At 38.0% G+C, this 60,948-nt stretch overlaps 1 protein-coding gene and 1 long non-coding RNA gene across 2 annotated transcripts; one reads left to right on the forward strand and one right to left on the reverse strand.

The window, feature by feature from the left end:
• The first annotated feature begins 37,969 nt into the window (after nucleotides 1-37,969).
• On the forward strand, nucleotides 37,970-55,628 carry LOC121244442 (succinate--CoA ligase [ADP-forming] subunit alpha-1, mitochondrial). Its single transcript, XM_041142516.1, has 7 exons — nucleotides 37,970-38,333; nucleotides 40,546-40,755; nucleotides 41,323-41,493; nucleotides 42,048-42,171; nucleotides 44,071-44,132; nucleotides 54,660-54,741; nucleotides 55,158-55,628. The coding sequence occupies exons 1-7, from the start codon at nucleotides 38,124-38,126 to the stop codon at nucleotides 55,295-55,297; spliced, it is 999 nt and encodes a 332-aa protein (XP_040998450.1). The 5' UTR covers nucleotides 37,970-38,123; the 3' UTR covers nucleotides 55,298-55,628.
• On the reverse strand, nucleotides 49,598-52,259 carry LOC121244443. Its single transcript, XR_005936428.1, has 2 exons — nucleotides 52,056-52,259; nucleotides 49,598-49,797 (listed from the first exon to the last, which is right to left on the reverse strand). It is a non-coding gene; the product is annotated as an uncharacterized LOC121244443 (long non-coding RNA).
• Nucleotides 55,629-60,948: the final 5,320 nt, after the last annotated feature.

Raw genomic sequence — 60,948 nt, forward strand, 5'->3', positions numbered from 1 at the left:
TTTAAGTAGAGAGGCAGCCATAATTGAATTAGAGGATCTTCTTAGGTATTTACGGATTGAACATAAAACATATTAAAGTTATTTGAATCTCCTATCTTGCTTAAAAAAAAAAAGAAAAAAAAAAGAATAGGAAATTTTGATGAATAGATTTTGGGCAAAAAATTCTATTAAAGGAACGACTTGTACTATTTATCAGAGTTTTGTATTGGTAAGTTAAAGAAAATCCGTTAATCGGCCCCTTAATGCTAGGAAACTTTAGGGTGGTTCCGGTGGTGTTTTCTTAAGATTTGATCTTCTTATTTCCCTTGAAATAGATATATTTGCTTAATTTTTGTCTCAATGAATTCTTTATTTAGAACAAATTCAGTTAGATCTTCAATAAGCATACCTGCAGAATCAGATTATATTAATAAAGAATATTATAATTATTAGATATTGAAAGTGATCTACAAGACAGGACAATTCCCCACGTCCCAAAAAACCAAGGTTATAAATAATCTACATTTTCTTCTAAATTTTCATTTCTTACCGATTATTCAATAAAACTATAGAAAAAGCTATTAATTTGAACAATGATTATGAGTCAATACCATTGCTTACTAAGGAAACATATTGAGCAAAAGTATTCATTTATACATATTGGGTTTGTGCAAATTACTATTAAACCAATTATGAGAAATTGACTAAATGCCTCAATATTACTTTTGCTTAAGAATGGACGTCGTTATAAGTTTCATGACTCATTATTTCGTATAGTCGAATCTAGTTTATACCAAGGCCTTGTATATTTTTAACTGCTATTCTAATTATTCTCTCTCATTACAAGATGTTAATATCTTACAAGCATTATTGTTAAATATTAAAACAAATGGTCACGACATGATGAAAAGATCACATCTTTTAACTGTAGTTTACCGTGTCCATTATAAACTCGTGAAAACTAAATTAGAACCATAAGCCTTTATTACTAGCACTAAGGGTTACACACTATTATTACAATCTAGCATACCAAACTCTAGTATACATAAAATGATTTTAAAAAATGAGATGATAATTATTGACCCTTTTAAAATGTTTTCCCTTCCTTTACAGAATATGAAAGATTTTAAGTTTAAAACTAAAATCTACTCTATAAATCTAAGAAAGAGTTTTGCAGCGGAAATTATTAAATTAAATTAAAAGTCTTTTTACAAAATTGACTTTCATACATTACGTAAAAACTTGCCTAGGCTTCCGTCACATTTCACTTGGGCAATGCCTGTCCTGACGCTTCTTCCTCGTTTTGTCCCTGAGAGGGGGAGAGATATACATAAAAATTAAAGTGAGTCGAATACTCAGTAAGCATTACTTCATATTGTCAAAATATACTAAAATAGATTTTCATTCATATATTCATCATTCCACTACATACTTTACATAAACATTCATTTCATTTGAAAACATTATAAGGTGGGGGTTTTTCTTTAAAAATATTTTTTTTTCATAAAACATTTTCCACAACTTGTACATTTATTCATAAAGAAACTAAAGAATTCATGCATTCAGTTTGCTCTTTTCACTTTTCCTTTGGCCGGCATACACTGTTACGCTCCGTGTGTTGGGGTCAGGAGTCCTTTAGACCCAGATTCCGCTCGTGCCCACAGGTTGGGAATTTCTTTTAGTTAGGGGTAGCACTAGGTGCACTACCAGTACTACTTATCAGGCATTGCAATCTGTCCAGTTTTTTGGTACTATTATTTATTCATTCAGTCATGGTCGTTACGTATTTTCATACATTAAAACATTCATTCATTTCAGTCATTTCCTTTTCATTCTTTTCAGTCATTAGTCTATTCATTTCATAAACATCATTTAAAATCATAAGCATAAACATCATTAGTAAACATCATTTCATAGCATTATTTAAATATCATTTTATAGCATCATTTAAAACTCATTTCATAGCCTCATTTAAATACACTTTCATCGCATCCTTTAAATATCATTTAAAAGCATCAAGCATAAACCTTAACATTTTATATCATGGAAAATAAAGACAATAGTTACTACATATAACATCCATTCATATGCATACATTTATTACTTTGGGTGCATAAATAGGGGCTGCCAAAGAAGGCCTTTACATACATATATCTTTAAACATTAATACTTAACATACTTTCATAAATATCATTTCATTTCATTTCATAAAGCATTATAAAGAGAAACATTTCTTTTTCATTTCATATCATTGAGAAAACTCTATAAGAGTATATACATAATGACTTCATGCTATTTACATTTCATGTAGTCCATTCATGTACGTGTCAGATGGCAACCTACATGCATACATAACATTAACATCATTTTCTTTTCAAGTGCATATGTAACTAAACTTAGAAAATACATAAACTTCTCTTCACTAGGACTACCTTCACTTAGAGACACTCTACTATCCAATTCCATCATTTATGATTTCTTTTATCATGTTTCCTAAATTCTCAATCCATAGCTTGGGATCAACTTGGGGTCACTTTTCCAAACACAACATTTCATGTTCTTATCCTTTAAAGTGAACATCATTCACTTTAAGGGTTAAGACGCGCTGTCACTTTCTTCACACTTTTCCTACCAAACCATCACTTCCGATGCATAACTTAGACCAACCAAGTTATACAACCCAGTCCTAGTCAATACATACATCCCTTCATCCATGAATGCATAATCTATCCAACACTTCATCATAATCTAAACCAAGTATAATACACAACTTTAAACTAACCTTGAGGCTTGATAAGTGTAATTTTTACATGATTTTTATTACTCTTTTACTTATTAAAATTGTTAGTTTTCCTTTATTTCTTTTGATTTGATTTTTATTTATTTACTTGTATTTGAAGGAATGAGAAGGTTTAATGTAAAAGAAGGGCATTTTGATACATTTAAGAAAGGAAACAAGGGCAGTTTGACGTTCAATCCCTCCAGTTTAGCTTCCATGGCCATGAAACTACTAGATATTGGAGCTTTAATTGGTTGTGCAGGCATTGCACTTAATGGCGGCTAGATAAAGATTTTGGAGCTATTAGATAATGGAGCCGGCTCAGTCGGTAAGACTTTGTTGGTTTCAAAGGTTAGGAAAGGTCAAAGGGGTTTAATGTACTCTCGAATTGAAAGCGTCTCTGTATAGTCTTGAATATTCTTACCATATCTCTTGCGTCAGAGATCATATTGAGTTGATCCAAAATGCATTGGAAAGCTAACTTAACGGGCTACAATTGTTCCTGAAATAGAGTTGTTTTAATTCCCATGTTTTCCAAGTGAAAAAAGGCCCGCAATCTAAGCTTGAAAATATGTAGAATTGACAGCGCAGATTGGGGATTAATTTTCTTTCCTTGTGAGGATGCTTCAACGAAGAAAGAAGAGCGTCAAGAGTCTATGACTTGGCTTTGGAGGGGAGCATCCGACATCAAGGAAGAGCCGAGTTTTTGAGTTTTTTTTTTCTTTATTCTGAATCTCTTTCAATTGCTGGATGTTAATCTCTTTGATTATGTTTTTATTCAGTTTTATTATGAACTAAATTCTATTTTCTAGGGCTACGATGTAGCCTAACTATGATTATGTGAATCTTTCTTTAATTGAATTAATTCAGTATTTGTTTCATATTTTTGAGTAGTTCATTATGGACTTAATTCTTGTGAATGATTGATCTTCATTTACATGATTTGTGATTCAATTTGAGACTGGGAAGTGATAATTGCTTCAACCTATGTTTGAGATACCATAAGGAATCCGTAGGATAGAGATATCTATGGACTTGTGTAATATTTATGAGGGTTTCTATGTTCTTAATGAATTTTGACAGGTTTAGAATTTTCACAGAGATGTAAGAAAATTTGCTTGTTGGGATATTTTATTAATGCTTGAGAAAGATTAATGAATAAATTAGAGAGACTTGATTATCAACAACAGGAGATAATTATAAATAATTTAATTAGAAAATTCGCATAGGATTAGTTTTGGTGAATCGGAAACCCTAGAATCTTGTTTTTTTTTTTTTAATCTCAATCTGCCTATTTAAATTTGCTTATTTTAAATTTTCTCGTTCAACAATTCATTCCTATTCGAATTATCAAATAGATCACAATTTAATAAATTTTGGTACTTGTTAGTAATTTTTTAATCCTCATGAGACGATACTCTTACTCATTCACTTTATTACTTGTTACAATTCGTGCATTTGTGATTTCAACCAACAAGGCTTAGACATCGTATACTTATGTTTAAGACAAATTATCCATTACATATGGTAAATATGTCTGGCACAAGTGTCCAACCAATTTACACATGTACTCTACCCCTTTTATCACATAAGATCAACATATAATTAGCTAAAATGTTTGCTTGTGCACACAAGTTTCATACACCTGACACTAACGTCCAACTCCCATACAATTACCACGCTTCATAGTCTTCCCCAACCTTCACAATTCCAACCACTTCCAAACTGTATCGTGATCCCATCACTTCACATGGCATCCGACCATTGCACAACTACTCAATCATTCCATTCTTCTCACAACACAACTCTACATTTAATCCCAACACTTCACAATATCACGCCATACCACCACTACATCACAACTGCACAACTTTGTCACTCCACACTACTTACAGCCTCCACACGATTACTCAACAACACCCGCCACTTCACATTTCGCACAACCACAATACAAACTACTCCATAGAGTGTTGTTCACAGTTCCCAACATTTCACATCACCATCCATAGAACACTCTACAACTACACAACCATTCCACACTTCATAACATGTCACACAACACATCACAACAACAACACACAATTCACGATTCACAACACCACACACTTCACAACAACAACACAATCCATAACGCCAATCAAGTTTCATAATAAAATAACTATCGAGGGAAATGAATAGGAATTATACCATGCGTCAATGTAAAACCCCGTCTAATTAACTCTTGATTAACCCTTATGTACTCTAGATTAGGCTCTTAATTATGGGTTAATTACTTACATTAAGGTTGATAGTGGGATTAGCATTAATGTTGGTACTTAGTGTTAATGAGCTAAGGATTAAAGAGACAAGCCCATTAATAATTTTGGTGATGCTTTTTAGGCCCCTAGTGCATTCATGGGCCTAGCCCAAGAAAACCTTGAACCAAGCCCTTAGGGAATTAAGACTAGTTTTGGCCCAAGTATAAGGAAGGTATAGGGCCTTTGGTCCAAACTTGGTACAGAATGGACGCATGGCCCAATTAGGCCAAGTCAAATTTTTCAAATCCATTTTAGTGGATCTTGAGATTTCTTTTTAATCCAACAAATCTGAAAAATGAGGCCCCCTCATTCAAAGCCCAAGAAAGCCTTGAACCCATACACTTAGCCCTTTTAAGCCCATATGACCCAAAATCATGTTTGAGCTCATTTCGCCATTCAAGACCAAAGGCCCAATACACCATACCATTGGTTTCCTTAAGTCCAAATCATACCCAAAGTACCCAAACTAAGTTTTGAAAATTGGGTTAGTGCAATTTAAGCCATGCTTTGAAACTTAATTGAGTTTAATATTTTCTTAAACCTTTTAATTCAAATTTTCTTGAATTAATACTCCATTAAACCATGATTATACCATGTTAATACCCTAGCTAAACCATCCCACGTGTTATTAAGAAAAATGACAGAAACAAGCCCAAACCTTGCACCAATCGATTTTGTGCAATCTCCTTTGTAATACTTAGACTGTTTTGTCCTTGGGCCCAATATTTTTGTGGTTTGTCCTCAAGGGTAAGATGGTCTTTAGACACCTCATGAGACCCACCCAAACCCAGTTTGAGTTTTGGACGAAATTGGTTGCATCAACTAACTCAGAGGGCCAAAACGGGTGCACCTCAGTTTAGTTTGTGTTGTAACTAATTGTATTGATTTTGAACCAGCTTCCTGCTATGGTTTGCACCACCACCCTATGCTACCTACTTCATCACCCAATCCAAAAGAGGTCCCATGACCATCATGAAGGATTTTGACTTAGTTTTGCTACCCAAAACATCCAAAAACCCAACTAATTTCATGCCACCTAAAAACCACCTTCATCTGCCAGTTTCCAATGGTGGTTTGTGGATTTTTCTGCAACCCAAATGATGCCCCACGACCAGGCCAGCCTCATAGGATCAATGTAGCAACTGTGGAGAGGGAATCATGGTAGTTTTAGGCCACTATTCCTCCTGCACAAGATGACCTAAGCCCATGCAAGCAAGTCTGGAAAGTTTCCAGATTTGAGCACCCCTCACTTCACCCAATCACCAAGCACCCAAGCCAATGCCCCTCACCCCTTGTCCACCTATAAATACTTCTCTCACTTTCTCATTTCATCCACACCATAGCTCGAAGTATCCTCTTGAGCTTTAAGAATATTTCTCCCTTTTAGAGATCAAAAGAGTGCAACCAAGTGAAATTTTGGTGAGTTCTTGAGTGTTCTTGTGTAAGGCAGTCTTGAGTGCTTGGAAGGCTACGGAATTTGTAAGTTTTCTTGATTTTGATCTTAACTAGCATGTTAAGTTTTGTTTCCAAGTGTTGGTATGAAATTGGGTTGAGTTTGAAGAAGGTTATCACACTTAGATCAAAATTGGGTCAATTAAGAGATGATTTGAATGATTTGAATGATATTAATTAGAAATTTAGCTATGACATGTCCTAAGTATGATTTGATATGATTTATCATTGTCCTAACATGATTATGGAGGTTTAATTTGTGGTTAGAGGCATGCCATGATAGATTTTGAATCTATCTTGTTTTGATTATCAAGCATGTATCGGTTTTAAGCATATTGGTGATTAAGGATTTCTAAGCTATAATTAAGTGTTGGGATGAACTTGATTATTCAAGGATTGGACTTATTCATGTAATTAAAGAAGTTAGTGATCATTTGTGATTAAAGAAAATCTCATATGCATCCAGTCATAGGGATCAATAGTTGAAAACACACTTAGGCATCAACAAGGATGCATGGCAAGGGTTGTGACTATTTGGGCAAGTTTCACTTTAAATTTTAAAAATACAAGGGCATAGATGGTTTTAGAATGCCAAAAATATGAAGTCTATGAAATTTGGTTAAATTTTGAGTTCGTTTGCAATTAGTGAAAATTTAAAGCCTAATTAGCAATTCTTAAAAGTCAAGGGTATTTTTGTAAATTTCTAATTTTTTGAAGCCTTTGATTTTGAACTTATCCATATAAGTATTAATCCTAACTTAGTATACACATGATTTACGCAGCTACGATGTTATTTTCGAATTTCCCCAGAAGTTGGTAAGTTGGCCTCTAACTTACATCTTGATAGATTATTTATAAATTATTGATAAATGTTTCATTCATATTTCAATTATCATTTTGAACATAAAATATCATATTATATGATACATGGAGTGCATACTTACATGACATGTGAGATTTCTACCATTTTTAGCATATTGTATATAAATGTCATTTTCACATGAAAACTTGCTACATATGCACATGTCAGAAAATATATTTTTAAAGGATAGCATAAAAATAATTTTTGTCACGACCCCAAAGGTTAGGATGAGGAATTATCTTAGTAGAACTCTTTTGTCCACTCTGCTGTGTTTAATAATGGAGTGATAACTTCCGGGTTGATGAAGAACAGTCAACAGGCTTCAATGGGTTCTTTTTAAAGAACACCAGAGCGAAGTCAACATGTTAGTACACCTAACGCTGGTGGATGTACACATTATCATTTTTATGATGTTATGTTATATTACCAATGCATTGAGAACGAGTTTATAGACAACATAATTTCAACATGAGTTGTGCTACAGTTACTGGCAGGTACTCACAGTGCATATGGAGAACTGTAACATTACCACACATTATGATATTAATCAAGAATTGCTATTAATGATGAAAGTTTATGATGAAATTTTATGAAGAAGTTATGTCTTTTAAAAAATGATGACAAAATTACTTACTGAGTAAACACCCGTATCTCCATATTTTCTTTTAAAAGATGTTGAGGAATCTGGATGAGAAACATGCATACTGATTTTTCTGCTTCTCATGCATTGCATATTTATCATTTTTCATGTTTGATTTATCTTTGTGTCAGTTGGTTGTTTAACTTACTGAGATTTCAAGTAAATCTCATCCTTTATGGGACCACTATTATTCCACTCAGAATGATAGAAGTTGTACTAGGACTCGACTAGGACAAGATTGATGGAGCATTGGATCCGCATGATTGAGGAGGAGCTGGATCTGGAGAGGAAGTTGGATTTAATTATGTTGTTCATAGCCCAAGTCCTTCATGCTTTAGATATCATGAAGATAATGATATGACTTTGTATATAAGTCTATGCTACTTTGGTATTTTTACTTTGGTATTTTGAACATGACGATCTTCTAAAAAAGTTGAGATGTTTTTAGTTATTCTGGCATATCTTATACTTTAACCTTTTATTTTCACTGTGATTATTGCATACTGCTAGTTGCATATTAAGATACATTGCATATTAACTGTTATGTATGGAGGTATATAACCTTGTGTTGCATGTCCCGACGCTCTAAGTCTCCGTTCCATCCCAAGTAGAGGTTGTGGGCATCACAGTCGAGGTTGACTCGTTGTGTTGCTTGTTGTCCGACAAGGTCTCGTGGCATCAAAAGCCACTGGCTTGAGCAATAGTGGTCGTGGGTGGTGCGACAAGGCCGTGGCTAACCAGTTCGTGAGGGAGAGGGGGACTGAGGAGTTGGGCTAAGCTAGGGTGAATGGCGGTGGCATGAGGTGGATGGTGATGGTGGATATGGTTGTGGCTAAAGGCGATGCACAACGGCTCAGGGATGGCACGATTAAGGTGGTGGCAGAGAGAAACAGAGAAGGGGGGGAGGCGTGGATTTATGGAGGGGAAGGGGTTGGGTTGCAGTGGTGGGTGAGGTGACCTTGGTGGCGAGCTTGTGGTGGAGCTAGCGGTGGCCAGGGAGAGGCACGACGATGCTGGGGAAGAGAATCAGAGAGGGAGTGCAATGGCTAGGCATGGAGGAGCAAGGGAAGCTTTGGTGGAGGGGTTGGAAGCCTTGGCGAGGCGTGGTGGCGACAACAACAGCATCCCTGGGCAGCGATGCTAAGAAACCCGATAGCGAGATGAGACTTGGGGGGTGATTCGGGGAGAGAGAAATTTGTGGTGGGGGAGGGAGGTCACAGGTGAGGTGGTGCTGTCAGTGTGTGGCGGCAATGAGGGGCTGACCGTGGTGGGGTGTGAAGGAGAAGGGAGATTGGGGAGAGAGAAAGGGGATGATGTGGAGGGAGGGGAGAGGGAAAATGGAGAAAAAGTTAGGACTTTTGGGATTTATCAGCCCTTCATCTAGGGGTTCTTAACCTAGATTCGATGGTGGGAATAAAATACATAAAATAAACTAACTAAAATTGGGAAATAAAATAGAAATGCAATGTGATTAAATTAAAATCCAACTTTGATTCTAAAAATATTAATGTTTCATCATAATAAAATGATGAAGTTTACTAAACATTTTTAAGAGAAATAAAATCATCTAAATAAATAGAGTGTTAACATCAAATGAAATAATGAATATCCAATAATACTCTTAAAGAACTAAAATCATTTAAATAAAATGATTTGTTAAAACTATATTATTTTTTAGGCTTCAAAATATGAAGATGCTTACTTGAAAATTAGATTTGGTTCAATAATACTAAAAATACCCCATTTAAAGTAATTTTGGACATTTAAAATATTTCAAAGACTTTAAAACATTGGGCTCCATTTAAAAATGATCTGCTAAATTTAAAACACAAATTTGAGATTTAAAACACAGAGGAAAGACTCGTGACCAATCGAGAGAAAATGAACGGTTGGTCACAATCTCCCCCGCCTTCTAAAAATTCCGTCCTCGAAATTTGCTTACACTTGGTACGAATCTGTTGATGCTGGTCCTCACATCGTTTTCATGTCTTCATACACGTCCATTGCTTCCATCACTCCTTGCATAGCACTTGCATCCTCGCATCTTGTCAATGAAGGATTGACACGCTCAACTCATTTCCAAGTACTTAACCTAATCCATCATGCATCACTTGTACTTTCTATATCACAATCCTTATTGAAAAAGCATGAAGTTACCATTTCATCCTCCATCTCATTTCTAACTTAACTCATGGTTGTCCATGCACTTCATAACTATTGCAGTCTATCTATCGTTTCTAATCCATTCCTTGCATAAACATGTAACTACTTCTATACATTCCTAGCATTCCATCGTTCAATACTTCTCTTCTAACTACCTCCATTCTCTATCACTTCCTTCATTTCATGCACTTAACATACTTCTCCTAGTAGGTGCCATTCTGACATGCATGCATTAACTATGTCATAATGTAAAATATTATAACATTAAAACATATACCTTTTCATAAACTTACTGCAGGACAAGACATGCCTTGGGAAGACTTCAAACCTAGGTTTTTTCTTCACTTTTAGTTCTCTTTTCCAAGGCTTTCTTTCTTTGTAAAACTTTTCTCTATTTTATTTTGAAAAGTTCACAGAATCTTTCATAGCCTGAGTTTTGCTTTGATACCACCCTGTAACGCCTGTCCTTGTGGTGGGGCTTTAGAAAATGATTTTAGAAAATGAGACTGGAATTATTGACCCTTTTAAAACTTTTTCATTTCCTTCCCAGGATATGAAAGATTCTAAGTTTAAAACTAAAATCTACTCTATCAATCCAAGAAAGAGTTTTGCATTGAAAATCATTAAATTAAATTAAAACTCTTTTTACAAAATTGACTTTCAAACATTACGTAAACACCTGCCTAAGCTTCTATCACACTTCCCTTGGGCTATGTCTGTCCTAACGCTTCTTTGTTGTTTTGTCTCTAAGAGGGGCAGGAATATACATAAAAACTAAAGTGAGTCGAATGCTCAGTAAGCATTACTTTATACTCTCAAAATATACTAATATAGGTTTTCATTCATGCATTCATCATTCCTCTACAAACTTTATATAAACATTCATTTCATTTGAAAACATTACAAGGTGGGGTTTTTCTTTAAAAATAGTTTTTTTTTCATAAAACATTTTCCACACCTTGTACATTTATTCATAAAGAAATTAAAGCATTCATACATTCAGTTTACTCATTTTATTTTTTCTTTGGCCGGTATACACTGTTACGTCCCGTGTGTTGGGGTTTGTGGTTTTTTGGACCCAGATTCTGCCCATGCTCACAGGTTGGGAATCCCTTTCATTCAGCGGGTAGCACTGGGTGCACTACAGTACTACAATATGCCCAGTCATTTGGTACCATCATTTATTCATTCAGTCATGACCGTAACATCTTTTCATACATTAAAACATTCATTCCTTTAAATCATTTCCTTTCATTCATTCCTTTCAGTCTTTTCCTTTTTATTCTTTTCATTCATCAGTCCATTCATTTCATAAACATCATTTAAAAGCATAAGTGTAAACATCATCAGTAAACATCATTTCATAGCATTCTTTAAACATCATTTCATACATCATTTAAAACTCATTTCATGGCCTCATTTAAATACACTTTCATCGCATCCTTTAAACATTATTTAAAAGTATCAAGCATAAACCTTAACATTCCATTTCATGAAAATAAAAACAATAGCTACTACATATAACATCCATTCACATGCAAATATCTATTACTTTGGGTGCATAAAAAGGGGCTGCAAAGAAGTTTTTACTTACATATACCTTTAAACATTAGTACTCAACATACTTTCATAAACATCATTTCATTTCATTTCATAAAGCATCATAAATAGAAACATTTCTTTTTCATTTCATATCATTTAGAATACTCCATAAGAGTATGAACATAATACTTAGACTCCATGCTATTTACATTTCATGCAGTTCATTTATGTGCATGTCAGATGGCAACCTACATGCATACATAACCTTAACATAATTTCCTTTTTAAGTGCATATGTAACTAAATTTAGGAAATACATAAACTTCTCTTCACTAGGACTTCTTTCACTTAGACATACTCTACTATCCGATTTCATCCTTTATGCTTTCCTTTATCACGTTTCTTAAATTTTCAACCCATAGCTTGGGACCCATTGGAGGTCACCTTTCCAAGCACAACATTCTACTCCATGTTCTTATCATTTAAAGTGAGCCTGATTCACTTTAAGGGTTAAGACACGCTATTACTTCCATCACACTCTTCCTACCACACCATCACTTCCGATGCATAACTCAGACCCACCAAGTTATACAAGTCCATCCTAGTCAATACATACTTCCCTTCCTCCATGCATGCATAATCTATCTAACACTTCATCATAATCTAAACCAAGCATAATACACAACTTTAAACCAACCTTGAGGCTTAGACATCATGTACTCATGCTTAAGACAGATTATCCATTATATATGGTAAATCTGTCTGGCACATGTGTCCAACCAATTTATACATGTAGCCTACCCCTTTTATCACCTAAGATCAACATATGATCTGTTAAATTGTCCGCTTGTGCACACAAGCTTCATATACTCGACACTAACGTCCAACTCAAATCCATACAATCATCATGCTTCATAGTCTTCCCCCCACCTTCACAATCTTAATCACTTCCAAATTGCACTGTGATCCCTTTACTTCACATGGCATCCGTTAATTGCACAACTACTCAATCATATATCATGCCATACCACCACTACATCACAAATGCACAACTTCGTCACTCCACACTGCTTACAGCCTCTACACGATAACACAATAACACCCGTCACTTCACATTACATGCAACCACAATACAAACTACTCCACGGAGCACTGTTTATAGTTCTCAACACTTCACATCACCAACCATAAAACACTCCACAACTACGCAACCATTCCACACTTCATAACATATCACACAACACAACACATCACAACAACAGCGCATAGTTCACGATTCACAACACCACACACTTCACAACAACAGCACAGTCCCCAATGCCAATCAAGCTTCACGCTAAAATAACTATCGAAGAAAAGGAATAGGAATTATGCCATTTGTTGAGGCTGTCTTATTGTGTCGCTTGCTATCCAGCAAGGCCTTGTGGTGTCAAAACCCATTGGTTTCGGCGATGGTCACCCCCTGGTGGTCACTGTAGTGACCCAAAAACAGGATTGTTTGGGTGGCTTACAACTAGGGTTTGGTGGCTAAAGAGGGGTTACTGTGGCTGTTGGACTACATTGGGAGGGTTTGGGGTGGTGCTACAGGGCTGTGCAGGTGGTGGTGGTGGTAAGGGCCATGAGGTGGCTACGCAGTGGTGGTCGCCGGTGGTGAGACAAGGTCGTGGTTGATTAGATCGTGAGGGAGAAGGGGACAGAGGAGTTGGGCTGAGCTGGGATGAACGACGATGGCATGGGGTGGCTGGTGATGGTGGTTGTGGTTGTGGCTGGAGGTAGCGCATGGCTGAAGTTGTGGCGAAGATAAATAGAGGAGGGGGAGAGGTGTGGATTTGTGGAGGGGAAGGAGTTGGGTTGTGGTGGTGGGTGAGGTGACCTTGGTGGTGGGCTCGTGGTGGTGTTGGTGGCCGCCTGGGAGAGGCATGACGATGTTGGGGAAGAGATGCAGAGAGGGAGTGCGAGAGAGAGAAGGGAGCCTTGGGCTGGGCATGGAGGAGCAGGGGAAGCTCCGTTGGAGGGGTTGGCAACATGGTGAGGCGCAGTGGCTGCGGCAGTGGCATCCCTAGGCGGCCGCCCTAAGGAACTCGAGAGGGAGATGAGACTCGGAGGGGGGGTGATTCAGGGAGAGAGAGATCTGTGGTGGGGGAGGGGATCGAAGGTGGAGGGAGGTCGTCGGTGAGGTGGTGTCGTCGGCATGCGGTGGTTATGAGGGGTTGGCCGCGGTGGGGCGTGAAGGAGAAGGGAGATTGGGGAGAGAGAAGGGGGACATCGTGGAGGGAGGGGAGAGAGGGAAGAGGGAAAATGGGAAACAATTTAGGGTTTTTGGGATTTAATCCCAACTCTTCATCTAGGGGTCCCTAACCTAGATCTGACGGTGGGAATAAAACACATAAAATAAACTAACTAAAAATGGGAAATAAAGTAGAAATGCAACGTGATTAAATTAAAATCCAACTTTGATTCTAAAAATTTTAATCTTTCATCATAAAATAAAATGATGAAGTTTACTAAACATTTTTAAGAGAAATAAAATCATCTAAATAAATAGAGTTTTTAACATAAAATGAAATAATGAATACTCAATAATGCTCTTAAAGAACTAAAATCATTTAAATAAAATGATTTGCTAAAACTATATTACTTTCGGGGCTTCAAAATATGAAGAGGCTTACTTGAAAATTAGGATTGATTCAATAATACTAAAAATACCCCATTTAAAATAATTTTGGACATTTGAAATATTTCAAAGACTTTAAACACTGGGCTCCATTCAAAAATCATTTGCTAAATTTAAAACACAAATTCGAGATTTAAAACGCAAAAGCAAGATGCGTGAGCAATCGAGAGAAAATGAGTGGTTGGTCACAATAACCACTCTAAAATCTCGAATAAGATTTCATCTCTTAATCGCTTCAAAAGGCAAGGGAAGTTCATATAGCTATCATGTCACTTGAATTTCAAATGAGAGATAAGATAGTTACTACACCTAAAAGGGGGCACTGTGGGTTCTATTTATACCTGCCCAGGTATGACAATGAGATCATCTTCTACTTCCTAAGAGATCCCTATTATCTTTTCTGTCTTAGGCGTCAGAGGCGTTTCTACGCACCCCCAAGCCTCTTCTCCCTTTGGTTGCAGGTGATTGGGTTTGTGATAGTGTGAAACAAGTTTATAACAGTTGGCGCTGTCTGTGTGATCTTTCCTCTACAACTAGCATGTTTTTCATATGTCCGCCACCACTTGATCTCAAATGGCCAAAGACCAAGAGGCAGATGGAAGGAAGACTTGTAGAGATGGGGGAAATTGTGAAAAAGCTCATTGTTGAAGTAGAGTTGCTCTTGAAGGAAAACGAGGTCCTCAAGGTGAGGAACTGACAATCGGGGGAAGATACAATGCCTATAGTCAGGCCGAAAGGGTCGAGGCAGAAGCACAGAGCACTGGTAGGCCTTTACACGAAAATGAGAAGACAAAGAAGATACATCACGACCATAAAGCCCAAGCCTTGTAGTGTCATTTGAGCTTTAAAGGACCCGTAAAGCCCAAGCCTTGTACTTCATTTCACTATTCCAAATGGGACCCACATACACCATACCAATGGTTTCCATTTAATCCAAGCCCCAACCACATGCCCCTAGGGTTCCTCTTCAACCTTGGTTAAGTTTTAAACTTGAATTAAAGATCACTATTCATCTCACCCATGAATAGTAACTCAAAGCATCATGACTTGCATACTTTTCTTGAAATTCTTTTCTTCATTATATTTTTTCTGAAAATTTTGCCTTCTACAGTTGTTTTCCATTCCTCTTAGTTAACCCCTTAAAGTTATAGTTTAACCCAACCCATGTCACTTGAAGCCAAGGCATGTTATGCCACCACATTTCCACCGATCGGCACCTTTGGTGCAAACCGAGCAACCCATCAACAAGGCTCCAAACCAATGTCTCTCCCACTAGATTTCAAGAGGGTTTCTGCACCATTCATACCTTATTATGTTACCTAAAATTAGACCAAATATTTGGCCAAAAATAATTCCATAAGCCAAGCCAAAACCACAACTATTTGCATGGAAACTTGAAAATTTGACTAGCTCTGCACCTTCATCTTCAAGAAATTTTCGGCACTAAAATAGCCACCTTTCCCACGCCATCGCCTCTCCCATTTCACCATAAGAAAGTGCTTCAAAGCTCTTAAGCGCTTGCTTGTCCAATTATCTGCCAAAGGAAGCAAAACCGATTGACAATAAGAGAGGAATGCATAGTTCACATGACTGAAACCATCACCAATTCACCTTCCTTCATTTTCTGCTCATGCATGATCACATGACAACCAATCACCCCTCTCTTCCTTACCTGAAAAATATACCAAATGGAGGTCATCATATCTGCAAAACAGATCGCAAGTTAGGTCAAAAGGATGATAAAAGATTGGGCAGTTTTGATACCCATCTCATCGGCCACTAGAATGATTTCACCTTAGAAATCATTTTGATTTTTGTTTCAATTTTTGAACCAAGGCAGCACTTGCACCTATAACACACTTATAGCCTTTGTCGATAAGGTCATCAAGTGATTTAGGGCACTATTCATCTGAACCATAGCATGATACAATTGAAAATCCAATCAACACCTCCACTGCCAGCATCCACGACTCACAACACTTCCCTTTAGCCAAGACCAATGCCCCTCCTTGCCTCTCACCCTCCATGAGACCTATAAATACCTCCCTTCACCCCTCACTTCTCCACACATCTCCCTCTAACTTTCTGTTAGTGTTCTTGAGAGCAAAACCTTCCTAGTGTGAAGAAAGGGTGAAGCCGAGTAATGAGTAAGGGTTCTTGCATTGAGTTGAGTTTTGGAAGCTCAAGGGTCACGATTTCTGTAAGTAATCTTGCCCTACCTTTTATTGGGTGTTAGAATGACATGTTAGGCATGAAATGTCTTGATATGATCTTGTATGGTTTACTAATGTCTTGAAATAATTTTTGGAGGTTTAAATTTGGGGTAAAAATAATGTCATGATAGGGTTATGAATCCATATCTTGTGTTGATAATCAGGTATGTTTCGGTTTTCACTTAATTGAAATATACCTTGTGAAGTCTTGGCTAGGTTTCGAAATCTTGAGAGTTAAACATTTAGAAAACTCTTTTGATTGAGATAAGAATAAGAATGCCTCATTCATTTAGGTTTTTAAACCTCTATTTGACATGGAAAAGCTAGAAACATCATGCATATACACGGTTTGATGGCATGTGATGATTTGGTTTTCATCAATGCATAAGTGTTGGGATGAATTCCTGAGACCTAAATCTAAGTAATACACATGTCCCTAAAATCATATTCTTGGTTGCCACTTGATGGAATTTGAGCACACATGCATCCATAGAGGTTATAAACTTGAGATCACAAATAGGCCCACAATGATGCATGCCACGGGTTGATTGATTTTGGCATAATTGTGACTTGATTCTTGCAGTTATAAGGGCATAAATGATTTAGAAGATAGAAAATATGAGTTTTGTGAAATTTGGTGTAATTTGGGGCTAAATAACAAATAGTAAAAATTTAAGGCCTAAGTGGCAATTTCGGGAAAATATAAGGGCAGTTTTACTAAATTTGAACCCTTTTGATTATGATCATCTTCCTTAGTTGTGCAATTCCTAACTTAGAATAACTCTTATTGTAGCCGCATCAATTTCCTAACACCCAGAAAGTTTGTAAGTTAGTTTCTAATTTACTCTTAGATAATTTATTTATGATCTATGTATAAATGTCACATTCATTATATAAATTTCATCTTAAGCATGAAACATCATGTGATATATCATTGAGCATTTTGATTACTTGCTTACATGACAGGTGAAATTTTCACCATTTTAACATACTGTATTTATAAATGTCATTTTTCATGAAACTTATAATATATGCACATGTCATGAAATACCTTTTTGAAACATTACATGAAAATTAATTTTGTCACGACCCCAAGGCTAGGATGAAGAATTATCCTAGTGGAACTTCTCTGTCCACTCTAAAGTAAGTAAAAATGGAGTGTGACCCCTAGGTTGACAAAGAATTGTTAACGGGTTTCGAATGGATTTTTTTTTAAAGAATATCAGAGCGAAATCATTTATGGCACCTAATGTTGGTTGGTGCATATGTTATGATGTTATGTTATGATGAAACGTGACGTTACGAATGCATTGAGAACAAGTCTGTAGACAACGTAATGTCAACATGAGTTGTACTAGGGTCACTGGCAAGTACTCACAGTGCATATAGAGGAGTTGTGACAATATCGTTCGTTATGTTATTGTTAATGATGGCTTTAATAATGATGAAAAATTATGTTTTGAAAAGACAAAGTGAAAAATATTCTCTGTAAGAAAAATTTGCATTAAAGTTTGCCTGAAAAATGTTGAAGAATCTCGATGGGAGACAAATACAGATTTTTCTGTCATGCATCTCTTGTTTATCATTAATCATGCATATCTTATCTTTGTGCAAGTTTGTTTTTAACTTAATAAGATTTCAAGTAAATCTCACCCCTGTTGAACCACTACCATTCCCTAGAATGGTAGAACTTGTGCAAGGACAAGCTTACAACAAGAAGGATGTACCATTGGCTTCAAATGGTTGAGGATGAGCCCGATTTATAAAAAAGGCTAAATCGAATATTAACATTCATAACATTGACTTTGTATACTATAGAGTGGATGAGAGAGTTGATCTAATTATGTAGTTTTCCGTATTTATGGAGATTCTATCTTCCACTTTACATTGAACTTATGTGTACCTCTTAAGTGAGAAAGTACCTATTTATGGTTTATTTGGGATATTTAGTTCATTCTAGCATTGAATATTTTTGTCACCTTTATTTCCGTTGTGATTATTGCATACTACTAATTGCATATTAGGATGCATTGCATATTAACTATTATGAACATGAGTATGTAACCATATGTTGCATGTCCAAACGCTCCAAATATCTGTTACATCCCAAGCGGTGACTTGGGGGTGTCACATGAGAAGATTATGTTGGCAACTTTGCTTGGGGAATATGGCTAGAAAGCCCCTTCATGACTAAACTGGCAAGAAAAATCGCTTCCACTCTGTGAGAATTCATAGACAGGGCTGATGATTTTGTCAATGCCGAAGATACGCTGCTAGCCTTGATGGCACCAACAAAATTGGAAACAAAACGAGATGAGGAGTAGGAAGCAAAATGAGGATCAAAGAGAGACCGCAAAGGAGCCCGAAGGCGAGGAGAGGCTAGCACAAGGAAGGTGAGAAACAACAGCTCATATGGGGTGCCATAATGCACGAGAAACCCAACAAAGTGAAGAGCAAGGGCGCTAGACCCAGAAGTTCTGTACTTACCACAATGCAAGTGGGCATAGAACTGAGGACTGCCATACATTGAAGCTAAAAATCAAAGAGATAAGGGGCAATGGCGAGCTCGAGCGTGTTGTCGCTTGAAACATCACTCCACCGCGGTGCTTAGGGGACATGAGGCAAGATTGGAATCACAGACGCCAACGGAGTGAAACCTCGAGGAAAGGAGGCTCACCGAGAAGAGGGAGGAGGTCCCAGGAACCACGAGGCCGACACCCCAGGAGGAACGTAGACTGAGGGAACCCATCATTGGGCGAAATATGCACAATCGTTAGGGGATATGCTAGAGAGGGTCCCATTTCCTCCTGGCGAAAGGCATACACTAGGTGGGTGAGATACGAATAAGTCTACAATGTAGTGAGGCTAGGCTAGTGTAGTAGCCTCGAATATAGCTTTTGCCCACTATCTCCTTCGATGAGGACGATTGTAGGGGGTAGCTTACCCACCTGATGATACACTGGTCATGACGATGCTAATGGCAAATTATACTACACAAAGAATATTGATTGATAATGAAAGTTTAGCAGATGTCCTATTTTGGGACATGTTTATGAAGATAAGAATAAGCTTGGAGCAACTGTGTCTAACATCGACCAACTTGAAGGGGTTCATCGTGGAGGCAGTGCAACCCATGGGGTTTATCACCTTACTAGTATCGGTAGGAATAGACCCCTACATCAACACAACCATGATGAATTTTCTCATCGCGAGAACACAATCGACATACAACGCTATCATCGGTTGGCCCACTCGGAACATTTTGATCATCTTCGCCTACCATTTGAAGATGAATTTCCCCACGAAAATGGGGATAGGAGAAATTCGCCGTGAGCAAATGCACGCTAGGGATTGTTATGTACAAGAACTTAGACAATGGGAGAAGGATGTAAAGGTGACTAAACTTCAGTCAAGGGAAAATGGAGGGATGAACCCACCCCACCCCCCCCTCCAGCGGGGCCATAAGTACTAATCACTGAAGCAGAGACAAAGGGATGAAAACACTTTAAAATAAGGAGAAGCTGATAAGCCTTTGGAACTCATCACTCTTGACCCAGCCAATCCATAAAGATTGGAACTAGGATGGATGAGTGAAGAAAGGCCACAGCTGAACCAAATCCTCACTGAGCATAGGGATGTCTTCTCATGGAGTCACAAAGACATGCCCTGAATTGAGGAAGAAGTTATAGAACATCAGTTGAATGTCAACCTAGGTGCATGGCCGATTAGGTAGAAGAAAATGAGTTTTAGATCCGAGAAGTACAAGGCGATCGTGGAGGAGGTAGACCGACTGCTGGTAGTAGGATTCATTAGAGAAACTCAGTATCCTGAGTGGCTTTCGAATGTGGTGTTGGTAAAGAAATCCAACGAAAAGTGATGCATGTGTGTAGATTTTACAGACCTTAATAAGGCCTGCTCGAAAGACAGCTTCCCCCTTCCATGGATAGATTTTATTGTTGATGCTTCAATAGGTCATAGGATGTTAAGTTTCATGGATGCCTAATCAAATATAATGAAATCTGAATGAGTCAGGTCGACCAGGAGAAGACAATTTTTATAATAGATCGAGGATTATACTGTTACAAGGTCATGCCTTTCGGCCTAAAAAATGCGGAAGCAACGTACCAGAGGTTGGTGAATAGGATGTTCAAACAGTAAATTGGTTGAAACATGGAAGTTTACGTAGATGATCTGCTAGTGAAAAGCATTAAGACTTTCAGAGTATTATGCCAGTACAAGATAAAGCTCAACCTAACAAAATGAGGCTGCAATTGGGAAAATTTTTGAGATTCATGGTGTCAGAAAGGGGTATCGAGGAAAACCCTAAAAAGCTACGGACAATCATTGAAATGAAGTCACCCATGAACCTAAATGAAGTATAGAAGTTGGCGGTAAATATAGCGGCACTTAACAAGTTCGTGTCCTAGTTGATGGATAGGTGTCTACCTTTCTTCCGGGTCTTGAGAAAAGCCCAAGACTGGGACACCAAATGCAAGGAAGCATTTTTGCAGTTGAAGGTGTACCTGGTGCATCCTCCGTTGCTCAGTCAGACCAAGCAGGTGGAGCCTTTGCTCTATTATCTAGCTGTAACCCTAGACAAACGTCGTATCCACCGCATGGCGGTAGAGGAAGGAAATGTGTAGAAATGTGATACCTGAAGATAGAGTTGATCACCTTCACAGTTGTGAAAGCCGCACGCCAACTATGACCCTACTTTCAAGCACATCCCATAAGAATCGTTACTGTGGCACCCTTGTAGAAGGTGTTACAATGACCAAACACCTCAGGCTGACTAGTCAAGTGGTCAATCGAACTAAGTGAGTACGACATCAATTATATTCCCATGACTGCCATAAAAGGACAAATCCTAGCTGATTTTGTAGCAGAGTTCACGAACTTTCAAGAGGAGACGCCAAAAGCCCCTAACAGGAAACCACGGCAAGTGTACGTGGATGGATCATCTTATCGAACATGAGGGGGAGTAGGTGTGCATGTGATAACATGAGACAGAGTTGAGGTGCACCATGCAATAAGGTTAAACTTTAAAGTAACAAATAACGAGGCCGAATATGAAGCAATGCTCGGAGGACTTGCCATAGCCAAGACCTCGTGAGGAAGCGAAGTCGAAATGAAAGCAGACTTGCAAGTCGTGATTGGTCAGATAACGAAGGAGTACTTGATGAAGAGTGAAAAGTTAATAAGATACCTCCATTAGGTACACGCCCTTCTGTATTTTCGGATCGAACGCATCCTGCGGTCTAACAACGGAAAGCTGACTGATTAGCAAGGGCGGCTTTAGCAAAGCAAGAAGAGGCTCTATCGTGGGAAGTTAACACTCGAGCCATTGACACGCTAGTTATAGGAGTTGAGGTTCTGGAGGTGGGCAAATGCACATCGAAGTGGGTGGACGACATAGTTAGACACCTAGAGATCGGGAACCTCCCCACCATTTGAGAAGAGGCAAGAAAAGTCAAGAGTAGGGCCACCTAGTTCACCATGATGGATGAGATATTATATAAACGATCTTAAGGTGTATTTCAAAGGAAAAATAAAACCTTGTCATGGAGGAAGAGCACGAAGGAATATGCGAAAACCATTCTGGGGGGGGGGGGAGAGAGAGCCCTTACAGCCAAGGTCATGAAAGCAGTACACCTAAGGAGCTGAAATCAATAACCTCGCTTTGGTCGTTTGCTCAAGGGGGTGTACATATGGTTGGCTCCATGCCGCCAAGTAAGTGGGGGCTAAGTTTATCATCACCGTCGTCGACTACTTCACGAAATGGGCAAAAGCAAAGGCAATGGCAACGATAACCGCCCAAAGTGTTATGGAGTTTCTGTGGAAGGCGATAATATGTAGATTCAGGATACCGTAGAGCTTTTTCTCTGACAACGACAAGCAGTTTGATTCCAAACATTACAGCATATGGTGCACCAAACTCGGGATCAAGGTAAAATACTCGTCCTCAAGGCACCCACAGGCGAATGGGCAAGTTGAAAGTAACCAACAAAACTATCGTAGGAACATTGAAAAAGAAGGTGGGCGAGAAGAAGGGAGCTTGGGTGGACGAGCTCCTTGGTATATTGTGGGCGTACCGAACAATGGCAAAAACCTCAATTGGCGAAACACCTTTCGCCCTCGCCTATGGAAGTGAAGTAATAATACTAGTTGAGTTTGGGTTACCAAGTCACAGGATGAAGAATTTCAACATAGAAGTAAACAACAAAATGTTGGAAGAAAGTTTAGATATGTTAGAAGAGGTAAGGACTGATGCTGAAGCTAGGGTGGCAGCCTACAAAAGAAAAACGAAGCAGTATTTTAATAAAGAGTCAACCAGAGGTCCTTCAAGGTGGGGGACTAGTCCTTTAAGAGACCAAGGTAACCACGACAGAAAAAGGAAAACCTGGACCACAATGGGAGGGGTCGTATGTTGTGATACCCAACCATCGCGCAAGAACCTATCGCCTCAAGGATGTTGAAGGAAAGGAGCTACCACATCCTTAGAATGCCGAGCACTTAAGAAAGTACTTTATGTAGTTCACGTTGTAATGGTTTTGGCAAAATGAATAAAGTTGATTGTTCATGAGCATTTTGTTTCACTGTTTTACCCTCTTACTTGCCAAAGCTACACCTACTCACTCGCCTAGGCTACATGGTCGAAGCATCCTCCCCTACACCTACTCGCCAAAGTTATGCAGTGAGGCATCCTCCAACAAACTTACTCGCCTAAGTTAAGAGGTCGAGGCATCCTCCCACTACTACTCGCCTAGGTTAAAAGGTCGAGGCATCCTCCTGCTACACCTACTCACCAAAGTTACGCAGTCGAGGCATCCTCCCTCTCACTTACTCGCCTAGGTTACGTGGTCGAGGCATCCTTCCGCTGCACTTACTCACCTAGGTTACACGGTCTAGGCATCCTCCCACTACGCCTACTTGCCAAAGTTACACGGCCAAGACATTCTCCTGCTATACTTACTCGCCTAGGTTACGCGGTCGAGGCATCCTCCCGTTACACTTACTCGCCTAGATTTCGTTGTCGGGGCATCCTCTCGCTACTACTCACCTAGGTTACGTAGTTGAGGCATCCTCCCGTTGTACCTACTCACTAAAGTTACGCAGTCGAGGCCTCCTCCCGCTACAATTACTTGCCTAGGTTACACAGTCGAGGCATCCTCTCGCTACACCTACTTGCCAAAGTTACGCGGTGAGGCATCTTCCAGCTAGACTCGCCTAGGTTACACGGTCGAGGCATCCTTCTGCTATACTTACTCGCTAAAGTTATGCAGTCAAGGGGTCCTCCCCTTACACCTACTGGCCTAGGTTACGCAGTCGAGGTGCCCTCTTGCTACACCTAGTCACCAAAGTTACGTGGTTGAGGCATCCTCCCGCTATACTTACTCGCCTAGGTTATGCGGTTGAGGCATCCTCCTGCTACGTCTACTCTCCAAAGTTACACGGTCGATGCATCCTCCTGCTACACTTACTCGCCTAGGTTACGCGATCGAGGCATCCTCCTGTTACACTTACTCACCTAGGTTACGCTGTCAAGACATCCTCACACTACTACTCACCTAGGTTACGTGGTCAAGGCATCCTCCTACTACACTTCATCGCCTAGGTCATGCGGTCGAGATATCTTCCCGCTACACCTACTTGCCAAAGTTAAGCGGTTGAGGCATCCTCCCGCTACACTTACTCACCTAGGTTACACGGTTGAGGCATCGTCCTGCTACGCCTACTCGCCAAAGTTACGTGGTTGAGGCGTTCTCCCACTACACTTACTCACCCAGGTTATGCAGTCGAGGTTCCTTCCTCTACACTTACTTGCCTAAGTAATGTGGTCGAGGCCTCCTCTTGCTACACATACTCCCTTAGATTACGTTGTCAATGCATCCTCCCTCTACACCAACTTGCCAAAGTTACACTGTCTAGACATTCTCCAACTAAACTTACTAGCCTAGGTTACGCGGTTGAGGCATCCTCCCATTAGGCCTACTCGCCTAGGTTACGTGGTCGAGGTGCCTTCCTGCAACACCTACTCACCAAAGTTATGCTGTTGAGGCATCCTCTTGCTACACTTACTCGCCTAGGTTACGCGGTCGAGGCATCCTCCCGCTATTACTCACCTAGGTTAGGCAGTCGAGGCATCCTCTCGCTACTACTCGCCTAGGTTAAGCGGTCGAAGCATCCTCCCCCTACACCTAGTCCCCGAAGTTAAGTGATCGAGGCATCCTCCTGCTACACTTACTCACCTAGGTTACGTGGTCGATACATCCTCCTGCTACACCTACTCGCCAAAGTTAAGCGGCCGAGCCGTCCTCCTGCTACACTTGCTTACCTTGGTTACATGGTCGAGACATCCTCACACTACACCTACTCGCCTAAGTTACGGGGTCGAGGCATCCTCCCGCTACACTTACTTGCTTAGGTTTCGCGATCGAGGCATCTTCCTGCTATACCTACTCGCTTAATCTACGCGATTAAGGCATTCTCCCCATATACTTACTCGCCTAAGTTGTGCAATAATGACATAAAAGACATAAACAAAATAATGGTACATGATCTCAATTAACAACGAAAACATCATGCATCTTGGTCTATGATCTCAATTAACAACAAAAACATCATGCATCTTGCCCATAAAAACAACCACATCCTGTCCCATACATGAATAACATTCCATAAAAACAAAAACTTTTGAAGCATAAGCATAAAAATTCAAATATGGCCTTGCTTGCCACAACGTGCTGCTCGCCTTATTTCATTCTTGGCAAACGTTGCTCGCCTGGCTATCTTCTTCCCGCTGGCATTTGCCCGCATGAGGAGATTTCTTCTCTTGATTCAGAGTGGTCCTCACACTTGAGATATTCTTATTATAAACATAAAGATAATACTATAAAACCATAAAAAATACGAAATTACTTCAATTTATAAATGTCTATATCAATTAAATAGAATTTTATGTGGGATGTATTGCTTAATAGTGACTTATTAAATAAAAAAATTGAGCTGGAATTGATTTCCAATAGCTTGCTAAATTATCTTCTTTATTCACAGTATGAGTAGTTCTACTCATCTACGAGCTACTTGTCATACACCACACACCCAGTGATGCGGCTTTTCTTTTTTGTAAAACACATGCGTTTTACCTTTACCCCCTAAATACCCCAAATCAGTCTGATGGGTGGATTTCAAATTCTTCCCCTCCCCCCCCCCCATGTTCTTTCTCCGTTCGCCTTTGCCCCTTCGCCAGCCTTCACCTGTGTTCAGCTCACGGCCTTCGAAGTTGCACTACATCCGCCACCATTTGGGGCTACCGAGGAGAACGGCCGACTGACAAGAATGACCGTCTAGGGCCGCATTCAGCTCACACAAAAGTTTTCTCTCGCCAAGTTGCTCCACAATTCTTCTTTGTCTTCATTCCATTAATTATTACTAGATTTTGTTGGTGGGTGGGGGTTGTTTTTCTTGCTTTCGATGAAGCTAGAAAAGGCTATCTAAGTCTAGCTACTAGAGAGAATGATTTTTGTAACAAAGACAATGGGAGAACTGCCAAATACATGTAGACATGGCTCTGTCTTGCATGTAGACATGAATCAAGAATTTCATTGATTTTTAGTTATCGAAATTGAAGGTGTTTAAAAAGGATGCCATCAGTTGTGGCTATCCTTTCTACACTAGGAAATATTTTGATATTGGGACTGTTTGTATTGAAAAATACCAACAGTGGCTAATTTTGAAAAATACCAATAATTAATACTAAAAGAAATGGCTAATTGTCATCCAGATAATAGTTACATACCTTCCAGGCTCTGGTGTCCATCATTTTCATGGTTCTATTAGCTTCTAGAGTCCGTTTATGTTCTGGCACAAGACAAAATTTTTTTTAACGATGTTAAAAGCACAATTTTCCTCTAAATATAACTGCAAAAAAATTATCAGTTGGAAAGCTAGAGAATCAGAATAACAGTTATATGGCAAATCTTAACTCATTCCAAAAAAGATTATAAATGACTGCACTTCCATACCCTAACATCATTTTGCAATGTCTCTCTCTATTCCCAACTTCCATTTTAAGAATTATTTAACTTTCATGCTTTTAAACTGAAGTATTTATTTTTTGGATTTATGTTGGAGATTTATGTTTAACCACCATGCTTTTAATGTACTCAATTGTGAAATGATTTTTGCCCATTTGTTTAGTAACTTTGTCCTCAAAACTCTGTTGAAATAGAGAGATGGATAAAGAGGATGATGAAACACCACCCAGGCCTTCTACATCGATTTAATTGACTCAGGTACGATGCATATTGGTCATTTGGAAATGTCGTTGTGTCCTATATTTCCATTTAGTTAATGTGCTTTTATTTGTGTTATAGGTATATTATGGTCCTGGAAACTCGTACTACCCACCATTTATGATGGTTCAAAATGCATATTCAAATCCATATACATATGCTTGGGGTAGCCAGGCACATTCCTTATAAGCTTGTTAAAAAAGAAATTCTTACATGCATTTGGGATGTTTTAACATTGTGTCTAATTATAGCCTCTATCAATGCCACCTTTTGGACCAACGATGCCCTATCCTTCGTCGAGTAATTCGGATGAGTCAACACGAGTTCAACATATCTTCCAAGTAGATTCCTTTTAAACTTTTTTAGTTTTCTTTCCTACATGCATTTGGGATGTTTTAACGCCGTGCCTAATTATAACCTTCATTGATGCCATCATTTGGACCAACGATGACTTACCCTCCGTCAAGTAATGCGAAAGAGTTAACACAAGTTCAACATACCTTCAAGGTAGATTCCTTTTAAACTTTTTTGGTTTTTTTTTCTTACACGCATTTGGGATGTTTTAACATTGTGCCTAATTACAGCCTTCATTAATGCCACCATTTGGACTAATGATGCCCTACCCTCCATTGAGTAATGCGAGAGTTGACATCAGTTCAACATACCTTCCAAGTAGATTCCTTTTAAACTTTTTTAGTTTTTTTTTTTACATGCATTTGGGATGTTTTAATATTATGCCTAATTACAACCTTCATTGATGCCATTATTTGGACCAACGATGCCCTACCTTCCATTGAGTAATCTGGAAGAGTTGAGAAGATCTATAAAGACCCCCCAACTAGCAAGTGAATAATCAACTGCGTCATTTATTGTTAAAAGTGAAAATAATTTTGAAGGTACATCACACACGACTGATCAAAGCTGTCATATGACTAACGTTATTACACTTTTAACCCGATGCATAAACATCTAGTATATATATAATGTAAATGCTAATACCAAACATACATTTTCATTTTCAGAGACTTCATCGGACGTTAATAACGAGGCAAAGGCCGAGGGGACTAATGAAGTATCAGATGATGGTGAATGAGTTGAGGAGCTAAAATCTAGTTTGGAGTTTGCCACTGATAAAGAGCTTCTGACCTATTATAAGCGATATGCCAAGCAACAGGGTTTTGGTGTAATCACACAAAGGACAAAGAGGGAGGCAAATGGGAAAGCAAATTATGTGACAATTGGGTGTGCACGTGGCGGCAAATACCATCTAAGCCACAATAATATCTCGAATCCATGACCAACAATTAAAATGGACTCTAAGGCGAAGGTAAATGCTCACTTGGACAAAAATGGTGTTTGGGTTTTGACAATTGTTGAGAATGCTCATAATCATAGTACTCTCAGCCTATAGAAGTCTAGAGTTTTTAGAAGTCACAAGTGTTTAGATGAATACAATCAAATGAAGCTTGATTTAAATGACAAAGCATGTGTTCGAATAAGAATTTAGGAGCACTTATTGTTTATGCAGGGGGTTTCAAGAATATTGAATTTCATGATAAAGATTGTCAAAATTTTATTGATAAAGCCAGACATTTAAGGTTGGGTAAAGGAGGTGGTGAAGCACTTAGTGATAACTTTGAGAAGATGAGGAAAATGAATGATGGCTTTGTTTCTATGATGGATGTGGATGAAGAGTTGAGACTCAGAAATGTGCTCTGCGCTGACGCACAAAGTTGAGCAGTGCATGAGTATTTTGGAGATTTGATCACCTTCGATACGATGTATCTAACAAATAGATACGGTATGCCTTTTGCTCCCTTTGTTAGGGTAAACCATCATGGGCAGTCCATACTATTAGGGTTGGCTTGATTTCAAGCGAGGATAAAAGTACTTTTGTGTGGTTGTTCCGAGCATGGTTCTAGTGCATGAATGGTTGGGCTCCAAAAGCAATCATAACAGACCAAGATCGAGCAATGAAGAGTGCTATAACGATGGTATTCCCAAAAACTTGCCATATATATTGTATGTAGCATATCATGCAGAAATTGCTTGATAAATTGAGATCCCATTCCCAATTTAAAGCAGGTTTGAAGACTTCCATTCAGAATGCCTTGTAGGATTCACAGACCTACGTAGAGTTTGAGGATAAGTGGGGGAACTAATTTAGAAGTATGACCTTGGTGATAATGTATGGCTGTAAGGGTTGTACAATGAGATATCATTTTGGGTACCAGATTACTTGAAGGATGTATTCTAGGCTGGTATGAACACTACACAAAGGTCTGAAAGCATTCAAATGCTTTCTTCGATGGGTTTTTGCATTCTAGTACGACATTGAAGGAATTTGTTGATCAATTTGACAATACTCTGAAGTAGAAGGTGGAAGTTGAGATGACAACTAATTTCAATCCCTGCAACCAAACCATCCCATGTGTATCCCCATTCTGCATTGAGAACCAGTTTCAAGCATTGTATACAAATGTGAAGTTTAAAGAGGTCCAAAGAGAGATATAATGGAAGATTTGTTGTAATTGCATACTTGTTAGCAAACATATTTGTATTTCCACCTTCGATGTCGTGGATGAAATTTCCAATTTCCACTAATGGCCATGTCAAAATCGTCCAGTACTCAGTTTACTATAACAAGGAGGAATGTGATGTTAATTGCATGTGTGCACTGTTTAAGATGATGGGCATTCTCTGTGGGCATACATTTAAAGTTTGTCAAATGGAGAAGATTCATGTGTTACCTGAGAAGTACGTCTTGGATTAGTGGAAGAAGGATTTAAAGAGGAGATACAAACTTGTCAAAAGTAGCTATGATGACTTGCGGGGATAATGCAGACGCAAGAAGGTATGAGGTTGTGGTTAAAAGATGTCTGATAGTAGTGATGCCTGTATCCCTAAGTGATAACCATGTCAATGCATTCATGCAGGTTTTGGATGAGTTTGAACACAATTTTAAAGGATTAACACTTGAGTCTCATTCAACTAAGGTCAAAGACGGCTCAACCAAGGTCAAAGAGAGAGTGTCGTTGATAAGAATAAGAAAATATTAAGCCCCCACATTGTCCAAGGGAAAGGGAGACCCCCAACAAAAAGAAAGGTTCCGTCTGTGGAGAAGGCTACAACCAAGAGAAAGAAAAAATAGGTAGTAAATTTTTTTCTATTAATTGTATATATTTTGGATTGCATGCATATCCCTTTTATTTTTATTTTGAAATTTAGACTTGTAGGAAAATATTTGATAACGAATCACAATATGGTGAGGTCGAAAATATTTGATAACGAATCACAATATGGTGAGGTCTCAGACGCTCAACTTGATGTTAATGTTGAAGATTTTATTGTTAGAACCCAATGTAGTACTATCACACAACCAACACAATCGGCAATGATGAGATGTTGTAAAGAATGTAAATTGGACTTGTTGTGTGAGGCTTTGTGATTTAGATTGTTGTGGTTGTAAAGAATGTAAACTAGACTTGTGGTTGTGAGGTTTTCTTTTGGACATATTTAGGCCCCGTTTGGATAGTGAGATGAAATAAGATGATTTTAGATGAAAGTTGAATAAAATATTGTTAGAATATTATTTTTAATATTATTATTGTTTTGAGATTTGAAAAATGTGAATTGTTTATTATATTTTGTGTGGAGATTTTAAAAATTTGTAATGATGAGATGAGATGAAACCGTTTCTGTATCTAAACGAGACCTTATTCTTCTTGTATTTGTGATCTACTTATCTGTTGTGGTTGTTCTACTTGTATGAAAATCATTACTCTATTTTTTATGACTTTGTTGGTCTACTTTATGAAACTTTAGACATATTTGTACCATTAAGATGTACCTTTATGATTACCTTTAGCCCACATAAGTGATGTATCTCCAAGTTTGAGAAATGCTAACCTTTTATTTAGAGGCAGTTGTCATATTTTTGCATGATTTACAATATGGTTTGGTGTTCTCAATTTGACAGATGAAGAGTGGATAGTGGTGGTGAATAGTTTGTTTCTGGGCATGCATGATGATTTCTGCAATTAAATTCTTCCCATTTTTGCCATGGAATAACTCATGCATGTGAAAGCACGTGAATAGTTTGGCCATGATTTCAAAGCTGTCACAAGTCATGCTCGTTCATATATATAAAGTTTTATCTGTTTCTTTGTATAAAGATCAAATCATTCATACTAATTTCCAAAGTTGTGTGTGGTTACAAATTCACCCAAACTAGTCCACCCGAAGCTTGCCTTCAAAATCTCATTATTAATGATTAGTGACTAGATAATAAAATCAACTAATCTCCAACTCAAATTCATCCAAACTACACCAACTCTATTTCCATTTACAAGCAACTAATCTCCATTGTACCCATGAATATGATTCTCACAAAAACTAAACCAAGCACATGTACACAAACAATACCGTTCTCACAAATAAAAAATTTAACATCCATTACCATACTCAAGTCTTACCATGCACAAATTTACAAAATATTCATAGAGAATTATGCAATTACAATTACGATAAAATGATCCATTTACAATTAATAGTAACATGATATATCTATCATCCAAAGAAAAATGGAGGTGAAAGAAAGCTAAAAAATAAGGGAAAGACTCTAGAAAATCAAGTTGATGAGATGAGTCAACAAATCACCTTCATAACTCTAAAACTTGGTGAACCAGTAGAAATTTACCTTCATAATAAAGAAAAGAGCATACAAAGTAGTGTTGATGAAAATAATAGGCCAAAATTTAAAGCAAAGTGGGTGGTCAAAGAAGATGTCATGTCACATTAATTGATAGGACCACTTTGCATGTTCTTACATTCCTTGCATTTCATTTTATTAGTCTAGGACATGCATTTTATTTTTCTGTTTTATATTTCTATTTTGCTTCATGTTTCTGTTTTTCAGTTTTATATAAGAAAAAATTAAAATATAAAAATCAGTTTGGGTGGTTTAAGTTTTTTTTTTTTTTGTTTGAAAGTACATGCTTGATATGTCAAAGTTTGAACACGTGTGTTCTCACATAGTAAATTTTTAAACTTATATATCTCTCTGCTTTGAATAGTTCACTTTGTGCATACTAATCCTATGAGTCATCTTGACAAAATTCATTTACAAAGCACTGTGAGAAGCTTATGTGTATGCACCTCATAATTAAATTCAATCTTTATTATTGAGAAGCTCACCATAGAGGGAGTTCAAGCATTGAATTGACTAACACTAGTTGAACCTAGTACAATAATAAAGAGATCTCCCCTTGCCAAACACAAAGAGTTGATCTATATAGAAAAAGTTGGTGTTTAATCATTGCGGAAAAAGACAAACACCCTACACGGATCTACCCCCTTAAGTTCTTATAAAAATAATCGTTGTTCTAATCATTATAGAAAAAAATGAGCAACAAACATGAACACAAAAAGGGAGTTGTGCAAACTACTGTTTGAAGAAGAAGCTCATGTATCTAGGCCCTAGTATAAAGTTTGACTTTTAAGGTGAGCAACAAACTCTTGTGAGCATCTATAAGAAGCAAAACATCCATAAATAAAGGTCTCAAAAATATATTGAAGAAAAAAGATATAAAAGTGCTATGATATAAGTTTACTCACTCACACACTCACATGAACTTTGGCATTGATAATTTTATGAGGAATGAACATCCATAGTGATTGTTACAAATAAGAGGATGTACTCTATTGAATTTATTTTGTGAGTGATATTATACTTGAACTAAGATTCATCTAGGCATGTTACTTGCTTCACTGTTTATGTATAAAAGAAAAATATGATTTTTTCTATTTTCTTTTACTTATCATTTTTATGTAAAATAAATAAAGTGATAAAAATATAAAATATAATTTTTGGTTGGGTAAGTGTTGGATGTTGGTTTAAGTTTGGGACTTGGTTCCTGATATATTGATATAAGTCACAGTGGAACTCTATGGCTCAAGGCACATGCACGGTCCTTAGTCATTTAAGTGACTTGAGTCACACGCCCAGCCCTCGAGTTGATTTCTTTAAGTCTTCCGATACACAGCTCACGGCACTCTCTATATGCAAGTCGTAGCCCTCCTCATCTCTTCCATATCTCCTTCGATTTGCATTGGAGAAATACTCGGGTCCGAGTTTCTTGACTAAAGGCTCTCCATCATGGATTCATGATAAAATTTTGAGTTTATTCAAATCACTCTCTCCTTCCAGTTCTAGATTTCGGCACATCAATATCTGGAAGTTGGGATTTTGATTGTTGATTTATGATGTTGAGGTTGCGATTTTGATTAGGCAAAGTGGACATTGACATAGTTGATCATATGAGAGTATTTTATTCACGTATTGAGTACCTTTTTTTGTGAGTTATGTGATTATACATTTCAGTTTTATCTCAGTGAATACCAAGTGTTTGATTTTTTGTCTCAACCAAGTTGTCTCAATCATTTACTTATTGTTTGACATACATTCATGCTCATACATCAGGTACATTTTATCCATGAGAAGTTAAGATACATAAGAGTTTTTCATCATGTCTTTCTTAGTATTTTCATCTCGGCACACATAAGTGATTTTAAATCTCTTATGAGTATTGTCAGATTAGTGATAAAAATGGGAAGTATTAGAGCAAATTAAAATATTTTGATATTGTGAATTTTAAGGGGAGTTTGAGTAGTGTGAGTAGTAGACTATTGAAGGGGAGAACTAAGTACTGAATATGGTTATTAATGATGACTAAAACACTATTTTAGTAGGTTTAGATTACGTTTAAACTTTGATTTTGTTGAGACTAATTTCAAAGAGTGTTCTATTTCATTTATTCTCATTATTGTATTAAGATTTTCTTCACGAGATCTTGGTCTGCTGGTTGTGTTTGTCTTAGGTATACTTTACCTTCATCAAGTTGGTTTTGTCACCAATCCCCCGAAGGGAGAGATTGTAGATACTAGATATTCCTCAAGTTGACTTTGTCACCAATCCGTCAAAGGGGGAGATTGTAGATGTAAAAATTTGGTTAGAACTAGGTGACTAAGTTGATAAGTTTGCATATGATTAGATGACTAAAATGATAGAGTTTATCCTATCATTAAGTTTGTAATTATAGATGAATGTAAAATAATTATTGACTTTATCTATAACAACATTGAGTCTATCTAGAAATCTTAGAGGTTGTCTAGATAAGTCATCAATGTGAAATTTGAGTCCATAAGGATCTGCACTTATCCCGAACAGAAGCTGAATAGAAATTAGTTACTGCAGAGAAGAGTTATCGCGACATATCAGCAATCCGTCAGGAAACGTCTTCGCGACAGATTCTATCTGTTAACAGAATCCTACTAAAACTAGAACTCTTTCCAGAAAGTTTATTTAAGGGATTCTACTGGTTAGAATTTGTAGAGATTTAGATCTGCATATTTTCTAGAGCACTTTCCAATACATATTTTGGAGAGATAATTCCTTGAAAAATTTTCGTACTGATTCTCTCAGAGAGTGGTACTTGAGTGTGAGAATTTTCTAATATTTTATCTCTCTTTTTGAGTGCATGCATTCTCCATGTTGGAGAATTGATTGGTCGAGTTCCAGCCACTGGAGTTCCAGGAAAAAAGCCAATGTTTGAAGATCACCAAAGGTTCTGGCTGCTACTGTGGTAGAAGACAAATGTGTCATTTGTCTGATCAAGTAAAAGTGTCAATTGACAAAGGTTTTGTAATTGAATTTTACTTGTAATTGATTTTCAAATAATAAAATTGATTTTTCTGGGTTTGGCTGCCCCGTAGGGTTTTACCTTTAAAGAGTTTTTTAAATAGTTTCCTTTCGATACCAATCTTGGTGTTCTGCACTTTGTTTATTTTATATTATTACTTAATTAATAAATTAATTGCATGCTTGACGACTAACCAATTTGTTGAGTGAATTGGTAGATATTTCCGCTGCGTTACAGGAGTACTTTGGTAATTTCACTTTCAAAGCACACCAACAAGTTGGTGATTCCATTTGAAACGCCTCAACTACACATGATGATAATTGACTCAATGTCATAGGTGATCTAAACGAGAATCATAAATGATAGTGAAAATAATGAAAATGTCCATGCTGGAAAAAATCAATGTAATGGTAAACAATTTCTCTTCATTTGCCAAAGTTAACAAATTTGTAATAAAGAAAAGTTCCCAAAAGCCTTATTGGCAATGCATATTGACTTGGAGTGGGGAGTTTGAACATAGAGTGAAGGTTTGTTTTCATCTAGGACATCTTGTTGATATGAAGATGAAATAAATACATTAACAAAACAATAGGAACTTACAGATTTTTTTTAATAAATACATTAACCAAAAATAAAAAATAAATTACCAATGTAGCATTGTATTATCGATGAAATTAGTTGAACTTAGCCCTAGCAATTACCAAAAAAAAGGACCCAAGGTTAAACAAAGCTTGCCTACAAGGTTGAAAAAGCTTGCCTTCAAGGTTGAAATCACCCAAGTGTTCATCAACCACATCAGCCAAGAAATCAACCCAACCTAGCTTAGCAAAACATAAATCGTGCAATAATAGCCTAGCAATAAGAAATACAAATAAGAAATCAAAGCAACCTAGCTTAGAAATCATAAATCATGCAATAATAGCCTAGAGATCATCAATAAGCACAACCCTAACTTAGAAATCATAATCGTGCAATAATACGAACTCATAAATTGGAAATAACCACAACATATAGATCTAGGGTTCTGCTTGGTGAGCATACCGAACGACGACAAAGGAGAAGCAGCCAGACTGCTCAATGGCTGAGAATCGCACGGTAGTGGGTTGGGGGGGGGGACCAACCAGACTTATGGGAGGGAGATTCTCGCATGGGAGTCACGGGGGAGAGGGGATTTCTCAAATGGGTGGGGAGTCGATCGGTTGTCATGGGGGAGAGGGATTTCTCAGAAGGAATGTGCAATTGGGGATCACGGGGGAGAGGAATTTATGTTCACAAGGAAGAGGGGATTTCTGAGATGGGTGGGGAGCCAAACAACCGTCACGGGGGAGAGGGGATTTCTGAGATGGGTGGGGAGCAAAACGGTCATCACGGGGAAGAGGGATTTCCTAGAGGGGATGTGCAACTAGGGATCACAGGGGAGAGGAATTTATGTTCACGAGGAAGAGGGGATTTCTCAAATGGGTGGGGAGCCGAACGACCGTCACGAGGAGGGGATTTCTTAAAGGGGATGGGCGACTAGGGACTTATAGGGAAGATGAGCTTCTGAGAGTTGGGGCTATTCGTGAAATCGATTCACGATTTTGAGTTAACAATTGGATCGAACTTCTTTTAGACCAGATTTGCCACATTCGAGGTGTGTGGTGTGTGATCTCAAAACCGGACTAAGTTTTTACTCATGTCTAGCTCAAGGGACATAAAACCTTTCTTACCCCTCTTCTTTCTCTTTAAAAAATGAAGAACTTCATAAGCCATTAAGACATTATCTATTATCAATCTTCCAAGTAAAAAAGCAGACTGTGAATCTGAGATGACAATAGGCAACACATTCTTGATCCTATTTGCAATAACCTTAGACATTAGCTTATAAACCACATTACATAAGCTAATAGGTCTAAAATCATTTACTTTCAGAGGACACTTCTTTTTTGGAACAAGAGTAATAAATGTATGATTTATAGTTTAAGGGAAATTACAAGAATTCAAAGCATGTAAAACTGCAGAGGTAATAGAGCTACCAATATCAGGCCAAAACTTGTGGAAAAATGAAGGAGGCATACCATCAGGCCTTGCAACCTTCGAAGGGTGCATTTCCTTGAGAGCTCTGACTACTTCATCAACAGTGTAATCCTTTATAAGCTCCTAATTCATTGAATCTAAAACTTTTCTCTCCATTTTATCAAGAATCACACCTTCATTTCGAATGCCTGTAGAAGTAAACAAGGAAGAGAAATGGTTAATAATAAGACTGCCACATTGATCCCCTTCCTTCCAGCAACCTCCATCATCCATAAGTTTCAAAATACTATTCTTCTTCTTTCTTTGAGAAGCTTTAGCATGGAAAATTTTGATATTTTGGTCTCTCTCAGCTAACCAAAGTGCCATGGATCTTTGCCTCCACATAATCTCCTCCCTATCCAACCACTTCTGCACTTCCTCAGAAGCATCACAATCCCCACTTGTGGTCAATACTATTGGATCCCTTTGCTGTTCAAATTTAAGCTTATTCCTTACTTCTTGTAGCTTAACATGAACCTTACCAAACTTGGACTTATTCCATAGCTATAACTTGGAACCACAACTTGAAATACTATCCATCACCCCCTGTAAACAGTTTTGAGAATCAGATAATCACCAAGTATCCTTTACAAATGTGGACTTATTCCATAGCTGTAACTTGAAACCACAACTTGAAATACTATCCATCACCCCCTGTAAACAGTTTTGAGAATCAGATAATCACCAAGTATCCTTTACAAACGTGGACTTATTCCATAGCTCTAACTTGAAACCACAACTTGAAATACTATCCATCACCCCTTGTAAACAGTTTTGAGAATTAGACAATCACTAAGTATCCTTTACAATCTTAAAGCAATTAGTAGAGTTGAGGCTGAAGATCTTGAACCATAAATTATTGAAGTAGTGGCTTTACTAAGGGGGGTTACAGTTTTGTCTCAACATTGGCATCCATAACCTTATCATTGAAAGTGACTGCTTGTTTATGGTCGAGGAGGTCAACAGTGATACATATTCCTTTGCAACAGTAAGAACATTAGTGTTTGAAATTAAAAGACTGATGCAAAGTTTCCTACAGTGCAGATTACAACATGGCAACAGACTGGCTAATGTGGCAATACATCGACTTGCAAAGCATGCATGGTCCATTATTGATATGCATATTTGGTGGCATGGTATCTCTAGTTTCATTGAGAATGTCATTTTTATTGATAAACGCTATTGTAATCTGGTTTCGGTTTTATACCTCTCTATATAATGAAGTTCTTTTCCAATAATTAAAAAAAAAGGTCTTGACATAAAGAATTTTTGGCAACTGCCATAAATAGAACACAACTTTTATTAGACCAGGCCGAATAAACCCGAACCGAGTTAGGTTAAACTAACAAACCGTTTTGAAGGAAGGCCTCTTCCTAGCTGAACTTTTTGTCGAGAGAGAGAGAGATCAGAGACGGCTGTAGGAGCAGCAGAAGAAGAAAGGACCTTCCGACTCCGATCTCATCAAATTGAAAGATGGGTCGCCAAGCTTTTACCAAGCTGATCGCCTCCGTTTCCTCGCGCAGAGCTTCATGGGCTGCGGATCAGACTCGGAAATACGCGTCGGTTCCGCATCCAGCCCCCGCAGTCTTCGTGGACAAGAACACTCGCGTCATCTGCCAAGGCATCACCGGCAAGAACGGCACCTTCCACACTGAACAAGCTATCGAATACGGCACCAAAATGGTCCCCCATCTCTCTCTATTCTCTTCAGATGTCCATTTAAATGTGTTTGTTTATTATTTTTTTGTAGTTTGATTTGGATTTCTCTGGGCCATGGTGGAGGTTGTTTGCTTTCCACGCTCCGTGCTACATTTTTTTTTCTTTGGTTTAATGTGGAATTTGATTTCTCGTGAACCTGCGAAGATATATTAATTTCAGAATTTCGAATCCCGGGCAATCGGGGCCGTATTAGGCCTCACCAACCACGATTTCCTGGAAGACGCAATCTGATTTCGTTGTTGTTGTTGAATTCAAAGGGCTCGGCTTATATTAGCGTGCTTTCTTTAAGTAAATGACCTCTGGCTCTAAAGGCACATCTCCCCTTATAAAGAACGATATGGAGTTGAAGTCCTCTCGGGTGTACATTTAATTTTATCAATAGAAAGAAGTTTTCCCCATATTAGGCTCTTCGTATTAGACTTTTTGTTTGCATTTAACCTCTTCTCTTTCACTTCATATGATGAAGTGGACTTGGTCCTTTTCCATACTTCTGAAATTTGGTATCTCTTTTGAATTTATCAAATTATTTTAACTGTTGAACTCTTTTATTTAAGCTATATGTTTTCTATGGTTTTATGAACAAACTATGATTTATTATATAGGTTAGCCTTTGTTCTATACAATTAATTGATATCCTAGGAATTTGTGATGCCTGCATATTTCTAGTATAAAGCGAGACAGAGCCATGGATATCAGTAAAAACAGTAATATTTGGATGATCTTGTGCCCTCTTTTTCCCTTTCTTGTACTCCAATTTATTCTCTTTTTTTAGATCTTCCTTTCTGACTATGGATCTTTTCCTATCTCTTCTTTCTGTTTCTTCGTTTGTCTATGTCACCTTCTCCTCTCTTTCTTTTCCTAAAATAAAACCACTGCATTTGTCTCAAAATTGTGTCATTTGTGTTAACATATGATTGCGAGCGTGCCGTGACATCAGTTTTAGGGTGATATCGTAATTATGAAGTTGTCTTGATCTTTCAATCAAGTTTTTGTAATCAATTTGGATTTTCCTGGCCCAACTTTTGTAATCCAACTCAGAGTTTTTAATTCTCTGTGCCTCATGCCATATATTTTGAATTGTAGCAGGATTTTGTTAGGGAACCCCTTGAATCGTTAGAAGTGGGTTCACTCAAGTGTTACAATGATTTTTTCTACGGGCTGCAATGTAGGATTTAAGGGGCAATAATTCTTTTTGATCGGTAAATAAGATTTTATTGATCATAAGGATAGGCAAGAGCCCAAGTACACGGGACATATACAAGAGCAATGCCTAAGAGTGGTGTTCTAGTGATATAAGGAATTCATGAATGTTCATGCCATTAAATCAATTACAATCGACCTATGGAACAAAGTATTAAAAAATAAAGTTCTAAGTTCGTCCATAGACCACTCACGATGTTCAAATCTTCTCTCATTCCTCTCCCTCCAAAGACACCACAATAGGCAGACTAGAACCATCTTCCAAATTGCGGCAATATGAGAAGTGCCTTGAAGGCCTCTCCGTGAAGCTAAGAGATCGATCACCCTTCTTGGAATCACCCAAGCTACACTTACCCTAGCAAAAAAGTCATTCCACAAGGTCGTGGCAATCTCACAATGTATTAGTAGATGATCAACAGCAATCTTACAATGCAGTATAACAATCAATGGCTGGATTTCTTCTCTTTGATTGCAATTTTTATTTTGCATTACTTAAAATGACTACTGGGTAGCTATCATACATGGTATTCTATGTACTTGCAAGACCTAGCTGGATAATTCCTTTATTGTTTATCCTTGGTTGTAATTCTTGTTGATATCTTCCTTCTTAATACTCAGATACTTTGCTTCATGTTTACATCTGTTATATGAACATGATAATAAGATATTTAGAACTTAGTTTGTGAGCTGCCCTGGTCCAATGTGTGACAGTTGAAGCAACCTTTTGCACATATTTTGTCAAAATTTAACCATGGGTTCCTAAAAAGGCGAGAGAGTGAGCCAGGTTTTGACAGTGATCTAGACCGTGTAAGCATGTGTTAGTTATTGATAAATATAGGATTTCCTTTCATATTTCTGTTTTAGGACCTGTATCTGGTATCATTTAGTTGTAGTCTCCATTCATTTATTTTTCTTTAATTGAGCTATGAATATATGTATAATTTCCAAGGTCAATGTTGTAAACTTTTTGGAATAGGTGGGTGGTGTGACGCCGAAAAAGGGTGGAACAGAGCACTTGGGACTTCCTGTTTTCAACACAGTTGCTGAAGCAAAGGCTGAAACAAAGGCCAATGCTTCAGTCATTTATGTTCCCCCGCCATTTGCTGCTGCAGCTATTATGGAGGCCTTGGAAGCTGAGTTAGATCTTGTTGTGTGCATCACAGAAGGAATCCCTCAACATGACATGGTATACTAAAATTACACAATTTGATTTTGTTTAAAAAGATGATGTGTGCAGTGAAACTCAAAATATGTTTGCTAAGGGAGTGCAACGTGCATCACCTATCTTCAGGAGTGCTTGTGTGGCATGATTTGAACTAATTTAGTAACTTATGCCTTGAAAGGAGTTATCTGAATCTCTTGACGGACAGGAAATCATTTTGGTTCATGTCTTTAACTCCTTAACATTACCAGACACTTTCTTTTTGATACATAACTTTACTAGCCGTATGAATATGTCAGTTGGTTTTTCTGGGGTTATGTGCAGCTAATAGAACTGTTATTTATTTCAAAATTGCTCGTAAATTTATTTGCTGTCAAACAGGAAAATTATATTGAATTTCTATATGAGGATCATATATTGTCTTTGAGCTATCAACATGGCTAGTTACTTATCAAAAAAAAAAAAAAAAAAGCTATCAACATGGCTAGTTACATTAAAGAAAAATTACTAATATGACTAGTTATTGCATATAATTTTTTGCTTTTCAAAGTTGGTTTGAAATGGCCTTGAATGTTGTATTTATGGTTTTAGGTACGAGTGAAGGCTGCTCTTAACAGACAATCTAAAACTCGGGTGATTGGGCCAAACTGCCCTGGTATTATCAAGCCTGGAGAATGCAAAATTGGAATTATGCCAGGATATATCCACAAACCTGGTCGCATAGGAATTGTCTCCCGATCTGGTACATTAACCTATGAAGCGGTGAGTCCTAATTTGGATCTAATGAGCAGTTTTCTTATAGGGAAACTAGTCTATTGTAATATCATGATTTAAATTGATGTCATTTTGGTCACATGGTTGATCTTCCATGGGAACTCAGGTGAGATGATTGTGTTTGAAATGAAAAATATTCCTGCAGCTGTAGTGTAATCTGTATGTATACCTATTTTTTCACTTATTGGGAAATGAGCTTTCATGCTGCATTTCTCTTGGCCTTGCTTTCTTGAAGAGTTTATGGAGATCAGTTTTCATAGAAGTATTTCCTTCTGTCAAAGTTCCCTCTAGTAGCCAGGGGTAGAAGCTTTTACAAAGCTGCTTGTACTAAATCATTGTCTTTGAAACAATTTTCATCTTTCTTGTATGTACTATTGTATGGCCCATTTAATGATTGGATGATCGCTTTTCACCCTCTTTATCATCAGATATGCTGATGCGTTTTTGTATCTTGTATCATTATTCGATATATATTGCTTATGTGGGTTATGGAGGGATCCAGTGGTTCATAGGTTTGATATTTATAGTTATTTACTTTGCAGGTTTTCCAAACTACTGCTGTTGGCCTTGGACAATCCACTTGCGTGGGTATAGGAGGGGATCCTTTTAATGGGACGAACTTTGTTGATTGCATTGAGAAGTTCCTAGTGGACCCACAGACGGAAGGTGAATTATTTTTGAAGATTTGTTTGGTCAATTTATTCTTTATTGTGATATGGCTAGTGAGTTATGGTTGGTAATATTCTCATTGTTTGAAATGGCCTATGGTTATGGCTTATGTGGTGTATTTGGACGGCCTAGAACTTTATGGAACTTAAGATGACATTGCTTAAATTGAATTCAAAAATTTCTTTTTCTGATAAATGTTTCAATATTTTTTTGAAAAGCGGCAAGGCGCATAATTCTAAATGCAAGAGAGAGCACAATCTTAGGGTTGAAAGAAAAAATAAGAACGTACAAAGTCTAGGAAAGAAGAAAAGCTGTGTTCCATCATCCACACATAGAATGCCTTGAGCACAAAGGTTTCTATCTCTTTCACCCGGTGCCAATAAAAAAGAAGGTTTCTATCTCTTTCATCATCTTTTCTTGGTCATGGAAATTGTGAGCATTGCATTTTTCCCAAATGCACTGCATGATACTTAAAAGAGCAATCTTTAATATCAATTGTGGCTACCCTTTTTGCCTTCTCCAACAGTTCAATAACTCCACCAGGTCAAGGTGGTGTGGCATTAACACACAATCATCAAAAGACAGATGAATTACCCAGAAGGCTCAGGCCACAGCAGTTGATTCTCCCCTTGTTACACATGCAGCATTAATTCATCACTATGACATGTCTGGTTTTATATTTTGTCCAAGGTTAAGATTCTCCCAAAAGCTAGTGTCTATAGACTCGATACTTAAAGGCCACCTATGAAAGAGCCTTGTTTTTCCAAGGCTCGCTAGTGGGTTGGTTCTAACTTCATACCTTCACCTTTTGGACAAGAGCCACTGTATTTTATCCTCACTGCCTCCACTCATCCTAAAAGAGTACAAGTTGAAGATTGGAGAGAATAGATCCACTTTCCAATCATGGGCTGATCTGATGAAGTAGATATTTCACTGTCGATAATTATTGGAGAAATGCTAATGGTCTGCTACCAATGCCTCCTTATGAAGGGATATGCTAAACAACTTTTGTAAGGCCATGTTTATAAGCTGATATCCACACCTTGTCACATCAAACCAGATCTTAGTCTTATGCCTCCACTAGGCCCAGTTTGAAGAGCACTCCTAGAACCTCAGACTTGTTTCTCTACTGTCAAGGCATTCGTTAGTTGAAGATGCACTTGGGAAATTTATATTGATTCCTTTGTACCAACAGATGGGAGTTGACAAATGAGACTTGTGTTATTACAACAGAATCAAAATAACAATGAAGCTATTATGATTTCCATTATCATGTGTTGTACATGAGCATGGTTAACATCAAACACAAATAACCTACTGAAGGGCATTTTATGGAAATTGTTAGTGCATATTTTATTTTAGTCTAATGTGTATCATCCATGATCATATTTGTTTTTTGAAAGGGGAGTACTATTTTTATTGAAATAAATGGCTATTGACTTATGTGATTGGATCTTTTTTGTTTCTTTAGTTTGTAAGGTTATTTGGTTCTCACGAGTTGAAAAGGTTGGTAAGTAGGATGTAGAAATCAAATTTGAGGCAATTTGTTCAAAGAGTATGGAGTTTGTAATTTAGTTAATCTGCTGTGACTTAATTGAAGTTTTGTACTCTGTTTATTAACATTTCATGCTGTAATAGCATTTACTAGTCAATTTTTCTTTGATTTCAAAAGAATGATTTTATATTCAGTCTTATATTAATTAGGTGGTTGAAGTTACTTCTTATTGATGTTTACTTTTATCCATTGCATTTTCATTTGACCTATTCTTTTTTAGTCATGTCCTTGTGTTTGTGTTCTGTTGATGTTTTTCCTGACACAGACTCTAGCAGTTTTCCTTTAAATAGTGAGGAAAATAATGTGCAAACAATCAAATAATGATGCTTTGTATATGTCAGGAATGATTCTTATTGGAGAGATAGGTGGAACTGCAGAAGAGGATGCTGCTGCATTGATAAAGGTATGCATTGAAAATTATAGCTCTTCCTCTATTTCGTTCAAGTCAAAATAACCATGACTTTTGTTTTAAAAGAAAATTGTCTCCAAACCTTCCCGATAAAGATCTTATAGAAACTTTTATCATGAATTAGAAGAAAATAAATGCCCCTAATATCGGAGATATCGAATTGTGGATCTATAGTGAAGTTTGGCAGTTGATCAATGTGGCCTCTTAACAAATATGGACTAAATTTTTTTTTCTGGTATGTTTATGTGTTTCTTTTTTGAGTGATAATCCATTAAAAGAAGTTGCAACACTTGTACATGGTAATGTACAAACGGGAAGTATAAAAGACTATTATTCAGCTCTTTTTTTCCATGTAATAAAGGATTTTATGATGAGGATAATAGGCATAGCCCATGCACACATGACGTATACAAGAGAGACACCTAAGGATGATTAACAAGTGACAGAAGAAAATTGTGGACACTTCCAATGTAAAATCTATTGCTATTGATCAGTGGAATAGTGTGTTAAAGAGGAAAACTCCAAGTTCATGCAGTAGTCTGCTCGTGGTTTCCGAAGCTTTAATCACTTCTCTCTCTCCAAAGGCACCATAGCAGAGAAATGGGAGCCATCTTTTATGTTGTTGCGATTTGTGGTTGCCATGTAAGCCTCTCCAACTTCTAGGAAATAAAACAACCTTTTCGGCATCGCCCATGCTAATCCCATCCTATCAAAGAAATCATTCCATAATGTCTGAGTATCTCACAATGTAGAAATAGGTAATTGTCTACCCACTTTTTTCTTTTCCATATAAAACACCAATCCATAACAATGATCCGTTGTTGCTTTAAGTTGTCTATGGTGAGAATTTTCCCAAAGAAGCTGTCCATGCAAAAAAAAAAAAAGCTACTTTGATAGGCACTTTGTCTTCCAAATACCCCAAGGAAAATGATTTGTATCTTGAATGGTAAGGGCTTGATAGAATGTATGGACGGTAAACTTCCCTTTTTTTGAAGGGCGCCAAAAAACCTTATCTACATCTCCCAATCTCACACTAACAGATTATAGAAGATTATATAATCCTATGAAAGCATTAACTTCCCAATCTTAGGCTTGCTTATAAAACTTCCCAATCTTATGCTGCTATGGAAAAACTGGAGAAAGTTCCCCATCCTCTTCTTATATGCTTTCACAATCCCACCCCTTGTGATCCTTGCACTTCAAATATAGAGTGCCATCCACCCCTAGCCCCATCAAACTTTGAGTCTATTCTTGCCTTCCACAAAGACTCCATTTCTTATTGATATATCTATAACCATTTCTCCAATATAATTTGGTCGAAAACCAACAAGTTCCAAACTCTCAATGGAGGCTCTAAAGGACTCTTTCCCATCCGTTTTCCGAGTGGCATGTGATCAAGAAGCTTTGGTGGTGGACCTCATGGTTCGTTCAAGGGACCAAGTCCAATGGAATATCACTTTTAGTAGAACAGCCCAAGATTGGGAAATAGACAGTTTTGAGGCTTTTTTCAGCTTAGTGTATTCTATGAAGTTGAATGGATTGGGGGAAGATAAGTTATGGTGGACACTTGCAGGTAAGGGTACTTTATCGGTTTGCTCCTTTTATAAGTCCCTTACACTTCTACCAAACACTCATTTTCCATGGAGAAGTTTGTGGAGGAATAAGGCACCTCCCAAAGCACTCTTCTTCTCTTGGACAACAGCCCTGGGTAAGATTTTGACTACAGATAATTTGCGAAAGCGCCTGGTAATTATCTCAGATTGGTGTTGTATGTGCAAGAAAACTGACGAGACAGTAGATCATCTCTTGCTACATTGTGAGATAGCGAGAGCTGTGTGGAGCGAAGTGTTCAGTTGAATAAGGTTAAACTGGGTGATGCCTGCCACAGTGGTTTGAGTTATTAGCCAGTTGGGTGATGCTGGGTGGTGCTGCACAAGTCAAAGCTGTGTGGAAGATGGTCCCTACCTGCATTATGTGGTGCACATAGCGAGAGCGTAACGAGTGGACATTCGAAGACAAGAAGCGGACATTAGAGGAGTTTCTAGTGTTATTTTTTCGCACCTTATTTCTTTGGGCTATAGTTGTAGATTTTAATGGCCTAAATGTACATGATTTTCTTCCTTCTATAGCGACCTAGATAAGTCTTATCTCTTGTATATCTTCTTGTGTACTTGGGTTATGCCTATCCTTATTAATAGTATTGTTTACCTATAAAAAAAAGTTCCAAACTCTCAATCCTCACCCTGAAGAGTGCGCATGTACCTTCGTCCAATCACAAGATGTGATTTGAGCTCATAATCCATTCCACTACATTAGTGAGTAGCATGAACAAGGACAAGAAATAGGGTTGTAAGTTGGAAAGGGGAATTTTAGGCTACGTTTGGATGTTGAAGTGATCTCAAATAATTTGTAAATAGTAGTGAAAAAATAACGAATAGTAGTATAAAAGTAGTAAATGGTTTCTGAATAGTAATCAGATCACCTCACTAACCAAACATAGCTTAATGAATGTCTAGACGCGTTTCTTATTGCTAATGAATGTCTGGACAGTAGGTTGAAGGCTGGTATAGCAGGAGATCATTTGCAAGCTTGACATGAAGAAAGCGTATGATCACGTTAATTGAGACTTTCTCCTCTACCTTCTTGGGAGGTGCGGTTTTGGTGAGAGGTGGTGGTCTTGGATTCATTGGTGCATATCAACGGTGAAATTTTTTGATAAATGGTAGCCCAGCTGGTTTCTTCCATAGCTCGTGAGGCCTAAGACAAGGTGATCCTTTGCTGCCTCTGTTGTTTGTTTTTGTGATGGAGGGTTTGAGTAGGATGACATTGGCCTTGGTTAATAATGGCTTTGTGGATGGTTTTTCGATTGGAACCCTAGATAGGGGAATCATTAATATATCTCATTTGTTGTTTGCAGATGATACACTTGTTTTTTGTAAGCCAGATCAAAATCAGATTCAAGCTTTGAAGGCCTTGATGCTTTGTTTTGAAGCAGTTTCCGGTTTTAAAGTGAATTTAAATAAGTCAAAGATGATTCCAATTGGGGATGTTCCTACTATATTGCAGCTGGCTAGCATGTTGGGGGTGTAAGATAGCCTCCCTTCCTTTGACGTACCTGGGACTTCCATTGGGGGTGGCTGCGAGGGCATCCTCTGTATGGGAGATGGTGATTGATAAGATAGAGAAGAGACTAGCAGGATGGAAGAGAATGTACTTATGGAAAGGCGGCAGGATCACATTGATCAAGAGTACACTTTCTAACCTGCCAACTTATTTTTTCACTTTTTCCTATACCTGCAAGTGTGGCATATCGAATTGAGAAACTCCAACGTGACTTCTTGTGGCGTGGCGTGGCGTGGGGGAGGAGTTCAAATTCCATCTAGTGAAGTGGGGAACGGTATGTTGTCCTATCTTCAATGGTGGTTTGAGTATTAGAAATGTGAGTATTTTTAATTGGGCGTTACCTGGAAAATGACTGTGGAGATATATTAAGGAACCGGAAACCTTGTGGAAGGTGGTGATTGAGCATAAATATGGAGGCATATTGGGGGGGGGGGGGGGGGGATGGAGTACTAAAGAAATTAGAGGAGCCTATGGAGTGGGGTTGTGGAAATACATTAGAAGAGGATGGGGGTTTTTTACTCGACACACTCGACTCTAGTTGGGGGAGGGTTCCAGGATTAAATTCTGGAAAGATAGTTGGTGTGGGGATACTTCCCTGCAAGATTCATTTCCCTCACTATTCCAAATTGCTAGTGATAAAGACGTTGCAGTGGTGGATGTCATGGGGTTATCGGGTGGGCAGATCCATTGGGATATTAGTTTTAGTAGAGCAGCACAAGACTAGGAGATGAACAACTTTGCTGATTTTGACAGCCTCTTGTACTCTGTTAAACCGATCAATCAACAAGAAGGTGAGTTGTGGTGGTCACTCGCAGGGAAATGTGCATTTTCGGTTCGCTCTTTTTATAAGGTTCTCACTCAAGAGCCCAACACTCAATTTCCTTGGAAAAGACTTTGGAGACATAAGGCACCCTCCAAAGCTGCATTCTTCGTGTGGACAACATCGTTGGGCAAGGTCCTCACAACTGATAATTTGAGGAAAATGAGGGTTATCATAGCAGATTGGTGTTGCATGTGTTGGGTAGGGGGAGAGTCGGTGGACCATCTTCTACTACATTGTGAGACAGCAAGGGTTTTGTGGAATGAGGTGATCGGTCGAGTAAAGCTGGCTTGGGTTATGTCGAAGATTGTAGTGGCAATGTTGGCCAGCTGGACAAATATAGGAGGCATGTAGCAGATTAAAACGGTTTGGAAGATGATCTCTTATATGCATCATGTGGTGCTTGTGGCAGGAGTGCAATGCGAGGACATTTGAAAGCAGAGAGATCACTAGAGGAACTTAAAGCTTTATTTTGCACTACTTTTATGTACTTGGGCCATTTCTGTTGATTTCAATGGCATGGACCTACATGACTCCTTGTTTCTTTGGCGCCTTCTTAATTAGCGCACATAGTGTTTCTTGTATTTGTATCGGGCTTTACCTAATCTTTGATCAATAAAATTTGTTTGCTAATAAAAAAAAAAAAAAAAAAAAATTAAGGTGGTACTTCCACCTTTGGACAAGTACACCTTCTTCCAAGTGGCCAATCTGTGCTACCTTTTTTCTTTCACCCCATCCCAAGTAGTCGTAGACTCGAATGAGGAGCCCAAAGGGTGGCCAAGGTATTTCTTAGGTAAGGAAATAATACCTTAAATCCTATCAAGCTAGCCAAGTTATCCACATTTGGATTCCACATTGGAGCCAACTTTGACTTAGCCAGATTCACCTTGAAGCCCAAAACAGCTTCAAAGCATAATAAGAGTGCCCTCAGAGATCAGATGTGGCCTTGATTGGCCACATAGAAATTAAGGGTATCATTTGCAAACAATAGATGGGAGATGACAAGTGTGCCTGAGTCTCTATCCCCCACAAAAATCCAATGAAGTGCGTCCCGCCACCAAATCTGTAATCATTTGGTTGAAACCTTCCATGATGATGGACCTGAGATAGAGGATCACTTTGTCTCAAACACTGAGAATAATGGAGACTTTTGCTGTACCATTCACCAAAATTGAGAAAGGCATTGTAGAGATGCAAACTACAGCCTTACTTGTATAAAAAAAAGAAGATGCAAACTACAATGCACTGTCCAAGAGCACCATTTCTCCCCAAAGTTGTATCTCAACTAGGTACGACAAGAATTTCTAGTTCACAGTTCGTTCATACAATCTTATGCCTTCTCTAGGTCCACCCTGCAAAGTATCCTTTGTTCTTTTGACTTGAGCCTATTGTCCAAGCACTTGTTAGCTGTAACCACTGAATCAAAGATCTATCTTTGTCTTACGAATGCATTTTGGGGCTTTGATATAATCTTCTTCATTGCTGTGCTCATTCTATTTTCCAAGACATTGGATAGAATTTTTTTTTGATTGGTACCGGGTGTCTGGAAACAGCGTTCCGACTAATCCCGGGGATGCATAGGCCCTCAACAAGGAGTCTTCCGTAAGTGCACTTCAGGTAATTCAATGAAAAAATCCCTCAGTCCAATGATCCCTAGAGATTGTTTGCACTCAAGGGGATTTGAACCTTAGACCTAGGGGGAGCATACCCCCAAGACTAATAGGCTGGTAATCTTTTACATCCACCGCACCTAGTGTTTTAGCAATGAATGCTGTAAAGGTTGCATTTGAAGCTGTTTTCAAACCTTCCATATGAATGAAACTTGTGAAAAACTTCCATAGTATCTTCTTGAACAACTTCCCAACAAGTTTGAAAGAAATCTATGGTGAATCAATCGGGGTCTGGAGCGTTTACCTTTTACGACTTTGCAAATCTTCGCGTCTTCAATAGGCCGCTCAAGCTACTGTGCTCCCTATTGGTCTATGGTTCCAAAAACCAAACTACCAAGCTTCAATCTTCATTCAAACTGCTCAAAATATAGAGACTCAGTGTGGTACAATATGATTGTCAATTTCTACTGGTTCAATGATACTGCTTCGTCCGCATTCATCACATCAATTGCACTATTTCTTTTAGAGTTAGCCACTCGATGGAAGAACTTGGTGATGCATTTTCCCCCTCCCTCAACCATAAGGCCCTCGATCTGTCTCCACAGTATTTTCTCCATTAAGATAACCTGTTCTAGAGCTCAAGTCGCTTTAGCTTTGTGTGACGTCTTAGCATTTGCTAGAGCTCTTACCTCCACACCCTTTTAACTCCTCCATGAAAGACATCTTTTGACCCTCCACATTGCCAAATACCAGTTCATCCAAACCTTCAAGTCACTTTTCAATGCCTTTAGTTACAAGCCATGATATAACTTGGGGTTCCTTGATAATTGTCGGAAGACCACCATTGTCTGACTCTATCAATGAAATCATTAGACTTCAGCCACATATTCTCAAACTTAAAATATCTCTGATACTCTTTAATGCCGCCCCCACAATCAAGGAAAGTGATACGAAAATAACCTAGGAAGTAATTTTTGAATTAGGTCTAGGAAATACACTTCCCATTCTGGAGATATCAGCAATCTATCAATTCTCTACCACGGTGAAACATCCTGGTTGTTGGACCATGTGTAGGAACCTCCCACTAAAGGGATATCCAAGAGTTCTTGCACAAATATGAAATCTGAGAAGTCTATCGTAGTCGAATTGAGTATGTATGCACTCAAAATCTCTTAGTTGGGAATCGAATGACGTTGAAGTCTCCACCTATATATACCACGATAGGATCCTTAGGCTATAGAGACCAGCCAATTTATCCCATAATAATCTTTATTCGTTGTCGAGGTTTGGGCCATATACTCTTGCATGAGCCCGCAAGAAGAATTCTTCTCATTTTTGAACGAATAGGCCACCGTGTACTCCCCTACACATTCCGAACAAATAGGCCACCCTTTCCCCCTTCATCTTCACTTGACAAAACCCCTTGTTTTGAGACCTCCAAACTCCTCTTCATTCCAAACCCATTAGGGTCATACACAACCATAGCTCCCTTGACATTGGTAGTTTCTAGCACCATTTCTTCCTTGGTAGGTAGAGCTGTATTCAAGCCAAGTTTGGATGAGTTGAGGCCGTCTGAGCTTGGCTTGAATTTCTTTTGAAACTTGACTCTCGAGCTTAGCTCCTATTAGAGTCAGGCTAAAACTTTCAGCTTGAGCTTGGATCGACTTCTAGAAAATCCAGCCCGAGCTCAACTCAAAGCTCGAGTTGTAACTGAGCCGAGAGCTTAAATGAGCTCAACTCAGCTTCAATAGAGAATTTTTTAAGTTTCTTATTTTCTCAATTTAAAAAACAATAATTAAAATATATATATAATAAGCAAACGAAGGAATGAGATAACAAATGAAATTAATCAAAATTGCAATGTTTATTTATTTATTAGTCAAGTATTAAAATTACACAGATACAATATTATAACTCGTATTTATAATTATATTTATAACACACATATATATATATGCGCGCACATATAAGTTAATATATATATATATATATTTGTAATAGTTCTCTCTGTATACTTCATGTGTACTTGGGTTATGCCTAATTACTTGGTTTAATAATTTTTCTTCTCCTATCAAAACAAATATGTTTTTAATATATATTGTTACTTTACTTAAAATATATACATATATATATATTGTTACTTTATATGTATCTATATTTATATAACATATTTATTTATTTTTCATTGGTACCGGGTGTCCAGGAACAACGTCCTGACTAATCCTGGGGGTGCATAAGCCCTCGACAAGGAGGTTTCTGCAAGTGCACATCGGGTAATTCGAGGGGAAAATCTCCCAGTCCAATGACCCTTAGAAATTGTTTGCACTCAAGGGGATTTGAACCTTAGACCTTGGGGGAGCATACCCCCAAGCTCAAGGCCTTTACAACTTGAGCCAATCCCTAGGGTTTAAGCTAGAGGGCATATATAAACTCAACTTGGAACAATTAAAATTCAACTAATTATGACATAAGAGACTTGGTAAATTTTTATAAAAAAATATTCTTTGAAGATACCTTGATATATAAACTAATTATAAACTTTATTCAAGTTTCAACTAAGTATAAACTTCAATTTATGTAACATATTTATTGATATATATGTGTATTACAATATATATGAGCTTGATTGCAAACATTAATTGAGTTCACTTGGGTTTTATACGAATTTTATTGTTTAATAATTGATCATAATTTTATGGTCACGAACGGGCTCATTTAATAAACAAATTGAATGCAAGTCAATTTTAACCAATTCGAGTTTGAGCTACCTATTGAATAGCCTATTCAGATTACGCCCCTCCTAGTAGGAGTGGTACAATCCTCTAATAGGTTGTAACTCCTCTTCTCTAAAGCTTCTGCTACATAGAAACACAGATCCCTTTTCGGTTTAGTCCCCCTCACCTCGTTGCCCCTTATAGTGGCTCCATACCAATGTTTTAAATTCCGTTCCGGTGATCATTCCGGTTTAAATACTAGAACGGAATATTTCGGTACCGTGCATTCCGGTGTACTGTTTTGGAATCAACTATATATTATATATAAATATTTATATGCATATATAAACTAACAACTAATAGAATAAATAGATATATATGTAAGTGTGTATCATGTATATGTGTATATATGTGGAAGAATTGAAGATTTATAAAATGAATATATGTTGAAAAAATCACAAACTTGAGTTGAGACACAAAACAAAGAAAAAAAATGAAAAATAGAGAAATTATTAAAAATAATGATATTAAAAAAAAAAAAGAGAATGACTAGACATTTAAAGTTACGAAAAATTAAAATTATATAAATACATTTTATATTATAGAATTAATTAAATACCATCTAGATTTAAAATTTACAAAAATGGCATCCAAGCACAAGAAAATTACAAAAACAGTCCGAAACAGAATAGGGCCTGAAATGCCAATTCTGACTGGAATGGCCGGAACGGACTGGAATGGGCCGGAATTTGGAGCGAAACGGAACGAGGAGGTATAGTGTACCTGACACTAGATCAGAACGGAAAATTCCAGCCGGAACGTAATGGAATTTAAAACTATGCTCCATACCCATCCTTGGTACTAGAACTTTGATTTTCTACTGCTCTTGCTGTTGTATTGGCTGCCGGCACATGAGCCACCAGTTTGCAACCAGCCAGAGTAGGTTTCTATGCCACCCCAGGTTGGTGGTTCACAGTTGTTGATGTCTCCATCACATGCTAGGTTGTCGTGCCCATTTCATAAAATGAAAACCTGACCTGCTTGACACAGCAGATTTGGCCTTGATTGACTGCATTTTGGGAAATTTGGGCCTTTTCCTTGCCTTTGTTGAGCCTAGATCCACACAGCGCAATGAGTTAGCATGGCTTTAGCTTTGGGCTTGAAATGCATTTCTTTGAATAGTTTATGGGTTGCACCAGCTCACATTTCCCCTGGCCCAAACTTGAATCTACCTGGTACAAAAGTGTGTCACCGTGTCTTTCAGCCCCAATAGCTTATTTTTCAAATTTTGTTAGACTTTGCACGCACCCTTCTGTAGAGCCACTCTTGAACATATCATCGCCCTTCCTGATTAAGCAACCCTAATGAACAATGGATCACCGACCTCTGCTTGGTCACCGATGTAACCTTTTTCAGTGGGCTTTTAACAGCAGCTTGTGAACTTTGTACCAATACAACTTCCTCATATGACTTAACAATACCCTTCACCTGAGTTGTACTGATGTTTGTTGCAATCAAAGAACAAACAACACCCCCCCCCCCCCCCCCCGGCGTGCGGGGTCCACATTTGGACTGGAAACTGCTTGCCTCCCTTTTTCTGTGGTGTCCAAGAAGAGAAAGAGAGAAGGGTTTGCCTTTTCCCATCTTCTATTTTTAGAAGTCTTGTAATTAGGTAACAAATCTTCTATTTTTAGAAGAGCAGGCTCGCCTTTGCTACTCGCGCTGCTTATTCTTATGTTTCGAAGCTGTCTAGATTAAGAATCCAAGGTCAATCCAGATAACACCTTTTCTCTCTGGCAATAGACAAGGAAAACAAGGATCAAGCCCCTGGAAAGCTCACCACATTAGTTTAGAGATATAAACAGTAAATGAGTTGAGTATGGAGGTTTATGAATTGCAGAAGAGGACCATACTCTCTATCATTGGGTTTTGCCCTTTGAAATTGCTTACATACAAATTATTTATTACTACATGTTAAGGAAAAGTGAACAAATATATTAGTACTTCTCTGTGACCTTGAAAGTGAAATGACTACTTAATGGAAACAGCTTGCCTTTGTTTTCAACTATTGATTATTATTATTATTATTTTTGATAGGTAAGAAGATAGGTAAGAAAATTTTATTAAGACAAGTATATAGGCAAGCTATGGATAGTTTGTTTCTTCTGTTTCTTCTACTTACCATTCTTGGTTTTTTCTTCGATATTTGGTTCACAATTATGTGCTCCAACTGATCCTATAATGTATCAAACAGGAAAGTGGGACTGAGAAACCTATTGTTGCATTTATTGCTGGACTAACTGCTCCCCCTGGCCGTAGGATGGGTCATGCTGGAGGTATAATACTTTGACAATGCTTAAATATGATTTTGGTGTGAATACCTGTACTCAAGTGCATTGTATTTCTAATGAATCATGGTGTATGCATGTTTGATATATGGTGAAATGGGAATCCAATTTATGCTTATGCTAGCAGATTTTAATGTATATTTTGTGGCAGTATATAATTAACTGTTATTCAACCTGTATATCATTTTAGATAATGGTCGTGGAAAATTGGACTTTTCTATCTTTTCCATGTCAAAGTATATAATTAACTGTTGTCCAACCTAATCAAATGAATTTAGAAGTTAATTGGACCTTTCTATCTTTTCCTCATTGAGAAAAGGTTCAACGCCCTTCTAATTGCCTCTGTCATCAACATATATATCTTTAATAGGAGTTTGTATAATTGTTCTTTTCTGCATGTGCAGCTATTGTGTCTGGTGGGAAGGGCACAGCCCAAGATAAGATAAAGACCCTAAGAGAAGCTGGGGTTACAGTGGTAGAATCTCCTGCAAAGATCGGTTCTGCCATGCTTGATGTTTTCAAGCAGAGGGGTCTTGTGAGTTAGTTACGACGATTTGAACTTCCTTCGCAATATTAATAGTAGCATAATATAATTACGGCATGGAAAGTCCAGCTTGATTGATTCTTAGCAATGAACCTACCGGTGGTAGTGTTTTTGGAAGGATGAGAGTGCTTCTGTTATTTATTCAATAAACTGCACAAAAATTCTGTGTTTCCAAGATTTCATTGGATGTTGACTTCTAGATATTTTTGTCCAATGTTGCCTTAAATCATTGTTTTATCAGTTCTGAAACGGAAGTTAATTGTTAAATAGGACGCCAACTTTGAAATTTTGCTCAGTTTAACTTGCTATAATACTTGCTTTTCGTTGCTTATATGCACCAGAGCTCGTAATTTTACTTCCCTGCATGTCCATGAGATGTATTCAAATTGGATAATCTTTCTAGATTTTCAAGAATTCTAAAAGATTACTCTGACACCCAAACAATTTGTTTGGGTACGCCGCTGCTCATGCCCTGGATAACTCAGCAGAATATGAATGTAGAATATGATTCAAGTTATAAATGGTATATGGTACATGAGTTTATGATATCTGGTTAAACAGCAGATTTTGCACAAGATGCTGATTTTTCTTTTTTATTCCAATTTTCTTCGTCCCCTTTGCATACTCCCCTGCTATGGACAACCCTCCCTTTTATGGTCAATATAATATATTACCAAGATCAAATGACACAGAAAATAAGGGATGGAGAACCCAACGAACTCCTTATAACAGTAGTTGCGATTCTGCAAAGAAAACCAAGAAGGGGGAGAAACGGAGCCAAAGAAATAATCGAGTCTCATAGTTTCTTGGCTTGAAGTTCAAGAGGCACCATGGCCATTGAGAACTTGCACATGGAGGATGAATTTGCAATAGAAGGACTACTTTTTGTTGGGTACTCTCCGAAAGTTATAAGAGAGCTGTTAGAAGATAAACAAATGTTTGGTCGGAAGTTTTTTTTTTTACTACATGTTAAATCTATATTATGAAAGGAAAAAAATAATAAAATAATGAGTTGTTTAACATACGAGTGTAAGTTTTCCATTCCTTGACGACAGTAATATTCTTTTTTCTTTTCCCAGTAAATAAGGGTTTTATTGATAATAGGCGAAGCCAAGTATATATGTCAACTACACCTAGGCATGACTGCCTAAAGATACAAGAAAATCATGTATGTTCATGCTATTAAAGTCTATTACAATTGATCAATAGAATAAAGCGTGCAGAAAAAAAAAGTTTTAAGCTCATCCATTGTCCGTTCCCGATCCGCCAAACTCCGATCGTTCCTCTCCATCCATATGCACCACCATAGATAAGTAGGTGTCATCTTCCACGTAGCTGCAATTTGAGAATTACCCCGGATTCCTTGCCAATTGGCCAAAAATTCAACAACCATTCGTGGCATTACCCAAATGAGTCCCACTCTCGCGAAGATATTGTTCCATGAACTCATGGCTATATCACAATACAATAATAGATTATCCATAGACTTAATTTTTCTTACACATGTAGTACCAATTCATTACATGAATGAAATGATGTTTCCTTACATTATCTAAGGCGAGAATCTTCTCTAACGAATGTGTCCATACAAGAAAAAGATGCTTTTAAGGGGGCCCTTAGTCCATATGTTCTTCCATGTGAATGTTCTTTTAGAGTGTCATAAGAGATTTATAGTACGACTAAACATTAAATCTCCCACTCTTGGAGTGAGTCACTAGAGAAATCCATAAGCTCTGCTATTGAGGCCGCCTTCTTTGTGCAATGATGTATAGTATTGGGTAGGCTTCTCTGAGGATTTGATCTCCACACTATAAGTCATTCCAGAATTTAATTCTAGAACCATCCCCAACTACAAAATGTGTTGATTAATAGAGATTGGTCTAACCTCTTTTTATGTGTTTCTAAAGCCCCACCCCATGTGGTCCATTCACCTTATTCGAGCACCATTCTCCCCACAATCCATCATATTTTAAATCAATGATCACCCTCCATAAAGCTCCCATTTCTTCATGATATCTCCATAACCATTTACCCAATAAAGTCTTGTTTAAAACCAACAAATTCTGAATTTCCAACCCCCCTTCGCATATAGGGGTACAAACTGTAGCCCAATTCACCAACTGAAACTTGAATTCTTTGTCTATTCTCCCCCATAGGAAGTCTCTTTACAATTTATCTAACCGGTGAGCCACCTTGCATGGTATTAGAAATAAGGCTAAGAAGTAAGTAGGCAGGTTGGATAGAGTACTTTTGATCAATGTAACTCTATCACCTTTGGACAGATAAAATCTCTTTCAACTCACTAGTTTGTGCTCTATTTTTTCCAACACCCCATCCCAAATAGACTGCAACTTAAAGGAACCCAATGGAAGACCGAGATAATTCATTGGTAGAGTGGTGACTTTGCATCCCAAGATATTAGCCAAACTCAAGACTCCGGGATTATTTAACTAATTCTGACTTGGTAAGATTTGCTTTCAAGCCTGATGCAGTTTCAAAGCAAAGTAAAATTGCTTAATGTCAATGGACAGCTTGGTTGTCCATATTCATTTCCATATTTGTTTCCATATTTATTTTCTTGATTTACTCTTTTGTATAATTAGCATAATACTTGACAGATTGTATAGGTATAGAATTTGCATATAATTATTTCTTTCCATGTATAGAATTTTTTATACAGTTTATATAATAAACAGAAATCACAAGGCTCGTTGATTCAGCCATTCTCACAAACTTTGACATGGTATCAAAAGCAGGTTGCTAATTTTCATCTCTTCGAATTCCTTTTCTCTCTCGAATTTGTGGGTTTCTCTATTTCGGTGCACTCTAGGTTGTTTTTTGGTGCACTCGACGTGACTTTCTCAATCTCTCGGACTTTCGACTCTGGTCTGGGGTGTTTTTCGACATGTTTGTGCTCTCGTGACTCTTGCAGCACCCTTCTGGTGTGACTTTCGACTTTTCTTTGCGATCGTGATTCTCGCAGCACCCTTCTAGTGTGAATTTCAGCTTCTGGTTTTCTTGGGTCTGGTTTCTCTGTTGTCTCAGCTAGGCTTGCAACCCGACCAAACCGTGCTTGATTTGGACCCGATCCGATCCAACCCAACATTCATGCTAATATAGAAAAATCTGACCCCGACTCTAGTCGGGTCAACCCGTTTGATATCGACCAATCTCCAGAAATGTCTTTTGAAACCCCTCCGAACCCACAGCCTGTACATGGGTTTCTTTTTCAGTTGTTGTAAATTCTCTCAAAGCCTTCAAATCATTCTTTCCGCAGCCTACTCTGAACTACTAGGGTTTTGAAAGCGAGGGTGAGAAGGAACTTAGACATGGAATCACCATGAGGGCCAAGGAAAGATTTGATTGTAGTCTTATTGCCGTATGATATTTGTCGGACCCTACTATTTGCTCGATCTAAAAACTTAAAAATGGGCATTTTTTAATTTTCCTAATCTTTACTGGGGTTTGCTCTTTAGTTTCACAGTGGAAGAAGAAGTGCATGAGGAGGTTGAAAAGGAAGCGCCGAAAGATGAGGCAGCGATCCAAGTAGTTCTTTGCCAATAAATCGATGTTGTTTTGTGTCTAATCGGTTTTTGATTAGAGAGTCATAGTGTCATGGACTTGGGTACCTCTAATCACATGACGAATAATCTCACTACTCTGTGTCATGTTCGACCCTACGCTGACAATCTGCTATTCAGACTACCAATGGCAGTTCTTTGCCAATAGCTCCTGTTGGAGATGCCTCTTCTAAGTTCACTGATATGTTTCTTGCTCCTCCACTTTCCACGAAGCTTATTTATGTTGGTCAATTAGTTAATAACAATTGTGCTGTTAATTTTTCTAGTTATGGTTGTTTTGTGCAAGACCAGGTAATGGGAGAGTCGATCGTGAAGGGACCTAAAGTGGGGCGCTTGTTTCCACTACTTTTGCATGTTCCAGAACTTTCTCCAGTTTCTTCTATTAAGTCTTTTGCTTGTAATAATGTTCCAGATCTTAGTATGGTGTGGCATTGTCGTTTAGGCCATCCCAATACTCAGATCTTATCTCATGTATTGCACTCTGGTTTTCTTGGTAATAAAGAACATTATTGCTTATCTCTTGAGTGTGATTCTTGCAAACTTGGTAAAAGCAAAACTCGTCCCCTTCCTTTGCATGATAGTAGAGCTTTTCACTGCTTTGATCTTATCTATAACGATGTTTGGGGACCTTCCCCGATTAATTCACATGAAAATTTTAAATATTATGTGACTTTCATTGATGATCATAGCAGATTTACTTGGGTCTATTTTCTTCGCTCTAAATCTGAGGTTTTTCATACTTTCACTGAGTTTGTAGCGTATGTTGACACTCAATTTTCTACTACTATAAAGACATTACGCACAGATTCTGGTGGTGAATATTCCTCTACTGAGTTCCAAGCATTCTTGGCTTCTAAAGGTATTATTCATCAACGATCATGTCCCGCTACTCCACAATAGAATGGAGTAGCCGAATGCAAAAATTGTCATCTCCTAGATGTTGTATGTACTCCCTTGTTAGAATCATCTGTTCCATCCATGTTCTGGGTTGAGGCTCTAAAAACTACTACTCACTTGATTAATCGTTTACCTTCCCAAGTCTTACACATGAAGTCTCCTTATTTCCGCTTGTTTGCTAAGCAACCTAGTTATGATAATCTACGTACCTTTGGTTGTGTATGTTTTGTTCATTTACCTCCTTATGAAAGACATAAATTATCTACTCAATCTGTTACATGTGCATTCTTGGGATATAATGTGTGTCAAAAAAGAGTTGTTCGCTATGATCCTACATTACATCGTACACGCATTTCTTCATGTGTCCTCGATGCCTTCCTCTTCTACTGTGGTCCTCCCCTCCTTTGAGCAGCAGTTATCGAATCTTCATCAAGTCAGCTATCACTTTAAACCAGGTATTGTGTATACGAGACGCTCCCGCCCACCGTCTATTCCGGTGGCTCACCCGATATCTGATCCTAGCATGCTCCAGAATCAGTCAATTGCAGCACCTACCAAGGCTTTGGTACGTTGCTCTCCTCGAGTGTCTGTACCTCCAGATAGGTATGGATTTCCTTCTTCCAGTTCTAGCCATTCTATTTTAGCTCTTACTGTTGCATTGTCCAATTTTGATATTCCCACATGCTACTCATATGCTGTCAAGCATGACTGTTGGCGACAAGCTATGCAGGAAGAAATTGCCGCTCTAGAGGCAAATCACACATGGGACATTGAGCCTTATCCTCCCACCATTGTTCCCTTGGGTTGCAAATGGGTTTACTCAGTCAAGGTTCGATCTAATGGAAGTTTGGATCGTTACAAAGCTCAGCTTGTTGCACTTGAGAATAATCAGGAATATGTTGTCAATTATGAAGAGACTTTTGCTCCTGTGGCTAAGATGATTACTGTTCTTATGATTCTAACTCTTGCTGGTTCCAATGATTGGCCACTACATCAGATGGATGTCAAGAATGTTTTTCTTCACGAAGATCTTAAAGAGTGTATTTATATGAAGCCACCCCCGGGTTGTTTCCCTCTCCGACTTCACATGTGTGTAAATTTTGTCGCTCTCTTTATAGGGTCTCAAACAAGCTCCGAGGGCCTGGTTTAATAAATTTCGAACTACTTTATTAC

The sequence above is a fragment of the Juglans microcarpa x Juglans regia genome, chromosome 8S (genome assembly GCF_004785595.1).
Source record: "Juglans microcarpa x Juglans regia isolate MS1-56 chromosome 8S, Jm3101_v1.0, whole genome shotgun sequence".
NCBI classification, from domain to species: domain Eukaryota; kingdom Viridiplantae; phylum Streptophyta; class Magnoliopsida; order Fagales; family Juglandaceae; genus Juglans; species Juglans microcarpa x Juglans regia.

Coding starts and splice junctions, on each gene's coding strand:
- LOC121244442 (XM_041142516.1), top strand. CDS start 38,124: ATGGGTCGCCAAGCTTTTACCAAGCTGATCGCCTCCGTTTCCTCGCGC. Junction 40,756..41,322: donor GAATCCCTCAACATGACATG/GTATACTAAAAT, acceptor TTATGGTTTTAG/GTACGAGTGAAGGCTGCTCT. Junction 41,494..42,047: donor GTACATTAACCTATGAAGCG/GTGAGTCCTAAT, acceptor TTTACTTTGCAG/GTTTTCCAAACTACTGCTGT.